Below are 72,089 nucleotides of genomic sequence, written 5' to 3' on the forward strand. Positions count from 1 at the left end.
CTGAGCAGAAAGCCTGATGCGGGGCTCGATCCCAGGACCCTGAGATCATGACCTGAGCTGAAGGCAGAGGCTTTAACCCACTGAACCACCCAGGCACCCCATTAGTGTTTTTTTTTAATTAGTTATTATCGTTAATGTCTACTGTGCCTACTTTTAGAAATTAACCCTTGTCATAGGTATACGTGTATAGGAAAAACATGTATTCTATACAGGGTTTAATACCATCCATGGTTTCAGGCATCCCCTGGAGGGCATGGAAGGTATCCCCATGAATAAGGGGGGGGGACTATATTACACAAAATAAAATCGCTATAGGATTCAAGCATGCTAGAAATCCTTTTTTTTTTTTTTTTAATTCTTCAAGAAGTTGCTTTGGGAAAATGTATATAACATTTTGGTAATAGGCCTCATCTTTCTAGAGTCCCATCGTTTGACATTTCATCACCTTGATGTCTCCCCATGTATGTCCCAAATTTTGATCCGATAATGACGGTGCCTCACCTGCTGTGCGACCCCATGAACTGAAATACAGGCGGCAGCGAGAGCAGGCAAAGCTCCCTGCCAAAACGTTTGACTAAAATGCTCAGTATCATTCGTACAGCCTCTCCCTCTTCCCCATCCATTCCCAGAACCTTGGTATCTTTTTAAATCTTCCTGTTAAAATGATCTCATCCTGGCCTAATGATGCTGAATCACAGACACGGTGAGGCAAGGCACTTAAGATAACGCATCATCTCGATGGCTCACAGGAGTGTAAATATTAAGCAGCATTTCAGTACAGCATTAACTTTTACTGTCACAAGAACCTGCAAAGGGACACTCAGTCCTCCCAGCACTGCCACGCTCATTAGACGGCGCGAGGAAAACCCAAGATAGGATGCTTTCTCCTCCTCCGCACTGTAGGACTCCAACGAATCTTACACTGCTCCATCCAGAAGAAAGGGGGAAAACAACGTTTTTAGGTCGCGAGTGAACCTTTTTTTTTTTATTAATGTAAAAAGCTATGGGTAGATCACACAACCCACCAGCAAACAGACTTTTTTTTTTTTTTCCTGCTCATGCATCATTCCTCTGAGCACAGTTTGAGCCTGTGAATACTTAGGCATCAGAAGCACTTTTGAAGCCTGTGATTACAGAATGGATTCCGCACTGATCCTGGTAACTGAAGCCGGAGGCTGAGAGGTTCAACTTCCCACTTACGTCCAGATCACGCTGTGTGTGTGTGTCTGGCAGATCGCTATTTCTACTCTGCTTTGGTACATGAGATCATGAGTCTCCATGTGCTTTCTCAAAATGCATGGACGTGAACAGGAACGGGAAGATGCAGAGTCTGGGAAAAGAGATGAGGTCATGAAACTCTAGACATCAGGGCTAGAACAGGTCTCGGGGTTCATCTTCTCTCTGAGCCCGTCTGATGGGTGGTGAAGCCAAGACGGGAAGAATGAGGGGAGAACCACTCCTGTGTTCGGTGCCCCCACTGACACTAACGATCGGGATACGGATGGCTGCGGGTGGCCCTGACCAGTGTGTTTGGGTCTTATCCTCAAGTAGCTTCCAGGGTAGTAGCCAACACAGACGTGTGAACAACCAGTCTGAACAAACATGTGTCATAAGTCAGGGGCCAAGAAACAGCAGAGCAAAGAGCAGTTCATTCCAAGTGGGGACAAACAGAACATGGAGGCCAGGCTGGGTGTGGATCTTGGATGGGTTGGAGACACAAGAAGGAAGCGTGGACTGAGGTGATGGCAAAGCCAGGTTCAGGGAAACGCTAGCGCTGGGCACACACAGGTGTTTGGATGGAGAGGCCACTGCGGACGGATCCAGTGGCCGAGTCCCACAAATGGGACGCCAACCAGACGGCAGTGGTCCTGCCCACCTGTTCGAGGAGGAGCGTTTTTAGCAACACCGCAACATCGTCATCCGTGCAGTCAAGCTTCACTGGTCAAGTGAGAATGAACCTCCCTTCACCATATCACGCCCTCCCGTGAGTTTCTGTGCATTTAATGGTTTTTCCAGTAAAACAACAGAACAACCTGCACAGAGACGTATTGATAAGGATGTAGCACCTGCTGGTTTGGAAAGCAGTTTCATACGTACCATTTCACATGGGGTCCCTACTTCCTCTGAAGGCACAACAAGCACGGCTACCTTAATTTAACCGGTGGTCGTGGAGCGGGGCTCACAGTCGGGTCGTCTAGACCCTCCCGGTGACCTTCACAACATTCTATTGTCAAAAATTGTCTTGGTTTTCTTTCTTTCCCTCTTTTTTCTTTCTTCTTTTTCTTTCTTTCTTTTTTTTTTTTTTTTTTTTTTTTTTAATAAAAGAGCGCATAACCGAGTGAATTCAAGCCTGGAGTCCTTTACTGGGGACAAGTCATGCCACTCTGTGACAGGCTTCCAAGCCCCAGGCTACAGAAACTCCTCCACTGCTCACGTCCAGGGCCTTTCCCTGTCCCTATCCTCTGTGATCTCTCTACTTTCAAAACTGTTCTCCACTCCTCTTTCTTGCACCTCACTCCCTCCCTTTGGTCCCTCTTGTTGGCAACATCAGCCACTAACAGGGTCTTGCCTGTGAGTCCCACGTTCCCAAGGATGTGAGCTCCGTTCTCTCCCATGTGAAAACTCTCTCTGACAAACTTCCCATTCCATTCATTCTTACTTCATTTTGTACCAACTCATTTCCATGCAAATAACTTATCTGTGAATTTCTGGACTGAGCAGGAATAAATGGGGAATGTAGCACCATTTTTTTTCAAGAATGAGCTTCCTTCTGCAACCACTAAAACCAGACAAGAAAACAACAACAACAAAAAAGAAACACCCATCCATGTGATATTTGAAAACATTTAAAAAATGTCAAAAATATTGGTAAAAGTTAATTTGTATACGTATGTTTTCAGACATCCTAGTCTACCCTGCAATCCTGCAATCCTGCAATCCACCCACACTCCCTGACCCCCTTCTCTGGTTTACCTTCCTCCAGAGAGCTGACTCTAGATGCTCAATGTTCTCCTCGTTGACGTTATTTGTCATCTGTCGCTCGGCCTCGGGATGTAAACTCCCTGAGGGCAGGGGTTCCGTCTGTATTGTGCACTGCTCTGTACCTGGTACCTTGAACATTGACTGGTATAGTTTGGACCCTGGAGAAGTATCTGTGGGATAAAAGAACAAAGAGACTTTCGGAGCGTCCATCCAGCAGAATTCCGCACTGTCATGTCAGGAAGTCACCTGTGCTGAGATAACCCGTCCTTCGGTGAGTCTGACGTAATGGAAGTTTGTGGAACTAGATCTCAGGGCGGGGGGTAGGGGACTGCGGTGGTTACGCTTGTCTGTAAGGTTGGGATAGAAATGGCCCGATGAAATCTGGGAATCTCTGACATGTTCAGTATCATTCCCTGAAATGACAAAAGCAAAGCCAACTAAATCGTGCTTGTTTTTCCCCTAATTCTAATTCACATCAGGGCACATTGCGATGATTTCTTGGAAAAGAGCTTCATCAGGTACCCACGGTGGATAAATGTCAAGGAGCCTTTTCTTCTCTCCTCCGATCCTGGTTCTGGGCAGGATCTTCGAATAACCACGCAAGGACTACAGTCACATGGACAGTTGTCTCTGTTGTGAAGGACCCCGTGAGCGTGTGTTTACGAGAGAAGCTAAGAACACACAAAACTGCCTGACAGAGAAGCTGAGTTCTAGAAAACAAACTTTTTCTGGGCTCCACAGGGAGCTGCCCTGCAGAGTGAAACAGGGTGCTGGCTCTGTAGGGACGTCATACCGGTGTGAGAGCATTCTGAATGATGCCCGTTTGGCACAGGGGCACCGAGAGATAGATGTCTGGCTCAGTCATCGAGTTACACACAAATGCAATTCTTGATAAACCATCGCTTAAAAAAAAAAAAAAGAAAAAAGTTTTAAAATCAGATACAATAGCACGTTTATCATAAAAACTCTTCGTGTAAAAGAGCTGGTCTTCTGTCGGTCCTGGTCCTGGTGAGCTGTCAGAGCAAGGAAGACTGGATGGTGACCAACGTTCTCTGCATCAGGAAGAAGAGGACACGCGAGGGGCACCACAGTCAGCCAGCTTCCGAATTCCCTCGTTCATCAGAGGAAAGATTCTGCTTAACTTACAAATGTGCTTCCAATGCAACTAGCCCGAGGACCTAGGGACACAGAAAATATTTCCTCCACATCAACTCCTAACATTAACTGCAGAAAACAACCCTCAGCAGGACGCTCATCCTTCCTGTGAGATTTCACACACGGGACGTCTGCTTCACCCACAACTTCCAGGGCATGCTTGGCCTCGCTGCAGATGAAAACGAACGAGCAGACCACAGCACCCCAGGCAGTGCGAGGAGATGTGACCACAGCTCTCTGCACATGCGGAAGAGAGGGATGGTGGCCATGTTTCTGAGAAAAAGCCAACGGGATGACTGTAGCATCGTTAAAAATTAAATTAAATTCGTGATTTTCAAATGGTTGGATACATACATTTTTCTTAAACTTTATTTCAGAGTAATTTTGTTAAATCACATACGTAGATAAGAGAAAAAATGTAAGATTACAAAGAACTGATTCTCGTTTTCCCTTCTCCATGCCCACATGTGGTATCACAGACCCTTGTGTTCTGGTGGGGAAGACCTGTCCTGGCAGACACAACATCCACTGGAAGAAAGAACAAACCTGAAGCCGAGCTAACCAGGACCAGGACCACAGTCTTCCTCCTTCCATTTGTTTATTTGCATAGAAAGAGGAAAGGATCTGACAGAGAAGTAGCGAGGGACGGTAAGAAGCGTGAGGAGGATGTCGACCTTGAAGGGAATACGGGGTGTGGCAGGGTCAAGTCTCACAGGGGTCCGATCCAGGCTTCCCTCTCACCAAGCCTCTAGAGTGACATGGGAGAACTTAGAACCTCTTTCCCTGGTACTGGACTGGTGTGGCTGGTTTCTACCCAGAGTCACACAAGACAACGTGGGCTTCTCTAACCAAGCATCAGAGAACACCAAGAAAGCAGAGACATCTTAGTCTATCCTAGGGACATGTTTGCAGAAAGGCCAGGAAGGGAGAACAACTTCTACCCAACTTTGCTCCAAGTACAGTATTCAGATCTTCCCCACGTGTACCCTGGAAGGGATCAGGAAGGTTGCCCCAAGGCTGGCTGAGTGGGCAAAAAAAGGGAGCGCTTGAAGAGGTCAGAAAGTGGGGGTAGGGCGTGACGAGAGCATGAGCGCGTGTCCTTTACTTGGACTCAGGGAAGCCATTGGAGGAAGCAGAGGGACATGCCCCACTTCTGTTTTCAAAGGGTCCCTTTAGCCACCATCAGTGCAACGTCTGGGAGGGCAGAAGGAGGTGTCCTTTTAGGAGGCTGCTCAGTGATCCAGGTGGACCAGTGGTGTCTTGAGTTCCATTTCCGGTTTTTTTTGTTTTCCAGCTCATCTGTGGTAATTGTGGTGGCTTCCTATGTTTGCCTTACACAGTGTTTGCCCCTCACTCCATCCTTTCTCCCCATATCCACTGTTTTCCTCGATTCCTTTGGTCACCCCCACCAGTCCAGATCTACTATAGAACTTTCCTCTTGCACTTCTTGTCTAGATATTTTCTTGGTTTCGTGGGGGTCCGTGTAGCTCATTTTCAATGCAGCCTTCATTGATTTCCATTAACCATTTATCAATATTTGATAAAGCGTGTGTCTGATCACTTTCTAAAGGAGGCTGCACCTATGAGGTGATAGAAAGTAAAAAATATACAAATTCTGCTTTTTTATATATAATTATATATATATTATAATATATATAAATATATACCCACATGTGGGGAGATCAGCCTTTAATAACATTGTTATTTTTTTAATCAGTGGAAGAGTTAAAAATCTTCCCAGGCTGCGGGGCACCTGAGTGGCTCAGTGGGTTAAAGCCTCTGCCTTCGGCTCAGGTCATGATCCCAGGGTCCTGGGATCGAGCCCCGCATCGGGCTCTCTGCCCCGCAGGGAGCCTGCTTCCTCCTCTCTCTCTGCCTGCCTCTCTGCCTAGTTGTGATTTCTCTCTGTCAAATAAATAAAATAAAATAAAAAAAAATCTTCCCAGGGTGAAAATTGCATTTCCTGTGTTTACATAAATTACTCTGAGCTCTACCTCCAAGCTACTCGGCTCATTCTGAATCTGTCTTTCTTCCTCCATTTTTTCATCCTCTTATCTAATGAGTGCATTTAGCATGGATTATGATGAAGACATTATGCTAAATTTGAAGGAACAAAGATGAATAGATTCATCCCATAGCCTCGAGCAGCTCACCCATAAATGGGGAAAAGAACACACTTAAAAATTACAAATCTTTGTCGAAGACAGGAACGCAGGAAGACACACGGTAAGTCTGGAGAGGTGGGGCCAGGCAGCTTCTCAGCTAAAACGTAAATGGCCAAGACACAGAGGGGATGTAATAGGTGTATTACCTAGAGAGCCCCAAACTAGGCTGCTTATAGAACGCATCTAAGCAACGGGAGATTTAAGTCCAAGTCAGCGAATCGCGTATATCACAGTATTAAGAAAATACGCTTGGAATCGCTCACTGAGGTCTTTAGATGACTTTCTCTCTCTCTCCATAGTGCTTCTGAACCTCTGGAAGCTGAACACAGCCTGACTTGCGCTACTGAATCTGCAACATCCGCGGAATTAACGTTTTTCGTCCGGTAATACAGTATTTACTTCCTCTGCCTCATCTTGATGACATTTCTAAGCCCACTCAGTTCCTGCCAAAACGGAAGAGGATGCAAACTCATCTGCATCCCAAACAAGCACATGGGTGACTCCCAAATCGTAAACCTGGCTCCTTTGAAGCCCTATCACTTCTCTCGACGAAACAAACAAAAATCCTTCATATTTTAACAGGTTGTAAAAGTAAAACGTGAGAAGGACATCAAGTTAGTCTAGGTTGCAATGATAGCTTCACGGGTGTGGTTACATGTTATAGTTCCCTAAAGCTTGGAATCCAGCCCTACCAGTGTTGCTCTGATGGAAAGACAGAGAGGGCAACCCTTGGCTCCAGGGTCAGATTCACAGTCGTAGAACCCCTGTTGTGGAAACGGTCTTCAGGACTTCCTTACCCCACTCTCTGGGAAGAAGACCTTTCCAGGGGACCGCTAACCCCACTTCCGGAAGCCGTCAGTTGGGGGCCCACACTTGGCTACTTGCCCACTTCTTGTTTATTACGTGCCCCAGCCTTCCACAAGACTCGCCGATCCTAAGCAAGGTCATTTAACGGTTTACACCTGCCTTCCCTGGAGAGAACATTCATCTGCCCGATGGCAGGATGCTAGTTGTCCCCCACCTGCCAGGGTCTGGCACCCGAGGCTGACGATGGCCCTGGGAATGCACCTGCAGTTTGAGTCAATGCCGACCCTTCGGCCCCGCCCCGTCCAGCTGCAGATGGAGGCTGTCCTCTTCTAAGGACAATGTTGCCCAATTCACCCCTGGCTGTCGAGGTTGACACTCTGCTTCCGAACACCATCTGAAGATGCAGGCTTTTGCCACCAACCACCAGCGTCCTTACCCCCGCCAGGCCACAGTCCCCTGCATTTAGGGTCGTCAGTAGGTTCTACACTGGGTCACATGTGACATAGCACTCGAGCTCCCTCCATCAGGGAGTCTCTGGAGCCCTACCAACCCTGAGTAGAAGCATCGTGACGGCGTCAGGGATGGACCCCGGCTGTCGAGTAGTTTCTGTCTCTGGGCTCATTCCCATACCAGCGACCTTCGCAGACGCTCTCTGGGGCAGAGTGAGACCGGAATTCCTTTGCAAACGGTGAACTGAGGATGCCTCTCAGGAACAGGGCATGTGGGAAGCATCAAAGGAAACTAAAGAAAGATGCCGTCTCTGATAAGGCAAAAGAGCCTGGATCCGTGCTCTTTTTGCAGTCAGTGATGGTCTGAGGGGTGGATGGTGTAGCTGTCTGGGTACACCGGGAAAGGCTGACCGGACTCTCACCGCTGAGGGATGTGTACAGCAGCCACTAGAAGAGAACTGGGCAGAGCGCCGGTGACTCGGTCATACCGCTCTCTGCCACCACAGGTACCCCGGGGCGCATCTGGAGCACAGCTCTCTCTACTACACAGAAATACCATCTGAGCTCCACTTTAATGTGGCTGTTAAGTGAGGGTCTCCCTCATTATGGATTCTTTCTTAGAAGATTCATTTTATATTTGTGCGACGACGTTCTTTATTCCTCTGCCAGTACGTTGGACTCGTCCTTTTTTGATTAACTATCACTTTCGGATTGATTTCAGTGTCCGTCCTGTGGGAGACCCACAGCCTTGTACAAGTTAGGTTTAGATTTAAAGAGAGGGGATCATGAAATGCGAAGAAGGAACTGAAAAATGTATTCAGATATCCCATTCTCTTTGCACACGTAGAGAGAGATCTGACTTTGAATACAATTTCTATTCCTACACAAAATGGCCAATTTTGTGCTGAGAACTGGATGCAGTTTCTGAAAACTGGAGATTTTACCTGGTTTTATGCAGGTTGAGATAGCAAAGGCTGACTTCTGGCCTGATTCGGGTCCCTACAATTGACTTACTAACAGGAACCAGCCAGAAGTGAACAACTGCTTCTAATTCAGGGTTGGTGCTTATGGCAAAAGCTGCCCACTCCTGGCCAAAATCGACTTCCTCTTGTTCCTGTGCACACGGCTAGACGACACTTCCCACCCCACTCGATACGGTTCTCTGAGATGACAGAAGCCGTATGCATGGGGTCGAAGCAAGGAGCATGCGCGTGCGGTGTGGCTTGTGGAGGGCACCCCTATGCCTTTCTCTATTTGAGTACACCTTCCCACCGAAGGCAACAGTCCAGGGCACACTCACACTGAAGAGAGAAGACCTCGTGTCCCAACTGCTAAAATCGCAGGTGCACCCGCCTTGAACTCTTCCGTGGGTGAAAATAAAAACTCTTCCGTGGGTGAAAAATAAAGTCTGACCGTGGTTGAGCCAATACCCACCCATCGGTCAGCGTACTGACAGAAATCAGGTAGCTCATTTGACTGGGAATAATTTGAGAAACGTTTATTTGCGAAGGGACCAATTACACAAGTATGAGCAGGTCATGGGGGGCTCACATGAGACATGCAGTGACCTAGGTCTACCAGCAGCCAAGAGGGACAAGGGGACAAGAGACGAATGGGAGCCAAAAAGGCCCCAAGCAGGCTCCCTTCGAGGAGAAGGGTTTGTTGAGAAAGGACACCGCCAGCCCAAGATGACCTCCCGAGAGGGAATCAGACAATAATACCTTGTCCTCATTGCACTCCCTTCCCCTGGTCTCTGCAGGGGCTCCCTGTTGGAGAAAACCAAAGGGAAGCCGAGGGTATGGGTCGATAGAACCCCCACAGGGCAACCTCCTGGGGCAAAAAGCAGGGCCGAGTCAGGGAACCCCGCGGGCAAAGGGAATATGTCAACGGAATGCACGTTGGGATCTATTTGTTATATCCCTCCGACCGCCCTCACCCCAAGGGTTTCTAAGGAATGGGGGCAGGAAACAGTACGACACATCCCAGGTGCTAACAGGGGTCGGTCGCATGAATATTCAATGAGAGGAAGCTAATGGTCTCATGAAGAAATTTTTTATTGTTAGAAATTCTATCTAATTCTCTGTCAGGTCTAATTTCCCACATCTTCCATCTACTGGGCATCTATCTTCCCTGTGAGGTAACGTGAAATAAATCTCAACCCTCTGGCACGTTACAGTCCTGCAAATATTCGAGGACAGTGATCAAATTCCTCCCTCACGCTGTTTCTTCTTCTTCTTTCTTTCTTTTTTTCTTTCTTTTTTTTTTTCCCCGCTCTTCAGGAGCTCCAGACCGCCCAGTACTTTACATTCAGAGGTTTTTTTCGATCCTTCCGGGAGTCCACGACTCCCTCCGTGTGATCACAAGCGTGAGCATCTCCCTCACCCATGGAATGGCCAAGAAAATGCATCCCAGAATGACCATTATTTCACAAGGAACCTGTTTCTAGGATTGTCCTTTAATGAAGGAAAGTAAAACTTACTTGAGTTTTTAAAGTCACGTCACAGAGCAAAGCATGTTGACTTGGGTAAGTACCTCCTCGAGGCCAGAGGTCAGCAATCTTTTTCAGTAAAGGCCAGACCATAAATACTTTAGGCTTTGAGACCTGGTGCTCCTCTGCGTTGTGTCCTAGCAGGACAGCAGACGCAGTAGGCTTTGAGACCTGGTGCTCCTCCACGTTGTGTCCTAGCAGGACAGCAGACACAGACAGCATGTAGATGAAAGGGGGAAGCGGGCCTCCCACACAAGTTATTTCCAAGAACCACAGATTTGCACAGATTTGACTCATGGACCACGGCGTGCTGACACCTGGCCCAAGCCAGTGGTTCTCAAACTCTGCCTCACACTGGAAGCTCTGGGGATCCCCAGGTCACACTTCATTGCAGTTGACCCACAGGGTCTGGGTGGGGGAGGGCAGGCTTCCAAGGGGTCTCCACTACCCCAGTAGGGGCCACAGCCTCAGCCCCCTGCTCTGCCTTCCCGCTGTCCGGGGTTCCCTCTGGTGGGCTCTGGGCCACACTCTGCCTGCTCTCTTGGGTGGGGGGGGGGGTTGCCATGTCGTAGCCCATTGGAGAGCAGATCCCCAGGTTCTGGTGTGTGGGGAGTTGCCAGCAAGCCTGGGCGCACAGGCGGACGGAGCACCCCTGGCCCCAGCACACGCTGCCCCCCAGGGGACCCCCTTTCCCAAGCCCACGCTGCCTTAACCTCTGCCACAATGCTGCTCCACGCCGGCATGGGTCCGCGGAACAAGCCGGGCATGGGTTCCCGACTACCCGCAGGTGTATGGCTACTTTGCCTCTTAACATACTGTCCCCCAGTCTGTCACTAGTGAGTGTTCCTTTCAGAACCTCCTGTGAGCCTCAGACCTCCACACTAAACTCACTCAACTCACATCCTCTGCCTGGTGTTTATGCTCTTTCTTCTCTAGATTCCCTTCCTCCCTTCTCTCTTCCCTCCCTTCCCTACTCCTCCCTTCCCTCTTTTCCTTCTTTCCTTCTCCCTCCTTCCCCCCTCCCTCCTCCCTTCCTCTCTTCCCTCCTTTCCCTCCTCCTTCCTTCTCCCCTCCCCCCCTCTCCTTCCCTCCCTCTCTCCTTACTCCCTCTCTCTCTCTCTTTTTCCCCATAAACTCAGGTTGACACTTGACAGTGAGCTAATTATTTGACATTGTGCCACCACCAAGCTAAGAGGTCACACCTTAATAATTACCCAGCATGGCTTTATTTAAAGAATGGATTATTTTCATGCTGTAAAGACATCAGGGCACTTCAAAAACACGCTGTTCCCTTCAAAGGAGGCCTCTCCCGGTCCTCCTCATTCTCCCTGCTTGCGGACAGTCGCTCACGGCACCAAGGTTTCTGCTCCAGGACGAAGAAGAGATAGAGGGAGCAAGAGAGGAAAACAGGAGCGTGCACGCACACACACACACACGCATACACACACACACACACTCGGTGCCAAGATTTCAGAGCGTACAGAGACAAGCAGAAGTCAGGCCGCCGTGAGAGGACAGCTGAGCACGGTGGCTGGTCAGAGCCCGCACTCCTGCTGCACGGAGCCGGCCCTGCAGACCACGCGTGGAGCCCTGTGGCCCGGAAGGCGTGTCATGCTGTAGACGGCAGAAGCCTATTGCTACTTCATCAAAGAAGTCATGGGAGACCCACGCTGTTTCCATGAGCTCTGGAAAGGAATATTAGAATTAGTTGAGGCAGTGACAAATGATCATTTAAGTTCAACGACTAGAGCGGTCATCTAAGAGCTACGGATACAGCTACGCACAGGTTTGCTCTGCCCTCTGTCTTGACTTAGGATAACAACTTAGAATGTGCACCACACGCAACCGCGTCTGCGAGTCAGTTGTAGGTATGATCCGGTTCGACGTCCTTTGACGGTGAAAGAGTGAATTCTTAGAGGTTACGGTGGGTCCACGGAAATAAGCCAGGGCTGTCTTGGGGGACAGGTAACGTCTGGGCACCCTTTTCGTAAAGAGTGTTATTGTCAAAGAAAGCGTAGTCGGCTGAATGGTGTTGTTCTGAATGCCCCAAGACTGACAGGGCCATGAGTGAGCCAAATCACAGAACTTTCCCTTACTTGGTAACTAATGTCTGTTCTTCCCATCCCACTGTCTCAAGGAGCCTAGGAGGGCGCTGACCCACACAGCTGTTGTGCGGTCCTGAAGAGCACGACAGGAGAACTGGAGTCAGCCTTCTGGACCGCTTGGTTTCTTCCGGCCGGCGCCCGTGGGAGACGGGGCTCCACAAAGTCAGCCTCGGGTCCTGCAGAACTCCTTCTCCGATGCTGAGCTGTGCACTCCGCAAACCTAAACCTACCAAGCGGAGAAAAATTCGAAAGCACAGATGAAAAAGTAGGCAAGCATTCGTCCTTGCCCCAAAGCCGGTTTGGAGAGTGAAGGAACGACTCTTCTCCAGCGGAGCCGCGATAACTTCATGTATATACGAAAGGAGATTGGTGGGATTCGAAGGAGATAATTGATGTGTTCTTGACCCAGAGCCCACGTTTAATAAATGCAAGGAACATACTATTGCAAGTAACAATACGCGTTTAGAGTTAAGATATTGTAGTCACTGAATCATAAACATTTATTTGCAAATAAAAGCAGAAGCTGTTCTGGGTCAGCATGTACGTCTCGTCCCCCATCCCGTGTACATCTCCGTCTTGCTTCCATGCGATCCCTGCTCTGGTGAAAATCGTGTCATCATAGTAAAAACTTTTTAGAAACCCAGCAATGTCCCTTATGCGGTTCTTTTTCTTCTAAGATTCTATTTATTGATTGATTTGGAGCATGTGGGAGCAGGGGGAGGGGCAGGGAGAGAAAACCCCCCAAGGTCCATGTGGGGCTTGATCTCACAACCCCAAGACCACCACCCAAGCTGGAATCAAGAATCGACACCCAACCAGCTGAACCACCCAGGCTCCCCACCTTACATCATTCAGATAATTGTGAACATCCGGTTGTCATTTTTCTATTACATACGTCTCAAAAATTAAAATATTCTATTAGAATGATCCAAATCTTATTAACTAGAATTAAAAATTCTAAGATGAAAATATATATATAGGTTCATGTGTTTCTAAGCACTGGCATGTCTCAATAGGTCTGAAGAATGGAAGAACCACAGTTAAATTCAGAAATGAGGGACCATGGGGCAAACCGTGTTGGGAGACCAGAACTTTGTAAGGATATTAGGGAGAATGAAAATAAACTGTGCCCTAAAAGATCAATTTCCTATTTCAATTCACTCTACAGGTTGTATTTTGTCTATGTGACAATAATTTTCAATCAAGCTGCTTGATATGGACCAAATGAGATTCACAAATAAGTGAATGAAGACATATTTTATGGCTTAATCTCTACTTTGACACAAAATAGTGACTTTAGAAAATTTTCAAGTTTATTTTTCATCTAGCTTTCAGATATTTCAATTGGTGCGTGAGCAGATTACCCGTGGAGATTATATCTCCTAAATATAGGTTGTATTTTATAAATAGCTCTTATTATTTATCTTATATTTCTAAAATTTCCCAGAGCCTATGTCTGATCTTCCAAAGTATTAACTCTGAAATTATTTTTCCTAAACAGGTTCCCAGAAATCAGGCAAGCCTGGGTAACTGTTTTCATCCTTTGGTTCACGCTTTATGGAAAGGGTATGGTTCCTTTTGCTCAGGAAGGATATGACAGCAAGGACATTATTTCCCCTGCTGCCGATAAAGGGGTGAACATGCAGAGACACCTGTCTGCGATGCCACAGGACTGGGTGGCATGCCTCTCATTCTGATACGCTCTCATGTCACACCCCAGAAGCTCTCTGCTAAACCAGTGGTTTTTCACACTGTGTTCCTTGCTGTACGGATTCTCCACATCATGACAGGAACTCGGGGAATGTGGGAGGCCAGTCTGGTGGAGGGGAAGTTGGGACCTAACCCTACCAAGCTTGCTTTTCTAAAATCTGATCTATAGATTGAATTTCTTAGAATTGCACTTGAAAAAAGCACTTTGTTGCTTAAGAAATATTTGAAAACTAGTGTCTCAATCCCTGCTGTCTCCACATCCTACCCGCAAACATACGGGCGTGCGCATACTCCCACGTACAGACTGTGTAGACAGGAGGGCTGGAGGATACAGCAGGAATAACACCAGATCTGTATTTTGCCATTTGGGGCATCTTCCTAAGGAACTTGGTCTCTTCTTGACATCCTGCTGCCTCCGCCTCCCCAAGCCTCCGGAATCACCTGCTGTCCAGCTCAGCCAGGCCAGTTCGCGGCCAAAGGAGGGCATTTCCATGGAACAGGAGAGGTCGGTCTCCCCTGCCAAACCTACGTAGCGTGGGTTGACACCGCACAACCTGTTGTACAGACAGGCTCTCAGGTGGGCACAAGTGTATCACGTGGAGCTGTTTGCCCAAAAGAGCTCAAGTTCCCCTTAGTGATTGCAAGGGACTAAGCTGTTGTGCTCAGGAGAGAGCCTAGGGTGAGAGGGGGCAGGACAGCCAGAAAGGAGGGAAGGAAGCGTGCAAGGCTAGGTTGGTCTGGATGGACCATGTGAAGCCGTGGACAACCTCAGCCCATTCCCTGTCTGGCTTCCTGACCTGTCTGTTCTGGAAGGGTGTTGGTGTCTCTTCTCAGAGGCCACACCCCATTAGAAGCAGCTTTGTCCTGTCTTCAGGCTGAGTGTAGCACTTTGGAAACTGCAAAGGAAGGAGCAGCCTGGTTTGAGTTGGGTGCCTGGCTTCCCTCGTTTTCAGTAAGACACCGGGGTCTTATCAGTTCACAGGCGGCATGACACAGGCCTGCGGTATTCACTCTAACTTTCACATATAACCCCAAGACTGACATGATTATGAAACTACACTGTCTCCTTTATGATGGAAAGAGGATACCACAACAACGAGACTGAAGCAACTGTTCCAAAACGGCAGGAATGGATAATGCGAGCCATACAGACAGCATGTGGCCAAGGGAAAGGTACTGCGGTAACACTCCTAACTCCGGAAATACACTGCGATGTGTCTTCAATACACAGCAGCCATACCTGTCCCTACATGGCGAGCAGCGGGGATCGTGGTAAGGTGTTGGTGCGGGACGCCTCTCCCAGTGTGGGTCATTTTGGGGAATCCTTTTGGGGAGTCGTGCAGGACTGGTGACAGACTGGTGTGTCTCTGTTCCCCAGCTTCACCGCAGGATAGCAAGACACCGCTGTCACGGTCCTCGGTGTCCATTCCAAATCCTGTGTCACCGGGGACAAGAGAACACCTGTTCTACGTTCTCTCCTAGGGAGTCCTTCCCTGTTCACAGAGACATTTCCAACTTGTGTATCTTTAATGCATGTTTGATAAATACAAACAAACAAAAGGTAAAGCTTCCTGTCACACACACTCAGTTTCTGCTAATCTGTTTAAGAGCGGAGAGGGTCAGAGAGGCCTAATCTGTACAGAGATGGCGACATCACAAAAAACAGGAATTAGGTAGTTAAATGTGTATGTGTGTGTTTGTGTGTGTGTGTGTGCGTTTTCAAGTCAGTTTATCCCAAATGTTTTCTAATAGTGACTCACTTGAAAATTATTCTAAATAAGCTAAAGAAAATTCAGTGAGGTCATTCTTATTAGACCTTTTAGGAGAAGAGGTTGAGAGATGGGACCCTCCCGGGCACTATTAGGACGTGGGAACTCACTGATTGTCAAACTTCCACAGTTCAGCCTTTGCAATCGACAGGATGCTTTCGATTTCAAGTGTCCAGGGGCTAGTAAGACCCAGTCAATGAATCAGGGCTCTACTAGGACTCATCCTTTCAAATTTCTTTTAGGTTCCTTTCATATTTAAATTATTACTCTCTAACTTTTATTATATATTTGGAAACTCACAGAAAGACCTTTGAAAATAAGATTTTTTTTTTCCACAAAATGTAAGCAAAAGTTCCATTTAGAGAAACTTTCTTATGGCTAAGATGACACATTCATAACCATTTGTAGAAAAAGTAAAGAATGTTACCTTTAATTACGACGTTTTTTTTTTTCCATTTTATTTATTTTTTCAGCGTAACAGTATTCATTCTTTTAATTACGACGTTTTAAGTATAATATATATCTGTCTAGGGAATATTTATACACGGATAGTTTTAAAGAATTAACGGAAAGAGTATACCTATTTTTCCTTCATTTTGTCAAAAAATTAAAATATATATTTAGAGCTTGCATATTATTTGCACAAATCAGTATGCTGATTTGTGACACTTTTATGGAAAAAATAAAACTACTCATTAAATGCATTTCTCAGAAAAAATGAGAACTCAAGTGAAATAGTTGTGATGATAATACGTTAAAGCGGCTGTTTATGTATGAGCACAGAGATACAGAAGTCAAATGGATATTGCTTTTTATCCATTTGAAAGAAACGACCCCCCCCACCCCCATACGAGACATCCATATAAAACGGGTGCTCAGAAATATATTTAGTTGGCTCCAGATTCCCGTGCCTGTAGTTTTTATTCAGCTATTTAATTTTTTATGACCATATAATGCTTTAGTTTTAATATAATGTCAGTGTTCTAGTGACAATTTCCATATTCTTAAATACAAATTCATATTTTAAGTATTTCATCTATTTCTGGATAGCCTATCATAGCACTTGGAGAATAACAAAAATGTACCTATCAATTGTGAAAATTTTTCTATGCATCTAATTCCCTGAGTGTCAATAATAGATCCCAGGGAGGTTTTAAATGTGTAATACTGACCAATTTCAAGACTTCTAAAAAGCAACCTTCTCGTTGGCCAGATATGGATAGTGCTGGCAGATGCCCCTGCCTCCCAGACCTTACTGAAATATTTCCTAGTCTGCTAAGCATTAACGTGAGAAAGGGTAATGGCTTTTTTGGAGCCGTTATAATCTATCGGGTCAAAGCATGTTTCATTGATAAGATAATTTTCCTTATCCTGCAGTCATGGCGGTCTGCAGATCAGGCGAGACACCCAGAGCCTTATGAAATATTTAAAAAGGCCCTTCCTCCGAGCACACATAAACAAGTCTTCCCAACCCAGTGGCTCAGGCAGTTTGAAGTGTTAAGCCTGGAAAGGGGAGGAAAATGAATAAAGGGGATAACGAAATGAGGCAGAGAGATTTCAGACGGAAGAAAGAAAGGGGTAGCATGTTGTCAACGGATAACGCTCCCGTCAGTTCATGTCGTTTCCAGAGTTATTCATAAGTCGGCCTGACTGACGATCGTGGGTCGGGGAGTGTGTAGTGCGACACCATCCCAGGTCTCCGTGTTTGGTTGAGAAACATCCACGGGGACCCTGAGACTTAGGGTGCTTGATAGTTTCTTCAAAAGCACGCCTTTCTGAGCCAGCACATTCGTGCAAGGATTTCCAACAGAGAGAGAGAAAAGATCATTTCACAAGCCCATTTTTGTGAAAATCACACCAAAGCAGGAACGACTAGGAGGCTTTCTTGCTAATTCATACTCGCCGTGCTTTGTGGAGAGGGAGAAGCTGGCCAAACCCGTGGTCTCTCTCTGGCCATTCCTGCCCTAACATTCACCCTGCCCCTCTGACCTGGTGTAGCGGGTGTTCTGTCTCAGGCAAAGAGATAACAAAGACACCCAGCACCTATGGGATAGAGGCAGCTTGAACTCTGTGCAAGGATGGCTCGGTTCTGTCTATGATTTCTGGGCTTTGAAAAAGCCGCCCACCAGATTTCTCCGAGGCAAAGATGACCACTGTCTTTCTGCTTGTAAAATGGAGGTGGGAGATACTCCAACTCCAGGATCTGGTTTTCCAAAGGGCCCTCGGGCCACCCTCCCCTCCCCTCCCCTCCCCCTCCCTGGCGCTCCCCCTAACCACCTCCTCTCCCCTCACTCAGCATTCATTCTAGGCCGGCCTTCTTATGATAAAAGAAAGATGCCATGCAGTGTAAATTCAGTCAGATTGTCAATGTATCCACACACATTCTCAGTCTCTGTTCAATGTTCCGTGACAACAAGGTGAGACGGCAGAGGTTATTGGAACAGCTGCTGCCTAAGCTGGAAATCCCAGGCATTGAGCACCATCTGTCTATACGTTCACAAATGTATACGAGGACCATCTATCAGAGGGAGCTCAGCAGCTGCCTCCCCATCAGGCCTGCTTCCTTCCTCCGCTCCGAACAATGCGAGCGGGCTCTTCACTCGGAGCCACACAGAATGGCTGATTTGATTAAGTCCCCAACTCTCATTATGCTAGGTAGGGGTGTAGAATTTCAATGATAATCCATAATGCATGACCAGTTTGTCACCATGGCAACATAAATTCAAGGTTACTAGCTCAGACGCATAATTGGGTGTGCATTGAGCGCTGAAGACGGGCTGTTAAAATTCTTGTCATAGAAAAGGAGCATCCATCATACCGTCTGAAATTGCAAAGTACTCGTAATCAGACAGAAAAATCCTTGGAGAAAAATGTTAATAAAATAACTATTATAGTCTAATAAAATTATGAAGTTTAACCACTTTGGTTTTTAGAGTATTCCGGTTAGGAAGGAGGAAGCAGACACCTCATTAAACACCAGAGATTTAGGTCGAACCTCCCCCACCAGTATTTGCTGTGAAATATGGACCTACAGAATTTGGGGTCTCAGTGTGATTGATTGATCAAAATAAGCCCCGCATAATAAAATAGACCACCGCACACACATTTGTTTCATTTTTACATTTCATATCAGATTTTTCTTTACTGTAAGACTATTTCCTTAATAAAATGCTCTGGGAAAACTAAATCTACTCCTTTGCTTTAAAATGCTGAAAATTAAATTATGCATGCTATCTGTTGTATCTCCCAAAGCAGAGACACAAAAGCGAAGGTGGCGACAAGAAAATGAAAAAGAGTCAGAAAGAGATAAGACTATGTTGAATTATCAGCCCACCCTTCCGTGAATTCACTGTGCTGTTTATAAACACTGAGGAGAAATTTTACTGGAATGTATATGGCTAAGAAAAATCCCATACAAAATAAAACGTGTGCTCCACAAGAGGATTTCATCCTGGACCAAAATAATTATGGTAATTACTTGTTTGGTGTCTGGCTTTGCCAGTGAAGTAGAACCAGGCACAGAGTTATAAATGAGCCCCACACAAATGGCCGAAAATTAAGCTCAGGGTCTTCTGAAGGGGGCGAATCACGGCTCATTGAAGATTCCCCCCGCCCGCCCCTAGTTCCTTTGATGGAGTCTAACCATGTTTCATGGCGTTGCTTCTTTGGATTTCACGTACGAGATGTTCTGCTCTAGATATTATTTATTACAGTTTTTCCTAAAATCAAAATGACAAAATCTAAATGTATATATATTTTTTAGCCGCACAACCCAGGGTTGCATTTGTTTTTTTTTTTTAAAGACTGCTCTGCCCTTTGTTACCGAGCTTCAGCTTTTATTTAATTCCGTTGAAAAAAACTTAGGATTCACTGACTTAAAGGATAAGAGAATTCCTGCCAAATGAAAGCAGACGCGGCCACATGACCATGGAAACAGCGCCTAGCTCTCGAGCAGACCTCGCAGGAAGTGAGGTTTAATTGCTTCTGCCTTTCTCTTTACACTGAGCCCTCTCACACTCGGACCGTTTTCTTCTCCGTCTACCCTCCGGGATATGCACAAAAGCAGTTATTTTTCTTGGTATCATATCTGCCATCATTATAAAATAACTAAAATAATAGGTAAGGGCACAGATAAAACTAATTTTCAGGCAGCTGACATCATTTTAAATGCATCGTTTATCTTACAGGATTTCAAGTACTGCCCTCAATTTTCTGCAAAGCCAAGGGGGATCAGATGATTTTTTTTAAGTGAATAACAGAGATTTATTTCTTTTTAACATCACATCCCCAGGACCTTTGCAAATTTTAAAGTAGAAAATAAGAAGGAAAAAAAAAAAGCAAAGCAAGAATCAAAATCAGATGACCTAATTCAGAATATAGATGCAATTTTATATTTTTTCTACGTTGTGTTTAATCATACTAATGGCTGTGTCCTTTGGAATTTTTTTTTTTTTTTTAATGAAGGTACTTTGTGTGGTGCAGTTTCATTTGAAATATGAAGGGGTTTCTTGTCTGAAAGGGCTTGCTTACAAAAGTCACATCTGGAAGTACATTCAGATCCAACGGCACACATGTAACTCCAATTAACATTACGAATGCTAAGGAAAATATACCGCCAGCCGGCGGAGGGGGAGGGGCGGAAAACTGAAGAAAGAGGTTTGTGTCTCTGATTTAAATACAAGTGACTTTATGGAGAGCACCAGCATGTGGTCAAATGGACTCCTATTGTGGAAATGCATTGGCTCTCAAGGCAGAAAAACATTTCTGGTTTGATGTTTGGTGAAGTGCATCCATAATCAGGAGCAAATACCGAGCTGATTTACCTACCCTGGGATGAAATCCCAGCAAACTGTGAAGGTGTGAGTCTGATTTAGTTTCCGGAGTCTTTAGGATCATTTAAAACTGGGCAATTTGAGGACTTAGGCTTTCGTATACTTAAATATACATATCTGTATGCACTAACATACACTGATTCACAACGTACTGCTGATTCATATTAAAACCCCTTATGCTGTGTACACTTGTAAGAATGACAACAACAACAACAAAAAACCCCATTTTTAATTAGAACAAAAGCTTAAGCATCAGTAACATGGATTTCATTATAACCAAAATCGCCATATTTTGAGAACTCTTTACGAAAAAGCCAATCATGTTTTCTAGTTATAGAATCAGAGACAATGAAGATATTACAATATGGATGTTTTATGCCCATCGTGCCTCAACATCTTTATAAAAAATCCAAAATTACAATTTGAAAATATGCTGCAGTTACTTTCCATCTTCAACAAGCTACAATTCGATATTAGTCACTCTTTCAAAGTCTGAAATGATTCTGAAATGAGTACATGATAAATATTTTGGAATAATAACATATCAAAACTCTCAATAAACTGCGAGACGGTGAGATAAATATTCTCCCCGTGCAGAAACGAGGAGAGACTTGTAGCCGTCTCAACGCTGCTTACGCAAAAGACACAGGCAGCGGAGAGAGTGGACCGGCCGACGGGCGGCTCCCCTGATCAATCACATCCACAAGCCAGTCACGTCTTCTTCCCATCATTTTTCTCAGCAAATTGATTTTTATTTGTAATGACTTCATCTTCCGATGCCTTGCCCTTCATTAGTTAGCTTTGCAAACTTCAGGAAAAAAATAACACTCGTTATAGTAGGACATATTCGGTTTTGAAAACCTGTATAATGTGCGTTTTACATTTTTTTATAGATGTGATAGACACTGGTACCTATCTGATTTCTGTGAAGTTGCATTCTGGTGAGATGATTTTTTAAAACCTCTTTAAAGTCCAATCACTGTATACAGTCATTCCAGAGGATGTGCTGTATTCAAATTAACATAAAATATGTATCTCAATGTATACGCATGTGTAACTTATATATCATATTTGTGTAATGTATGTGTGTCTGGTAAATCTAAGAGCCGAGCTGTGCTCCCTTTCTTGCTGTGATGCTCATTTACAATTGCATCTGCCTTTTATTAATTCTGTGGTGACTTGGCACAAGGTTGAGTGCGGCAGTCGGAGAATTAGGTTTGACTCACGTGTGTCCCCGTTCTTCCCAGTTACAGTCGAATGCAAGTGTGTGTAGTTCCTGATTTTCATTCTTCAAGTGACTTTCAGAGCCATCTCTCCGGCGTGGGAGTCGGCCGTACTGGGAATGCCCATCGCCATCCACAGGGCAGCTGCAGTGACAAACCCGGGTTAATGCCCCAAATAGCTAACGAAATGCACCTGCTCATCATCTGAGAAAGCCCTGATGGGCAGGCATGAAGATGACCAACTCCAGCTCTGATGTTTTAACTGAGTTTTTGAAAATCACCAAAAGACTACAAATATGTGATCATCTTGCCAGACCTATTATGGAAATGTATTAAAACTGATAATCAGTGTATATCCCACAAGAGCTAATTAGATTTGTGAGAGTCATAAACCTGTGATCCGAAGGAAATGGGCAACGAGGACAGCGATCGATTCCACACTTTCCCATCGTTACTGTACAATAAAATTAACACGGAAAACCATTCTGAATATAGTTGATTCACTAATGTGGAAAGACACTATTAGCATTTGGCTCATAGAATGTTGGTCTAGAATGCACTGTAAAAGGTCATCTGCATGATAGCCTGGGTGGCTCAGTCTGTTAAGTGTCTGACTCTTGATTTCTGCTCAGGTCATGATCTCAGGGTCCTGAGGTTAATTGAGCCCCATGTCAGGCTCCCTGGTGAGCATGGAGCCTGCTTGGGGTTCTGACTCTTTCGGTCTCCCTCCCTTCCACTCATGCAGCTCTCCCACTCAAATAAATAAATAAATAAATAAATAAATAAATAAATAAGGTCGTCTGCCTCTGTCACATGTCAGTTATTTGAACCTATTACTTAAAACCTTCCAGGGCCACCTGGGTGGCTCAGTCTTTAAGCATCTACCTTCAGCTCGGGTCATGATCCCAGAGTCCTAGGATCGAGCCCCACATTGGGCTTCCCACTCAGCGGGAAGCCTGCTTCTCCTTCCCACACTCCCCCTGCTTGTGTTCCCTCTCTCATTGTGTCTCTCTCTGTCAAATAAATAAATAAAATCTTATAAATAAATAAATAAAACCTTCCAAAACTGACCCTCTGATTTGTATATGAAGATGTCTAGTGTTTAAGAACTTACTGTTTCTTAAAGAAATCCACGATTGTCTTTATACTAAGCTGGAATCTGGAATCTGTCTCCCAAACCTTCCGTTATTCAAGCCAACTTCTCCCTCTTGGCACCACACAAAATAAAACTAATATATCTCATACTCCACCATCATTCTCGTACTTGAGGGAAACACCATCCTCTCTTATTGAAATGAAACAATTCAATGTCTTCAAACGTTCTTGATCTGATGTAGAAGTCATAGGAATACATTTTTAGGATCAACACATTGAAAACAGCCAATAGACACTGTCATATATAGAGATGCGTTATGTCAGATTTGATCTGTTTTGATTTTTTTCACAAACCAAAATTGGTTCTACTGCAAAATAAATACTTAATATTAGACTGCTTACTTCTTAATTACGTAGGAAGATGAGTTGTAGACCCAACAAACGAAGAGCATTTCTGATTACCGAAAAATCAACTTCATCATGTAAATGCATTTTTCTATTCTTCCATCCACTGCTCCCACTCTCCGGCTCCCTATCTGCTGCCCCACAGGCCCCCACCCCAGGGAGTCCAGGGCCTCGCATGCAAACACAACCACGCTCCCTGTTTCAACGGAAGAAAGGGCGTGTCCATGAATGGATTGCACTAGAAGTATTTTCGTGAATTTATGCGATCACCTCTCCTTCACAGAAATTATTTGCCAGTGGCTGAACCTTTGGGGGCAGTGGTTGAAACAGAGGTCATGGGCAACATCTGGAACAGTGTAGACTCTTAATAAGATGTGATCTCTGTGTTCACCAAAGTTGAGTGTTTGATTAGGTATATGACATTGTCCAGAAAGCCTTCCTACCGTTTCCTTCACTGAACCACACAATGTACTACACGCAGACATTGTACAACCTGAACCTAAATTTTGAATCTGTTACAGATAAAACTTCTGTCATTACCGCACAGTGAAGTCTTAGACTTAAATTCACAGGCACGTGAACTTTTATACGACCGTAGGCACCAAATCACCCCCATCTTCCTCCCACCCAGTTCCCATAACACTGTACTGGAATTCTGTTCCTCTCTCCTGCCTTGCTCACGCAGTGAGGATGAAGATGGTCTTTGGATCCCCATGGGCTTCTTAGCACCAATCATAATGCCTAGAATATACTAGCATCTGGGTGATGTTAGTAAGTGAAGGGAAGTGATTGAAATTATGTAGGTTCTGAGAGCACCACAATTCCATAGTTGAAAGTGTCTGCCCAGTGTGAGTCATCCACTGTTCCTTGTGTATGTGTGTGTATGTGTGTGTTTTCCTCTCGCTCCTGAGGGTCTTCCCACAGCACTGTTCTGAACGAGTCACAGAGAAGTTGTCGAGGGACACTCCTACAGTAATGCAGTCTGCATGACCTGCCTCCCACCAGCATTCTGATGCAAAGTGCAGTTAGAATCTGCAAAAAGCCTCAATGGAACCATAACGATCTTCAGCATTTCCAAGGTCAGGCAGAGAGCAGGAGAGAAGGTTTCCAGCAAGATAAGGGGAGGGGGCTTGCCTGCTAAGGTGTTCTGCAGTTGTCGGAACGTGAAAGAAGATTAACAATTCCTATTCAGACTAAGCCTTGTGGGATGGTCCAGGGCACCAGGGCTCATGGGCTCTCTCTGAAATAGCTGCTTTCTGTCGGGTTGTATCCAACAGCATGATGAGATAACTGAAGGAAAAGTTCTACCTTCCACGTCCTCCCCTGAATATCCCGTGTCAGCTGGGGCTCAGATCCCGTGCTGGGTTACGAGAGAATTCACAGCGAGTTGGAGATACAAGACACACACAAGTGATCAGACGTTAGCGTGTATAAGAGCTACCGTGGGAGTAAGTACCAGGCCGTGTGGCAGCAGATAAGGAAGCAAAGAGCCAAGAGTCACGCTAGATATGGGAGAAGGGTGCGGTGTGAGCACCCGAGCCCAAGGCAGAGGACGGGAGGTAGACCCCCAGACAGACGCGCAAGGACAGACACAGGGAGGCGCAGAGAACGGGCCACCCTCAGCAATGACTCTTCATGAGTTCGTTCCGACCGGAGAGCAGGGTTGGCAGGAGAGCGAGTGTCAGCGGGGAGGACCAGCCTGGGTGGGGACGGGAGAGGTCTCCGGACGGCAGGTCCAGCAGCGAGGAGCTGGCAGTGCTGTTAGGACTCTGTTCGTCATTCCAGCAGGATCCGGGGTCCCCCACTGCATTTCCAACAGGCCTGCTGAGCAACCGGCATGGTCTCTTAATAACAGGGGAAGAGCGACAAACGCGTTCACTGGTGTTGAGGCTGCTTGCCCCAAGGTCCTCTCATTTCAGATGTGTATGCAAATGTTTTCGCCAACTTAATCCTGAAGGGCTTGAAATCTTGAAAAAAGATGGTATTGACCAAACGACCTCTAAATTACCTCCAGTTTCATCAATTTCCGAGTCTTGGTGACCGGCCCATAAATAAAACAGCAGGGACGTCCCAGCACGTTGGCCGCGTTCTTGTCTACACGCTGTTCCCTCTGCTGCATGTTTGCATCTGAAAGCCTCATTCTCAGAACTACAAATGTCTTCACCCTTCAAAATGTTCAGATTGAGAAACTGAATCTAAATAAAATACTTCCCTCCTTTTCTTTTGCTTCTGAAAACATGTGCAGCTAACCATGCATACTCCTAGAATTTGACACTTGGGTCAGTCTCGTTTACCTGTGAATTAACGGGGTTTGGTCTACCAAATGTCTGGTAGGAATGGTTTTCTAATCAGTGAAATCCCTGGGAGCATGTGTGTCCTGCAAACAATTTTGCTACAGGGATTATGGAAATTATGTTCTTTTTATTCTGACACACAGTTGTTCTCAGTTCACAGTCCAGTGAGCTGGCATGGAGTTAAATTCAGGTTTTCTTTATGGGTTATTAATAGTAGCCTACAAAATTAATAACCATACCTTGTACTAATCTAGCACCTCTCAAAGCATATTATCTCAGCTTTATTATCTCATTTTCCCTCACAGCATCCCTGTGAGGAATGGCCGTAGCAGATCAGGGAGCTGGAGGAAGTGAGTCACATTACCCAGATGGTCAGCCCCCAAAGATGAGGCTTACCTTAAAGCCCAGGTCTTAGCAATTGATTCTCTTCCCCGAAGAGCATACTACACAAGAAAGGTATATTCTTTGTTTGCACATTTCTTGGCAGATTTTGACCTCCATGAGGAACTTTTCAGTCCCAAGGTGACTCATCCTACGAACATCTTAGCTGATGTTCCTTATGAACCTCACATGAACTGCTTACGGAAAACAAAATCACAGTGTTTATGTCGCTATGTCCCAATTAAACAATCTGTGCCTGCTGTCTTCTACAGGACAACTGTCATTTCCTATAGAAGACTCGAGGCTTAAATACTGTAATTAGAGATCAATTACTCAGTCAATAGTCACTGAATGCCTGTGAGCCTGGGGAAGGAGCTTTCCAGAAGCTTCCTGCAGACCTCAGTACAGAAGGAGGGCTCCTCCCTTAGTGTGTGCCCCCGGAGCAGCAGGAACCCTGCCACAGTGGTCAACTGGTTTTTTCTCTCTGTAACTATCCCTGAAGTGGTTCCATTTCATTACTAACTTTAGAATGCATATAAAAAGCCTTAGTAGAGAAGTGAAATTTTACAATGTCCTAAATAACTAAAGCATAAAAAACATAAATTGTGATTTAAAAGTATGTATCTAGGGGCACCTGGGTGGTACAGTCAGTTGAGCATCTGGCTTTTGGTGTCCGCTCAGGTCATGAACCCAGGGTCCTACCCACCCTTCGTCGGGCTCCACACTCAGTAGGGAGCCTGCTTGGAACTCTCTTTCCCTCTACCTCCGTTCTCATTCTCTAAAAAATAATAAATAAATAAATCTTAAAAAAATGAGCACCGAGAAGCTTGAGTGTGACTCTGGCATTGGTGTAACCTGAGGTGTTGGTATCACTGTTAACTACGGGGCCTAAAATGAATATTTCAGCCTGTTCCTGGTTGAATCTTACCGTTCTTCTATTAAGCAATTCTGAGCAGTTCTCCATTGTAACCTGGTCCCTATTCATTGGCAATTTCCTTATGTGAGGGCAAGTACAAATTGCACAAAAATTTCAATCTCTACATGCAATTGTTACAAGGATAGATTTTAGAATGCAAGGTCCTTATTTAATTTTCTTTGACAAGGTTGCCTGTATTTCATTTCATGGGTGTGGGTTACTCAGGAGGACTGAGAAGTGGGACTCTCCTCTCAGGTCAGTAGATTTACTAGTTATAGAAACCATGGAAGTTCCAGGAATTCTAGTCTCCTCTTACAAACCAAAGGGATATGTTTTATATGCTCTTTGAGGAAATAGGAGAAAAATTCCAGGTTGACTTTTCACTGAAAATCTAGAAAGTGAATCAAATAAAAGGTTGAAAATTATCCTGTGAAGTGGTGGGCTATAATTATTGAGGTGGGGAAACTTCTTAAGTAAGTACAAAATTCTTGACTAATAAAGAAATTGACCTAGTTGACTAAAATTTTTTAAAAAGTGATTGTTTGGGAGATAATATTTAAAACATATAGAACAGATGGTACTTAATACGCGATGAGTTTAAAGCCATCTATGCACAAAGACCAACAAAGATTAATTGTGCAGACAATAAGAACAGGAAGTTTACAGAGGGAAAAAGCACAGAAGAAAAAATCGAAGCATATAAAAGTATCCTCAATCTCTTCAGTAGTCAGGAAAACACCAATTAAGAAAATAACAAGACACAAGTTATTTGCCCAACAGTCTTATAAAAATTAGCATCTTGGGCAATGGCCTGCATTGGGATCGGTAGACAAATATTAATGCTGTTAGGGAAGCTAATATACTGCCACCTTTTTAGATACCATTTGGGGCTCATGGGTTAAAAACATAAATGTCCTCATTTTTGAACAATAATTTTCTTTTTAGCACCTACTCTACAGAAATATTTGCAATTACGTATATAAGAACACATTTGCAAGGATGTTTAGCATAACACTTTTTGTAAATGCAAAGAGCAGTAAACAATGAAAGTCATTGAAAGGGAAAGTGCTCAAAAATGGAATATAGTTAATCGTAGATGTTTAAAAGAAGTGTAGAGCCCTAAGAATTAAAGGATGACAAAACAATAAGGAGGAAATGGGTGTCATAAGGCAGAACAACACCAGGACAGACAATATGGCCAGAAATGGTACACCTCACACAAATTCATGTTGAAAGCAGTGAAAAGACAAACTGATACTAACTAAAATGTTGGTGATGTAGAAGCTAAATTTGCCTGGTTGTCTTAGAGTCCAGAAAGGATGCACATTCACAGATAAAAAGAAGAAGGACTTAATATCTAGATGATTGGAGTTCACAAAGAAAAAAAAATCTGAACAACTGAAATGGAAATATTAATTTAAAAAATAACAGAAGAAAACTTCTGCTGATGAAAGCATCATCAGCTCTGGGTGTACTAAAATTTCTAATTCAAAATAATTTAGCAGAAATTTATCCCAGTTTGCCACATCCTACAAAATACACTTAATATTTCCAGTAATAACTGTATCATCATCAGATTCTTCTCAAAATTAAATGTCATTAAAGATATAAGATCTTTCAGTTATCAGTTGAAAGTGAAGTTGCTAAAATACAGATTTTGATGGTCTAATAAATTTGTAAGAAAGTCAGCCAGAAAATATCTTGTAATCAAGTTCTCATAGTAATGAAGCATAAGTTACTCTATTACATGTGTATGCTGATGACAGTAGAAAATTCATTTCTGCAATTTATAAATTTTGTCACTCATGCATCACCACTACAACTATTACCTTTTTATAGCTAATAACGTATTTTAACCAATTTTAAAAGGAAAAAACTTTGGGATACCTCAGTGATGCAGTCAGTTAAGCAAATGACTCTTGATTTCAGCTCAGGTTGTGATCTCAGTATCATGAGATTGAATCCCACATCAAGCTCCAGGTGGGAGTCTGCTTAAGGTTCTCTCCTTCCCAGGCCTCTGACCCTCCCCCTTCTCTCTCTCTGTAAAATAAATAAATAAATCTTTTTAAAAATTAAAAACAAAACAAAACAAAAACAAAACCGGAAAAAACTTTATAACTCAGTACCTTTCATGGCTCTTCCTCCTGCTTTTTGAGCAACAGCCCTACGTTTTTATTTTGTACAGGGATCCACAAATTTTGTACCTACCCTTGAGGAAATATTTTTATAAGAATCAAAGGATATTAATATCATTAAAATTAGATACAAACACCAGAGCAAATGATAGGACTGTCACATACTCTCCAGTGCAAAGACACACACACACACACACACACACACACACACACACAGGAGCTTAAGTACACTTATTAATAGGTAAAATCGCCACCATTGAACCAATGTCTACTCCTGCAATCTACTCACACACTGAAGAGACACACTGAAAACTGAGTGGGAACAATTTCTATCAAAAGGTTAGTAACGAGGGCTGCCTAGGTGGTTCAGTTGATTGGACACCTGCCTTCAGCTCAGGTCATGATCCCAGGGTCCTGGGATCGAGCCCCATGTTGGGCTCCCTGCTCCATGGAGAGCCTGCTTCTCCCTCTCCCTCTGCTTGCTACTCTGTCTACTTGTTCTCCCTCTCTATCTCACTACCAAATAAATAAATAAAATCTTAAAAAAAAAATGTTACTGACCAAAGTATGAGAGTTATAGCCCTGGTTCCCCACGGGGGAAGTGGTGGCTGAGTGAGATCATCTTTCCACCTGTTGAAGTATGGATGCCTCTTGCCATGAGACATCCTGATGCATTTTTCCACTCAAAACTCACAATAATTCTTAATTAGAATTAATTAAAATTCTTCTTAATTTCTTAATTAATTCTTAATTCTCTTGAATTTAGGTAAGACAGATAGTTTCCTCAAGGACAAACGACTACTCAGTCACAGAGTGGGGGCTCAGACCAGGTTTTGGACATTAAATCTAGAACACATGTGGTCGTCCCAGACAGCAAAGCGAGGGCTGGCCTGTCTACCATCTCTCTTCATATTCCACCAGATTCGGTGTGTCATGCCTGGGGCAGAAAACCATTTCAGAAAATTCTTTCAAAATATTTTCAGGTGAGCTTGGACCAAGTTCTTACACATTTGCAAATTATCATACACATCTCTTTAGTTGGAGGGCTGGCTTTGGGGTAGACACTCATGTTCAACTTGGGGCAGGTTGGGAGTGAGGTGCTCTAGGACCAGTCCTGTCTGGCAAAACTGCTAAGCAGACAAATGGATAACAGAATCCATACTGGCCTTGTTGATATTTTCCATCGTGAAGGAAGCTGAGTTTGCAAGACGCACACCCTGGGGGTAAGTATTCTTTCCCAAATACAGGAAGGAGCTCAGACCCAAGTGGGGGACACAGTCCAGGTGCATCTTATTATTGGCAGAGAACCTTCCCTCCTCCATAACCAATTAAGATGTTTCTATGAAAATAGAGAGCTCTTTAGTCAAATCAGATGTTCGTTATTGAGTCAACTTATAATTACTTTCACTTACATTCTGAGTACAATTTTCTTAGTGGTAAAAGTGCAGTTTTAGCAGCTTTTCTGAATGTAAATGCTTCCCACTCTTATCACAAGATGAGATGCTGATCAGTATGGCCAGTCACTCTACATTAAAGGGCAAGCTTTACTTTTTTTTTCCCTTGTAAATAAGCTCTCCCACACCAATTAATGGTTGATAGTCTCAAAAAGAAAGTACAAACATCTCCCCCATTAATTTAATAGCATTTACTTCTGTGCAGTGGAAAACGTCAAAACCCAACAAGCTACCTCCATTTTGCCAGGGGCCAAGTCCTCAGAAGTCAAGGCAAAATGGCAGACGTCATTGTCAGTGGAGTGGATGACGCCCTAAATCCCACAGGCTTGTAAACCGAAAGCGGTTTGAATGCCCCCACGTTCTTCCTGCACGATCTGGTGGAACACATCCTCCCATTTCCACGGGAAACACACCTTCTGTTTCAGAATAAAACAGACGTCGGGTGTTTTGAAAATCCTCTTAGTCAGCAGTACAGCATTACAGACGAACGGTGCGTATTTAGGAGTAAACCTCGGAAGTTAGTCTGAGGCTGATGCACTTCCTACCTCATCCGTATCCATATTCCAAGAGCCTGAGCTGAGTTTAAAACAAGGTGTTTCTAATGTTTGAAACATGAGAATGATGTTAAATGTGTTGCCTCCACGTGAAGCTCAATGACAACTAATCTTTACACAGTCACTTGAGCCTGGTGAAAATTCATGTTTATTAATTTTATTGGATGTTAGAAAAACACGAAGTGAAACACCGGGTTCACAAGGAATAAGGATTTAGCAGCTCAGGGCTACAAATGCCCTCACACTTCTGTCTGTCTCCATCCCCTACGTCTGTAGCTACACTTAGGCTTAAACAAGTGTAGGGGTGTGTAACACACGGCCTGCAAGTCACAAGTAAAACTGGCATTTTCAGGTCTTGCAACATAGATCAGTTTTCATACTTCCTCTCCTTAGTACTAGCCAGTTAGAACACCTATGTGTAAAATAGAGATTTTTTTTAAAAAGTTTGTATTGTGAAATTTTTAAACTTTTTATTGTGAGATAATACACATCCAGGAAAATCCACAAAGCATAAATACATAACTTAAACAAATTACCATGAATACCCATGTAATCATTACCAAAGCAAACTATTATAGGACATTGCCACGATCCCAGGGGTCCTCCAATTCCTAAACTCACTTCAGGTTCTAAGTCTTCCCAACCATGCACCCGTCCCTAACTCACACAGTCATGCCTTCCTTCCTTTGTTTATGTTCTTATGACCCACATGCCTGTCCCAGAATACTCCAGTTTTGCCTATTTTTGAACTTAATGGAAGTGGAATTGTACAGCATGCATTATTTTGCTCTTTTATTCAACAGCATGTGTATTTTTTAATTAGTTGTAAGTCATGTAGTCTTTGCAATCCTGTGTAGTGTTCCACTGTCTGAGTATTTCACAAGCTGTTTGCCCGTTCGACTGAGGATACGTACTTGGGTTGTTTCCGATCTTTGTTCCTTGTGGACAGAGCTGCCATCCACACTCTCATACATGCATCCTGTTGCACAGACACCTGGTTTCCGCTGCCTGCATGTTTTGTCAGAAACATGGATTTGCACAGGAATTGCCGTGCACCTGTGTGTGTTCTGGCTCCGCAGAGACAACAGAGCTGTTCTGCCCCGGCAGAGCAGGGTCTCCTGTTGCTCTAAGTCCTCGACGTCCTGGGTTTTGTCATTCATTTTATGTTTTCAGGGCTGTGGGCATGTATTATCTCGCTGTGATTTCAATTTCCGTTTTCTCAATGTTTATGAACATTGAACACCTTCTCACATGTTCTTTGGGCATGTGCCTGCCCCTCTGTGAGGGGCCTTTTTGGATCTTCTGCTCGTTCTGCTCATTCTTCTTCTGCTCATCTTCTAACAGTCCTTATAATAATCACAAATTGTGGGAATTCACTAGCTACACGTCATCTGCACAGATGTAACCGCCCGTCGGTGGCGGGCTTAATGTCACTCTCTTTTTAATATTCCCAGTGAATAAATGAAGTTGTTTGCTTTTACCTTCGTTCAACATTTCAGTCTTTTATAAACTCCTGTGCTTTTAAAAGATATCTTACTCTATCTGAGGGAATGAAATTGTCCTGTACTAACATTTCACATTTTATATCATTTTACATCTTATTTTTTTATTTCATTTTACTTTAATTTTATGTGTTTTGTTCTTCCCTTTTCATTTAGGCTAAAAGCCCACCTACAGTCAAATTGTATTTGAGGTAGACATTCAAGCTCATGTTGCATTGTGCGTGGGTCCTCTATTGACTGAAACCCATGTATCGACACGACCCTCGCTTCCAACTGGTTATTAAATCGGCAGAAGTCCTGGTCAGACGTCCCAGGGTCTACCCTGAGTGCTCCCTTCTTGCTCACTGGTCTATCCCTGGGCCGATACCACACTGTACTTATTGCTATACCTTCCTAAAAAGCTTTAATAGAAGACACATCACGATCTCCCAGATTCTTCTTAAGAGTGTGAACATTACTTTGGTTATATGAATTTTCATAATTGCTTCAGAATAATTTCATCAAGTTATCTCATATATTGTTTTTACATTTTGGGGTTTTGTTTAGGATTGCATTGAATACATGCACTTTAATATGGGAGGAACATCTTCATGACATGACACTACAAAGTTTTCCCGTGTAAAAACATGACCTGTCTCTCCATTAGTCCTTTAATATTATCCATAAAAGTTGATATTTTTTGTCAAGAGATTTTGTACTTTGTTGTTGTTGTTACAATTATCTCTCATCTTAGAATTAGGGGATCTTCTTCTACATAGTACATTTCCCTCAAATTTATTTGTTACTGGTAGAGACATACAGTTTATTTTTTTAATTGGTTTTGTCAATTCTGGTAAACATTATGAATTCTCTGAGCTTTTTGGCAGATCCTTTCAGAGACTTTCCTTCAGAGCACACACATAATTACAATTTTCTTTCTTCCTTCAGAATTATTTCCTTTTTTTCCAGTTCTTGTACCTTTAATTTTTTTTCTTTACTTAAAATACTAGAGAAAATTAATTTATCATGCTTAATCCACTGGCTAAGAACTGTATAGTACACTGAAAAGAAATAGTGATAGAGGACATATTCCCCCTCTTTAGAACCTAAAGGAGACCATCCAGCTCTTCAAATTAAACAAATTATGTGTTGTTGTTCTGATAAACACCTTCTGTCAGTATAGGGATTTCCTTTCTATTCTTAAATGCTGAGAGATTTTATTATGAATGGACTTTGAATTTCATTGAATGTTGTTAAGAATCTCTTGAAATAACTGTATCATGGTTTTCTTTTAATAACTGTTTTTGAGTTGAAATACATTGATTTGTTTTCTAATAATAAACTGATATTGCATTTTGGTATAAACTCAGTGAGGTCATAATTCACATATTTTATAGTTAGCTAAATAATATTTTAAGATTTTTTTTTAATCTCTATTCACTACAAAGATGACCTGTGATTTTTTTCTCCTTTATTTCTTTGGCAGGTGAATTAGTTCATAAAATGAATTCTGGAAGAAGTCCTGTACAATTAGAATTATATCTTTATTAAATAATTAGGAAAAACTTGGAGGTGAAGCCATCTGGATCTAAGGTTTTCTTAGTGGAAAGAGTTTCATGTTTTAGAGATTTAACGTTTTTTAGCAAGGACTACTCACATCTTCAATGCTGTGGAGAGAGCAGTTTGGGTGAGTTATGTTTTTCTAAGATATTTTCTCCATTCCATAAATTGTCTGTTCTATTGGCTTAAAGTTGTCCATAATGTCATTTTATTATCTTTTTGATATCTGCCAATCCTCAGAGACAGATCTTTTTCATCCATGGAATTAGTCCTTCAGGCCTTCTCTCTTCTGCTCTTGACTAGTCTCAACAGAGGTTACCAGTTTGAGTTATTTTAAAGAACCACCATTTGGATTTGTTTGTCTTCCCTGTCTTGGTTTGCTACTTTAATGACTTCTGTTCTGGCTTTAATTTTTTCTTCTCCTCTACTTCTTACTTCCTTGAGTTTTTCTGGTCAGTCTCTTTTTCTCTTAAGTTTTTGAAATAGATGCTTGGTTCATTAATTTGTATACATTTATATATGTATATATTTAAGAATATTCTTTAAGTACTACCTGAGTGATATCCCACAAGTTCAGACCTATATATTTTTGTTGTAGTTCAGTGAAAAATACTTTATTCCCATTATAATTTCTGCTTTGATTGATGGGCTGCTTAAAACCATATTTCTTAATTTCCCATCATCCGTGTGTTTTGTTGTATCTTTTTATTTGTTTGTTCTTTATTTCCAACTTAATGGCACCGTTGTCAGAAAACATACTCTGTGTAACTTCAACCTTTGGAAATGTATTGAGAGTTGCTTTCTGGACCAGGATATGTTCAATTTTGGGAAAAAAAAATATGCCGAGTATGCTTACAAAAGCAAACGGAGTTGATTTCTTTTACTTCCTCTCTCGTTTCTCTTCCCTTCCTCTCTCCCTCCCTCCATTCTTCTTTTCCTCCCTTCCCTTCCCTCCCACCTTCCCTCTCCATCTCTTTCTTTCCCTTTCTCCTTCTGTTAGGTCAGATTTGCTCCCTTTGTTTAGATCTTCCTGTTATTAATATTTTCTTATCTGGTTGTTCTTTTTCTTATTAAAGATGACATTGCAAAATTCTCCACAAATGGTAGTGGGTTATTTTACGTTTCCTCCTATAATTGTAAAAGTTTCTTCTTTTCATGTTTAAAGGTCATAAAATTATACAAAATCCATAAATTGTTGTATCCTCCCAGTAAATTGAACATTTTATCTTTTGGACCTTCATTACTAACTCTTTATGTCTAGTAATGCCCTGCCATAAAGCCTATTTTGCCAAAGATGATATAGTTACCTAGGTTTCTTTTGACTGATATTTCCTTGCTATACCTTTTTATCTCTGCTTTTATTTTAACCTTGTGTTTGGGTTATGCCTTATGTTTTAGATGTGTTTCTCATAAATTACCTACATTTGGAATTTTGTGGTTAATCCCTTTGCTTTTAACTAGAGTTTCTACCTCTTGGTTCTTGCTTTTAACTGGAACATTTGGTTTGTAACTATATGTATAGACTTACCAGATGTGGTTCATTTCATGGAAGAACTCAAGTGGTGAGAAATTCTGAGTTCCACATTAAAAGATAATTCTGTATTGGATTTTCATAATATTCATTCATTATTGAGTTTCTACTTCAAGAACCTAGAAAAGCAAGTTGGGGTGGGTGAAGACAATAGTCTGCAGTGGAAACCACTGTTAGTATTCGTTGACTCAGGGTAAGCATCACGGCTTGCAGAAACCACCTCCACGCTCTAGATTCTATGAGAATTCCATCTCCTCAGCCTTTTACATATATGAGATAATAAAGAAATAAAGTTGAATATATGCTTTATGGAATTTGGAAAGTCAATTATGTTGGGTACTATAAATATTTTAATCAAAACATCAGCAATTATCCAAGGGGCAAAATTAGCACTTTTTAGTGACGTACAGCAGTAAAACACAAAAATAAATAAAACACGTATTTACAACTATTCCTAGGAAACATTTCATTGATGTATATCTAAGAAGGAAAGTTTTGAGAATGGAAAATAATGTAGCCCCGATTCCATCTTCCCATGCAAGTTCACAAATACACAACCAATTGTTGGCCTAAAAGTTTCCAAGTTGTTGCATGACTGGGCATTCCGAGCCCTTAGCATGCTTGCACTAACTGCCACTCCAGCTGCGAAAAATAAAAATAAAAATGGGGTCTCCTATGTTTTTAATGTAAATGATAGAAGCTGTAGAGATAGAGGAGTTTCACCCAAGGTGTGATTCATTTTAACACTGAAATATTTTAGGATGCAAGGATGATCTAAAATATGCAGTATTCCCTAGAATTTTTGCAAACGCTGTTCAAGCCTTGGGGGAGAAAAGCGAGCACGGCGTACACTGAGAATCGAAGCAGGTAAGAGGAAGGCAGATGGTTTGCTCCCTTCTTTCTCATGCTGGTTACGACATTCCTTTTCTTCACAGAAGCAGTTGCCCTGTGTTCACGTCATTACCTTCCTGCTGGCATGACCATGGGAATGGTAATAAACAGTTTCATTGTTTCACAAAGGATGCAAAATGGACATGATATTGGATACTCCCCAACTGATAATATGACTGGTAAACCAATACACAATCTTCCTTCATGACTTTTACACAACAGCGTCTTGGGATCTGTGTAAATGCATTCTTCACACTTAAAACCTAACCAAACCACAGAAGAAAAAAATTTTTTGGAAAGCCCAAGTTATCTCTCTTTGGAAATGTGAACAAAGCCTAACTCTTCAACACTCAATATTCCATTTTTTTAATGTTTTCTGAATATATATTTAGTTGTATTTCCTAATTATTAAAAAGACTAATATAGCACATTTGTCTATGCAGCAGACATTCAGTTGAATCTTTTAAGGCTGTAAACATATATAGATACTCGTCAAGACAGGAAATGATGATGTACCAAGTTTATAATAGAAACAATTCTAATATTATTGCAACATTTTCTTTATGTTTTTAGACAAATTACCAAAGTTCAACTTAGGAGAGGTAAAATCTAGTGAGCCCAAACTATGTCAAAAAGATGTTAAATTAATTTAATGCTGCCATCAGTTGCATTTTGCAGGTGTTACCAATAGGCAATTTGATTTTGGTCCGTCTCTGTATAGAATTTGTTTTGTATTTTTATTTTTCCAAGACTGACTTATTTATTTTAGAGAGAGCGAGCAAGTTGGGGGAGGACCAGAGGGAGAGAACCTTCAAGCAGACTTCCCGCTGAGCATGGAGCCCAATGTGGGGCTCAAGTCACCATGAGATCATGACCTGAGCCAAAACCAAGAGTCAGTCACTTAACCAACTGAGCCACCCAGGGGCCCCAGAAGGAGAATTTCTAAAGGCACATCTAAACCCTGAGAAAAATTCTTAAGATGTCACTTTCAAGTACAAAAAGTATACTTCTTGGCAAGCCTTCATGGGTGTGTGTGTTCACACACACTCGTGTATGTTTTAAATCTCTCACCACCCCCAACCCCGAGAGGATGGAAACATTCACAATAGTAAGAAATTCCAGATGCACATCTAAAGATATACTTTGAATTTAAAGATAATAAATAAAAGCTCCCAAAGGAATTCATGCCAGATTTGTTTAACCTTGTGTCCTACAAATATTGAAAATAAAATATTACTCCCCTCTTCCTATTCTTGTGTAATGTAGTCTGCCCTAGTTCTTTCAAATTCGTATTCTAGAAGCTTTAATCAGTTTCGGTACTATAAGTCAAGCATTATGAAAAGTACCAAAGTGTTTCATAATCTCTCCAGTAGTGACCATAGATCTCTCATTTTGCTGAGAATATTCCATTGGTTGGATGAGATGATTTCTGTGGCTTGTCAACAGGAAACCCAACTCAATGTGGTTCAAGAACAAACAAGAGAGAGTCCTGGGACTAGACCCAACCCCAGGCTCAAACGGTGGTAACTGAGCAAGGTTGCCCTCCCGTCTCATCTCTGCTGCCTCCGGGTCTCACCTGTTTGTGGTTCTCTCTCCTCATAAGGTAGCTACAGCCATGCTAGTATGTCCCAACTTCATGTGCTCGAGAGAGAGCAAGAGTTCATTTTCCATGAAACACAGATAACATCCTGGAATGGTGTCTCATGGGCCCTGATCGGCTTAATTTGGATCATTTGTTTCTGTCTGAAGTCTGCTTGGTTGGGAAAGTGAAGTGAGTTCGTCAGGTAATGTAGACCAAATCTTCCGTCGTTGGGAAAGTGAAGTGAGTTCGTCAGGTACTGTAGACCAAATCTTCCGTCGTTGGGAAAGTGAAGTGAGTTCTCAGGTAATGTAGACCAAATCTTCCGTCGCTGGGAAAGTGAGGTGAGTTCGTCAGGTACTGTAGAACAAATCTTCCGTCGCTGGGAAAGTGAAGTGACTTCTCAGGTACTGTAGACCAAATCTTCCGTCGTTGGGAAGGTGAAGTGAGTTTGTCAGGTACTGTAGACCAAATCTTCCGTCGTTGGGAAAGTGAAGTGAGTTCGTCAGGTACTGTAGACCAAATCTTCCGTCGTTGGGAAAGTGAAGTGAGTTCGTGAGGTACTGTAGACCAAATCTTCCGTCGCTGGGAAAGTGAAGTGAGTTCGTCGGGTACTGTAGACCAAATCTTCCGTCGCTGGGAAAGTGAAGTGACTTCTCAGGTACTGTAGACCAAATCTTCCATCGCTGGGAAAGTGAAGTGAGTTCGTCAGGTACTGTAGACCAAATCTTCCGTCGTTGGGAAAGTGAAGTGAGTTCGTCAGGTACTGTAGACCAAATCTTCCGTCGTTGGGAAAGTGAAGTGAGTTCTCAGGTAATGTAGACCAAATCTTCCGTCGCTGGGAAAGTGAAGTGAGTTCGTCAGGTACTGTAGAACAAATCTTCCGTCGCTGGGAAAGTGAAGTGACTTCTCAGGTACTGTAGACCAAATCTTCCGTCGTTGGGAAGGTGAAGTGAGTTTGTCAGGTACTGTAGACCAAATCTTCCGTCGTTGGGAAAGTGAAGTGAGTTCGTCAGGTACTGTAGACCAAATCTTCCGTCGTTGGGAAAGTGAAGTGAGTTCGTGAGGTACTGTAGACCAAATCTTCCGTCGCTGGGAAAGTGAAGTGAGTTCGTCGGGTACTGTAGACCAAATCTTCCGTCGCTGGGAAAGTGAAGTGACTTCTCAGGTACTGTAGACCAAATCTTCCGTCGTTGGGAAAGTGAAGTGAGTTCGTCAGGTACTGTAGACCAAATCTTCCATCGCTGGGAAAGTGAAGTGAGTTCGTCAGGTACTGTAGACCAAATCTTCCGTCGTTGGGAAAGTGAAGTGAGTTCGTCAGGTACTGTAGACCAAATCTTCCGTCGTTGGGAAAGTGAAGTGACTTCTCAGGTACTGTAGACCAAATCTTCCGTCGCTGGGAAAGTGAAGTGAGTTCGTCAGGTACTGTAGACCAAATCTTCCGTCGTTGTAACCTCACATTTCCAGGGGTTGGACGCAAGAGAGGGGATACTTCCTCCAGGCTTTGGAATATGGTTATACCGATGCCGGGAAGCAGAAGTAACAGCCACCAAGTACAGATTCTTGCTTTTCGTAGCTGCTTCTGCCCATGCATGTACATCCACAAAAATGTCCATTCCCTCAGGTCTAGTAAAGATTAAGGATCTCTGGCTGACATGCGATTCTCTGTCTTCCTCTACTCTCGTGTGGTGTGGTGGTCTATAGCTAAATGACACATTGGCAGCTAAACACCCCGTGTGCACAAAGAGAGAGAACGAGACTCGTTGGGGTGGGAGGGATGGGGACCACCTCTCTCTGGAGAAGGAGAAACAACGCTCCGCAGTCCGTGTTCCACAGCGCATGTCACTTCCTGGGGGGGGGGGGGGTGAGGGCCGCACGGCTCTTTGCACAGGCTCCTCGCCACGAGTCTGACTGCTCTGATTCTGTTCTCTGGGAAAACCTCCTTTGTCTGCCGTCCTCCAGGGCGACGCTGGAGATGGTTTTGGTAGGGTGTCCTCTCTGGGGCTGTTCGTCGTTCACATCGTATTTTAGTTTTACACAGGATCAGAGGTCGATGGATTGTCTTGGAATCAAACAATCCCAGACCTCTTTTAGCCACCCGAGGAATTATTTCAGTCATACAATACTTTAAAACACTCACAGATAATTAGTTCACTTATGTTCCCTAAACTCCACGGTTCATGCCAACGCAGGGTCGTGTTGAGATAGCAGATAAGTTGATGTTGAGTGTGCAAAGGAAGATAGAGACCATTCACAGCCACATTATGTTGTAATCTTTCTCCCTCAGAAAACAACGATTTCCATTTTAGATAACCATCCTCCGAGATGCAGCGTGCGGGCAAAGATCATGCTGGCAGCATCTCCTTACAGCCGGTCCCTGGGGTTACAGCCAGTCACAGGGGGGAGCACTCCGAGATCAAGGCCGAGGCGGACGCGGTCAGCCTGAGCACCAGCGATGAGGCCAGAGCACCCTGCCATAGCCAGGTTCTGAAAGCTGCAGCGTTCGGAGTCTGCCTCCAGACTAGAACACGTGCCGTGTGAACTTGCTACATCCCAAGGACTTGGATTCTCCTCACACGTAACCGACAATGGCTGGTTAAGTCTCCCTCACCACTTTCTTTCTTTTTTTTTTTTAAAGATTATTTATTTATTTATTTATTTGACAGAGAGAGAGACAGATCACAGGTAGGCAGGGAGGCAGACAGAGAGAGGAGGAAGCAGGCTCTCCGAGGAGCAGAGAGCCAGATGTGGGGCTCGATCCCAGGACCCTGGGATCATGACCTTAGCCGAAGGCAGAGGCTTTAACCCACTGAGCCACCCAGGCGCCCCTCCCTCACCACTTTCAATCCGTGTCTGGGAACCCCTTTGCCTTGAGTATTTGTGTCTTCCATTCTCGGATTTCTTTCAGGATTCTAGCTCGATCACCTAGGCATGCGGCATGAGGCGAGTAAGTCATCTATCCTCTCTTACGCTTCGCTTTCAAACCTATAAGATAGTATAATAATGCTCACTTTACAGCGTCCTCGTAGTAACAAACTGGGTATAGAGAGCATCCGTGCTTAGCCTGGAGCAGGTGCTCAGTATTATTTGTGATGGCATTAATCACAGGAGCAGGGGTAATAGGAATAGAAAATCCAAAGAATTAGAAATGTTTATGGAAATTTTCTTCAGGAGATAATCTCTGAATGAAAAACAATCCATATGCCTCTCAAAGCTTAAAAATGATGGGGGGAGGGGCTACAGAAGCTCAGAATAATGTCAATGACGTCATGCAGTAGAACAAAGCCAAAACCAGAACGTTGCTGTAGGGTTGTCAAACCGTGTAAAAAAATGTCAGGAGATGAGTGACCTGGCTGTGTAAAGAGTTTGGAAATAAAAGCAAACGGAAATCCAAAACAGCACTGTGCAGAGAATGACAAACCTATTACTTCTTCCTCTCCAAGCAGATGCTGGCACCGCCTTGCCCCCTCCCCTACTGAGTCCCGAGGTCCCCTCGTTCAGAGGCGGCTATGACATCACTGTCCCGTGAGGGATGCTCGTCGTTTGTTTGCTTACTGTGTGACAGCCTGTCACACCACAGCAGGATGTCACAACAGGTCAGAGAGACACATTCTGGCCCCTTTCTTTCAAAAGGCACAATGGTTGTGAAAAAAAAGCATCTTTCCTCTGTTTGCTGCTTAAAAAACTGCTCTGAAGCCTGCCATGTCTGCACGTCGGAGGGGCTGTCTTTCAGCCCCCCCATAGCAGCATCCCAGGCAAGAGGGCTTCGGGGAGCCTGACCCTTGCTCACAGGCACTGTGTTCTTACTTGTCAGGCTGCCAGTTCGTTTTCTAAATACTGGTCGCAAGTAATTTCCCAAGTTACCACTCTAAGCAGACGGATTCTTCCCCTCTTTCTTTCTTTCTTTCTTTCTTCCTTTTATCTCTCTCTCTCCCTCCCCCTCTTTCTTTCTTTCTTTCAGTAAAATGAGGAGAGGCTTGAGCTAAGCAGTTGGATTGAGGCTGAAAGCCCCTGACGAGGGGTTTTGGTCTCAGGGCCAGGTAGGGCCCGAGGGTGGCCCGTTTCACAGAGAGGCATGTCACCTCTTGTTACCTTTCCTGAAGTCAGGGACAGTCAGGGGTGTCCAGTCAGCAACGGAAAGTCTGGGTCATGAAATGCCTCCCTCCCTCTCACCCTTTCTCTCTCCCACTTGTCTTACTCATTCTCTCCGATTTTCTTTTCTTTTCTTCTTTAAGATGTATTTATTTATTTATTTATGAGAGACAGAATGGGGACGAGCAGAGGGAGACAGAGACAATCTCAGACTCCTCGCTGACTGTGAGGCTCCATCTCACGACCCTGAGATCATGGCCTGAGTCCAAATCAAGAGTTGGATGCTTAACTGACCGAGCCACAGACACCCCATCATCTTCTCTCATTTTGTTCTAGTATCTTCAGTAACTTCCTTCCCAGCATCCACCGCCTCAAGATCTGCAGGTCATAGATGTAAAGGCTGACACATTCTCATTAAAACTTCACAGCGTGGCTTGCCACTGGACTGTGGCATGAAGCTCAACATCCACCAGGCCAAGTGCCAAAGAACCCGCTAATCATGAAGTCTACCCGTTACCTTGCTAAGCACCTTACATGCGTCTTGTCATTGAACACTTCTAGTGTCCCCTCTGATGGGTACCTTCCATCTGATACTGCAGAAGAGAAAACAGAGTCTCCCAGATGAGAAGGCTTGCGCCACAGAGGGGAAATGAAAACAACAACCCTAGGATTTTTAACCCCAATCTGTCAAAAACTCAAGGTCTTAACCATTGAGGTACACCCCTTCCTAAAACGGGGCCTACCTCCTATTATGAAAGATACTCTGCCTCATCAATGTGGTCAGTTCACTTCTAAATTCCGTACCATGGCTGATCCTCAAGGACACTGTGGCCTGGGCCAGGATTTGAGCACAGAAGGCTCCTGTCTGCTGCCGTCGCTCTGGGGAGATGGCAGTGTGGCCCTGATCCCAGACTGCGAGTGGGGCCAGACAGGGGCACGGCAGAGGCACCCCTTTTCAAAGATAACACACCATGCCATGTATATTAAGAAACTGCAACCTAGATGTTCCTGTGGGCTCCAACCTAAAACAGTTACTTTTTCATTGTTTTCATTAATTCATTAGTCCTAATGGATTAAACGTCACTTAGAGTGCAAGTGAGTCCCACCAATAAACCAATAACCAAACAAATCATCACAAGAATGCCAGTAAGCTAAACTCCAGACTCTTTACTTTTCTTTCTTTTTTGTTTCCTTTTTTTTTTTTTTTTCAAGCGGAAAAGAAAATCTTTATCAGAAATGGAGACAGCTTCAGGAGTTTTCGTGCATTCCGTATTGCAGACTACCTTCATAGTTTTTCACCCGTAGGTCACTATTATTCTGCTTCATAGCCCCCGTTATGAACAGTAGGGGTAAATGCGTATTTGCAGATTTTTTTTAATCAATCTCGTTTTTTGTATATCGTACATTCGAGATTGGGGAGGTCTCATGGGTACTTCAAACCCACTGAGGTGGGACTGAAGTCAAGCCCACGGTCCGTAGGGGTGGGTGGCAGTCTGGTGTGTTTGCTACAGCCCTTTTTAACTCAAGGAAGAGGGGACCCTGATTTCTGATCATAACTCTGAGTAACAGAATGAGCTTCAGACACTTAGAACTGGATGAAGTGAAAGCGTGGAATTCACTGAGCTCTGATGGCAGATCACATTACTGACCGTTTACAGGCGTTAGCTCGACATTAATCCCCGCTTACAGTTAGCAGCAGAGAGACAGGCCTTCAGATTCACACGTCACACGGATGTTCTTGGACCTGAAGGACGGATACCCTAATTTACATCTGGAATCTTTCAAGCTCTTCATTTGAATGTGCAGTGGACAAACCTGAGCCAGGACATCCTGGGGCAGGCGTCAGGCTTTTCCAGATAGACCTGAGCTCCGTCCTCGTTACACTGACTTCATCAGGAATTAGATCCTGCCACTGGGTCTGAGGCCACAAAATACAAACACAAACCCAACAGGCCTGTTTAGGAATATCTCGTACCTGACAGAGTTTGTGTAATTCTGCTTCAATCATGTTGAAAGCCCCTCAGCGCGCTGATGCTTTTTCCAGGGGACATCCTTTCAATCACAGCCCCTGCAGCTCTGCTGAGTTCCTGCCTGATCTTCTTGCCTTTTGTCTTACTCTGAGTTCACGCGCAGAAAGATGGACTATCGGCTTGCAGGGACTCTGGTCTGGCTTTTCGCATTTGTGTCGGTGTTGGCTTAGCAGCTGCCCCACGTCGGAGATGGTGAGAGCTTACACGACTCCCAGGATTCTGAGCTTAGCAGCTGCCCCACGTCGGAGACGGTGGTAGCTTACACGACTCCCAGGATTCTGAGCTTAGCAGCTGCCCCACGTCAGGGACGGTGGGAGCTTACACGACTCCGAGGATTCTGAGCTTAGCAGCTGCCCCACGTCGGGGACGGTGGGAGCTTACACGACTCCCAGGATTCTGAGCTTAGCAGCTGCCCCACGTCGGGGACGGTGGGAGCTTACACGACTCCCAGGATTCTGAGCTAGGTCACACACGTATTCCATTCACTCCTTCACCATTGCTGCCTTTCCTTTCTGCCTTTTTTGCTTGACTCAGAATAAGATCATCATGACTTACACACGATTCGACACTCTTAAAAAGCTAGAACAAGAAGATAATGTTTGCAAATCATTCAAACCCTTCTGAAGAAAATCGCTGCCTAAATTGTACTTAATACCATCTTTAGGAGTACTTCCTTGCATGAAAAGTAATTTTTTCTGAAAACCATCCTTATAGATTTTATAACAACCCTTTAATGAAAGAGAGGGTTTTTTTTTCCTCTTATGTCCCATCAGTACCCATAAGTATTAACATATCCGAGTGTATTTTATACTGACATTTTCCGTTACTTTGGGATCATAGTTGTTGATTTATTCCAAAATTGAAAAAAAACCTGAAAAATCTCAGAGATCATGCCAGGCTTAATGGCTCAGAATCAGGATGACAGTTAAGTAGCCATGGGATTTGCGTGCTAGTGGTGTATACAGATAGCTAGATATAGAGGTGGAGAGAGAGGGAGAGAGATGGGGTAGCAAGAACACAGGAGTGCACAGGGATGCGTGTGCTGTGTGGGTAGCAGGATGCAGAAGAGGCATATGCTTGTCAGCGGGGACACACAGAGCTTACCAAAGCATTCACATCGAATTAATACTTGGAAAGCAATTGGTCTTAAATTCTTAAAATCATTACCAGATAATGAAAGTACATTGGCAAGCTAAATTATAGTGTTACACTGGAGAGAGAAAACTGCCAAGAAAAGGAAGGAAGTGACTTCCATGAAAGGGCAGGAGGGTGTCAGCCATACTCAGGGGCCCACGTTTCTGTTCCCTAAGCTGGACGGTCACGACAAGGCTGTTGGCCTCACTCAACTCCTTACGTCGTATATGTTATCTTTGATGTGCATTTCTGTGTCTGTGCTATATAGGACATAAACTAATGTTTTTCAAAAACCTCTTTGTTACAAGAAAACTCCCACAATACGCAGGGGCGAGGAATGCCGTGAGAATATACGAGGTACACGGTTAGCATGGTTTTCCTCCGTCGACTGGTTTCTTGTTTGCCCCAAGGTAGCAGAACAGGAGTGCACGTGCTCGGAACCCCTCAGCAGAGGCAGGGGGATTGCCTGCCGGCCTGCAGAAGCCAGCTGCATCTTGGCCAGAAGGAGAAGCTAATGCAGCGACATTTGCAGCCTGACCAGGACCAGGAGAGCTTTGGGAATGACCTCAGGCCATGAAGACCATCATAGTTAGGTAACCAGGCGAGGAAAAACACAACGAAATGTGGCTCTGGGAGAGACGGCTAATCAAGTCTTTACCGGGCACCACCGTGCGTCAACTACATCGCTAGATGGTCTAAAGTCGGCACAAGAATCATGGAAGCTCCTGAAAGAAGTTACAGTTTGTTTGGAGGAAAACATTTACCCAGAAGAGTAATTTCTGAAATCACAGGCTCCTCATGGCAAATGCAAAATATTTGTCAAAATGAAGAAAACATAAGAATCGAAAGGACATAGAAAAGGAAAGATTGGCATGGGATGCCGTTAGTGTGCGTGCTGTGTGTTTGTCTCTGTGTGTGTGCGTGTGCGTGCATGTGCGTGTCTGTGTGTGTATGTTGTGTATGTGTGTGCCCCTGTGCTTGTGTGTGTGAGTGTGTCTCTGCATGTGTGTGTGTGTGTGTGCTGAAGGAGGAGACAAGCACTAATTTGCAGGCTCCCGGTCAGCTGGGGGACAGTCTGCATCTTGGTGAGAGTGACGGAATTGGGATGGTTGAGCCCATGACTGCAGGACGGAGGGAGGGACAGAGGAGTCAGCCATGGCAGCCTGACGTTCAGTCCAAGAGAAAGTCCCCTCTTGTCGCAGAGACCCAACCACGCCTGTACAGGCCTGCTGCGGTCATGGTGAAAAATAACTGGAATTGGTGACAATTTAGAGAAACGATTCAAGTCACCCATCTACACCAACCGGTTCTAGTGAGCGGGGGCGAGGGGCTACCGTCAACTTTATCAAGAATATCTGGGAAAATACAAAAGGCACCTTTGAAATCACTTATTCTTCTCTCAGAGCAAAAATGCCCGAAGAGCACAGCGTTTAGGCAGCTGCTAATAACCGATTCTGTTAATTATTACTGGCTTAGTAACAGCCTTAATAATTCAATTTCTGTTTAATGACTGGATAAGAGTTTACCCAACCGTAGTGACGGTTCAATACTTCAAGCTCTGTTTTATCATCAAATTTGCATAGATATCTATTAAAAAAAATAAAAAGCAGGGAGGAGGAGATAGAACATTTCTATGCGCCTTAGTGGAATAAATGGCAATTTCTGTTTTTGCGACATCAAGGAATATGCTGGAATCACTCTGAAATTAGCAAAAGCTGTAATCGTGAAAATTCTCAACTGTAAGGGGAATTAAAAGCAACACGGCAGCCCTGTTGTTTATATATGCATGTTCCCAGCTGTGTCCATTGTGAAGGGAGAAAAGGAACATGAAAGGACATTGGGTTTCTGCCAGAGGAGTAAATGGGATCTCCATATTCCATTTATTGCCATGGCCAGCTTGACTTCTATTCATAATATATTTAGTTAATGCAAATAGAATGACTTAGTCCTGGTTGGAATGAATAATCATATTAATGATCAGACCCGGGATGTCAAAATTGTCAGCCTCTCTAGCTAGATGGCAGATGCTTAGCTTTTTCAGGATGACTTCTGTAAAATATTTGGTTGCACGTATTCCTGAATATGGGGAGACCAATTCCCACCTCTCTCCTGCTTCAGTATGTGGCTTGTTTCTCACTGATCCCCATAAAGGAAATACCCAGGGACACATTTTCCCCACTTCCTACTCCTGCTTTCCAGCTGGAATCCTGCATCCAATTATAAATCCATTAAAATGTATATAAATGACAGAAACCCATAGCATGCCTTTTCAGAGCTTCCCCTTGCTTCTAGAAGGGGACCCTCACAATGGGTAGTGTGGGCTGAAGGCTGAGACAAACCATCCTTTTAGAATCTGGTTTCTGTAGAATTGATGATACTTTTTAATGGCGACCTACCTCCCCTTTCAGTTTTATTTAAAAGAGAGGTTCTTAAGTTTCAAACTCATATATTTTCAGCCACATGGGAGACCCGTCAGGCCACTCTCATTTTTAAAACAGGCACGATGTAATGACACGTTTGTCAGAGCAGATCAGGGCCGTCCTATAATGGCACGTTGAAGAGATAGTTATTCAGGAAGACACGCCAATTTACAGAAACTTCTTCAAGGCTTTTAGGCCCAGGGAAATATAGCCGTTTACAAAACGCTCTGCCCGGGATGAATTGTTTCTCAAGTATCTCCTCTAAACACTTCATTAATGCCAGTTTTCTTTTATCTGTTCAAAATCATATCTTCTTTTCCAGTTTCAGACTATCCAGACAAATATTTTTCCAGTTCTTAATTAGGGAAGAAAATTACCACCTTCTTCAAATTTAAAGGCACATCTTTTTTTTTTTTTTTCTTTCTTTCTTTCTTTCATAAGTAGCACTGCTCAAAATGAGAGAACACTTGATAAGTTTCAGTTTGCAGATTCATGCCTAGGCGGAGAGAGACCACATTCGTTTGGGAAGCCAAGGGCAGCCCGCTGCCCTGGAATGAGGTAGGTCCTGAGTCTAGGTGATGTGATTAGAGGGGTCGACCAGAAACATGGAAAGAATGGCACAAGCTAGCAGGATTGAATTTGGCACGGCAGAAAATCACAGTTTCTGTACAAAGAATCTTTTTGTTCTTTTTTTTTTTCCCCTTTTTATTTATTTTTTTTTCAGCGTAACAGTATTCATTCTTTTTGCACAACACCCAGTGCTCCATGCAAAACGTGCCCTCCCCATCACCCACCACCTGTTCCCCCAACCTCCCACCCCTGACCCTTCAAAACCCTCAGGTTGTTTTTCAGAGTCCATAGTCTCTTATGGTTCGCCTCCCCTCCCCAATGTCCATAGCCCGCTCCCCCTCTCCCAATCCCACCTCCCCCCAGCAACCCCCAGTTTGTTTTGTGAGATTAAGAGTCATTTATGGTTTGTCTCCCTCCCAATCCCATCTTGTTTCATTTATTCTTCTCCTATCCCCCTACCCCCCTATGTTGCTTCTCCATGTCCTCATATCAGGGAGATCATATGATAGTTGTCTTTCTCCGATTGACTTATTTCACTAAGCATGATACGCTCTAGTTCCATCCACGTCGTCGCAAATGGCAAGATTTCATTTCTTTTGATGGCTGCATAGTATTCCATTGTGTATATATACCACATCTTCTTTATCCATTCATCTGTTGATGGACATCCAGGTTCTTTCCATAGTCTGGCTATTGTAGACATTGCTGCTATAAACATTCGGGTACACGTGCCCCTTCGGATCACTATGTTTGTATCTTTAGGGTAAATACCCAGTAGTGCAATTGCTGGGTCATAGGGTAGTTCTATTTTCAACATTTTGAGGAACCTCCATGCTGTTTTCCAGAGTGGTTGCACCAGCTTGCATTCCCACCAACAGTGGAGGAGGGTTCCCCTTTCTCCACATCCTCTCCAGCATCTGTCATTTCCTGACTTGTTAATTTTAGCCATTCTGACTGGTGTGAGGTGATATCTCATTGTGGTTTTGATTTGTATTTCCCTGATGCCGAGTGACGTGGAGCACTTATTCATGTGTCTGTTGGCCATCTGGATGTCTTCTTTGCAGAAATGTCTGTTCATGTCCTCTGCCCATTTCTTGATTGGATTGTTTGTTCTTTGGGTGTTGAGTTTGCTAAGTTCCTTATAGATTTTGGATACTAGCCCTTTATCTGATATGTCGTTTGCAAATATCTTCTCCCATTCTGGCAGCTGTCTTTTGGTTTTGTTAACTGTTTCCTTTGCTGTGCAAAAGCTTTTGATCTTGATGAAATCCCAATAGTTCATTTTCGCCCTTGCTTCCCTTGCCTTTGCCGTTGTTCCTAGGAAGGTGTTGCTATGGCTGAGGTCGAAGAGGTTGCAGCCTGCGTTCTCCTCAAGGATTTTGATGGATTCCTTTCTCACATTGAGGTCCTTCATCCATTTGGAGTCTATTTTCGTGTGTGGTGTAAGGAAGTGGTCCAATTTCATTTTTCTGCATGTGGCTGTCCAATTTTCCCAGCACCATTTATTGAAGAGGCTGTCTTTTTTCCATTGGACATTCTTTCCTGCTTTGTCGAAGATGAGTTGACCATAGAGTTGAGGGTCGATTTCTGGGCTCTCTATTCTGTTCCACTGGTCTATGTGTCTGTTTTTGTGCCAGTACCATGCTGTCTTGATGATGACAGCTTTGTAATAGAGCTTGAAGTCCGGAATTGTGATGCCACCAACTTTGACTTTGTTCTTCAATATTCCTTTGGCTATTCGAGGTCTTTTCTGGTTCCATATAAATTTGAGGATTATTTGTTCCATTTCTTTGAAAAAAATGGATGGTATTTTGATAGGGATTGCATTAAATGTGTAGATTGCTTTAGGTAGCATAGACATTTTCACAATATTTATTCTTCCAATCCAGGAGCATGGAACATTTTTCCATTTTTTTGTGTCTTCCTCAATTTCTTTCATGAGTACTTTATAATTTTCTGTGTATAGATTCTTAGTCTCTTTGGTTAGGTTTATTCCTAGGTATCTTATAGTTTTGGGTATAATTGTGAATGGGATTGACTCCTTAATTTCTCTTTCTTCAGTCTTGTTGTTGGTGTACAGAAATGCAACTGATTTCTGTGCATTGATTTTATATCCTGACACTTTACTGAATTCCTGTACAAGTTCTAGCAGTTTTGGAGTGGAGTCTTTTGGGTTTTCCACATATAGTATCATATCATCTGCGAAGAGTGATAGTTTGACTTCTTCTTTACCAATTTGGATGCCTTTAATTTCTTTTTGTTGTCTGATTGCTGAGGCTAGGACTTCTAATACTATGTTGAATAGCAGTGGTGATAATGGATATCCCTGCCGTGTTCCTGACCTTAATGGAAAAGCTTTCAGTTTTTCTCCATTGAGAATGATATTTGCGGTGGGTTTTTCATAGATGGCTTTGATAATATTGAGGTATGTGCCCTCTATCCCTACACTTTGAAGAGTTTTGATCAGGAAGGGATGCTGTACTTTGTCAAATGCTTTTTCAGCATCTATTGAGAGTATCATATGGTTCTTGTTCTTTCTTTTATTAATGTGTTCTATCACATTGATTGATTTGCGGATGTTGAACCAACCCTGCAGCCCTGGAATAAATCCCACTTGATCGTGGTGAATAATCCTTTTAATGTACTGTTGAATCCTATTGGCTAGTATTTTGGCGAGAATTTTTGCGTCTGTGTTCATCAAGGATATTGGTCTGTAGTTCTCTTTTTTGGTGGGATCCTTGTCTGGTTTTGGGATCAAGGTGATGCTGGCCTCATAGAATGAGTTTGGAAGTTTTCCTTCCATTTCTATTTTTTGGAACAGTTTCAGGAGAATAGGAATGAGTTCTTCTTTAAATGTTTGGTAGAATTCCCCTGGGAAGCCGTCTGGCCCTGGGCTTTTGTTTGTTTGGAGATTTTTGATGACTGTTTCAATCTCCTTACTGGTTATGGGCCTGTTCAGGTTTTCTGTTTCTTCCTGGTTCAGTTGTGGTAGTTTATATGTCTCTAGGAATGCATCCATTTCTTCCAGATTGGCCAATTTGTTGGCGTAGAGTTGCTCATAGTATGTTCTTATAATTGTCTGTATTTCTTTGGTGTTAGTTGTGATCTCTCCTCTTTCATTCATGATTTTATTGATTTGGGTCCTTTCTCTTTTCTTTTTGATGAGTCTGGCCAGGGGTTTATCAATCCTATTGATTCTTTCAAAGAACCAGCTCCTAGTTTCATTGATTTTTTCTATTGTTTTTTTGGTTTCTATTTCATTGATTTCTGCTCTGATCTTTATGATTTCTCTTCTCCTGCTGGGTTTAGGGTTTCTTTCTTGTTCTTTCTCCAGCTCCTTTATGCGTAGGGTTAGGTTGTGTACTTGAGACCTTTCTTGTTTCTTGAGAAAGGCTTGTACCGCTATATATTTTCCTCTCAGGACTGCCTTTGCTGTGTCCCACAGATTTTGAACTGTTGTGTTTTCATTATCATTTGTTTCCATGAATTTTTTCAATTCTTCTTTAATTTCCTGGTTGACCCATTCATTCTTTAGAAGGATGCTGTTTAGTCTCCATGTATTTGGGTTCTTTCCAGCTTTCCTCTTGTGATTGAGTTCTAGCTTCAGAGCATTGTGGTCTGAAAATATGCAGGGAATAATCCTAATCTTTTGATACTGGTTGAGACCTGATTTGTGACCCAGGATGTGATCTATTCTGGAGAAGGTTCCATGTGCACTAGAGAAGAATGTGTATTCTGTTGCTTTGGGATGAAATGTTCTGAATATATCTGTGATGTCCATCTGGTCCAGTGTGTCATTTAAGGCCTTTATTTCCTTGTTGATCTTTGGCTTGGATGATCTGTCCATTTCAGTGAGGGGAGTGTTCAAGTCCCCTACTATTATTGTATTATTATTGATGTGTTTCTTTGATTTTGTTATTAATTGGTTGATATAGTTGGCTGCTCCCACGTTAGGGGCATAGATATTTAAAATTGTTAGATCTTCTTGTTGGACAGACCCTTTGAGTAGGATATAGTGTCCTCCCTCATCTCTTATTATAGTCTTTGGCTTAAAATCTAATTGATCTGATATAAGGATTGCCACCCCAGCTTTCTTCTGATGCCCATTAGCATGGTAAATTGTTTTCCACCCCCTCACTTTAAATCTGGAGGTGTCTTCGCGTCTAAAATGAGTTTCTTGTAGGCAACATACTGATGGGTTTTGTTTTTTTATCCATTCTGATACTCTGTGTCTTTTGATTGGGGCATTTAGCCCATTAACATTCAGGGTAACTATTGAGAGATATGAATTTAGTGCCATTATTAGCCTGTAAGGTGACTGTTACTATATATTGTCTCTGTACCTTTCTGATCTACTACTTTTAGGCTCTCTCTTTGCTTAGAGGACCCCTTTCAATATTTCCTGGAGAGCTGGTTTGGTGTTTGCAAATTCTTTCAGTTTTTGTTTGTCCTGGAAGCTTTTGATCTCTCCTTCTATTTTCAATGATAGCCTAGCTGGATAGAGTATTCTTGGCTGCATGTTTTTCTCGTTGAGTGCTCTGAATATATCATGCCAGCTCTTTCTGGCCTGCCAGGTCTCTGTGGATAAGTCTGCCGCCAATCTAATATTTTTACCATTGTATGTTACTGATTTCTTTTCTCGGGCTGCTTTCAGGATTTTCTCTTTGTCACTAAGACTTGTAAATTTTACTATTAGGTGACGGGGTGTGGACCTATTCTTGTTGACTTTGAGGGGGGTTCTCTGCATCTCCTGGATTTTAATGCTTGTTCCCTTTGCCATATTAGGGAAATTCTCTCCAATGATTCTCTCCAATAGACCCTCTGCTCCCCTCTCTGTTTCTTCTTCTTCTGGAATCCCAATTATTCTAATGTTGTTTCGTCTTATGGTGTCACTTATCTCTCGAATTCTCCCCTCATGGTCCAGTAGCTGTTTGTCCCTCTTTTGCTCGGCTTCCTTATTCTCTGTCATTTGGTCTTCTATATCACTAATTCTTTCTTCTGCCTCATTGATCCTAGCAGTGAGAGCCTCCATTTTTGATTGCACCTCATTAATAGCTTTTTTGATTTCAACTTGGTTAGACTTTAGTTCTTTAATTTCTCCAGAAAGGGCTTTAATATCTCCAGAGAGGGTTTCTCTAATATCTTCCATGCCTTTTTCGAGCCCGGCTAGAATGTTCAGAATCGTCATTCTGAACTCTTGATCTCACATAGTACCAATGTCTGTGTTGATTAGGTCCCTAGCCTTCGGTACTGGCTCTTGTTCTTTTGTTTGTGGTGATTTTTTCCGCCTTGTCATTTTGTCCAGATAAGAGGATATGAAGGAGCAAATAAACTACTAATAGGGTGGCAAAGACCCCGGAAAAATGCGCTGTAACCAAATCAGAAGAGACCCCAAATTGTGGGGGGGGGGGGGGGAAGGGGATAAAAAACAGGTTCTGAAAAAAAAGAAAAAAAAAAAAAGAAAAAAATTTAAAAAATAAAACAAATAAAAAAATATAAAAAAGAAAGAAAAAATATATATATTTAGATGAACTAGTCAAAAAACGTTAAAAAAGAAAAGGGTAAAAGTTTTTAAAAAAATTTAGCAGAAGAAGAAAAAAGAAAAAAGAAAAAAAAATTGAAAAAAGAAAAAAAAAATAAAAAATTGAAAAAAGAAAAAAAAATTGAAGTAGCCGCAAGACTAAAGAATCATGGGGAGAAAGCCATGAGTTCCGTGCTTTGCTTTCTCCTCCTCTGGAATTGCTCTGCTGTCTTAGGAATTGAATCTGCTTTCTCCTTGATAGATGAACTTTGTCCTGGCTGGATATTTTGTTGATCTTCTGGGGGAGGGGCCTGTTGTAGTGACTCTCAAGTGTCTTTGCCCGAGGCGGGATTGCACCGCCCTTACCGGCGGCCGGACTAAGTAATCGGCTCGGGTTCGCTTTTGGGAGCTTCTGTTCCCTGAACGCTTTCCGTAGAGTTCCGGAGGACGGGAATGAAAATGGCGGCCTCCCAGTCTCCGGCCCGGAGGAGCCGAGAGCCTGGGGCCCCACTCCTCAGTGCGCCCCCAGAGGACAGCACCCAATCACTCCCGTATCCCCAGCCTCTAGCCATGCTCCGAGCTCACCCAGCCCGCGACCAGTTCAAGGTAACCCCGAGCTGAGAGTTCAGTCCTCGGCTCTGTCTCTGCAGCTGGCTTCTCCGTTCTAATACCTGCGAGCTCTCCGACACTCTGACACCCCCAATCCTTCTGTGACCTTGCGGGGCCTGGGGCCACGCTGGCCCCGCATGGGCTTCACCCCGGTTTAGCCCCTGGAGCAATGTCCCTCAGTGGAACAGACTTTTAAAAGTCCTGATTTTGTGCTCCGTTCCTCCGCCGCTTGCCGGGAGCCGGCCCCTCCCCCCGCGGTCTATCTTCCCGCCGTTTTAGATTCACTTCTCCGCCAGTCCTACCTTTCAGAAAGTGGTTGATTTTCTGTTTCTAGAGTTGCTGTTCTTCTTCTCTTCGCTCTCCCGTTGGATTTGTAGGTGTTTGCTATGTTTAGATAAGCTATCGAGCTGATCTCCTGCTACCTGATGTAGTCTCAGGCTGCTACTTCTCCGCCATCTTGACTCCTCCTCCCCCCGAATCTTTTTGTTCTAAGCCATCGGAGATTTGGAGGTGTCTGTAGGATATATTCCAAATTCCTCAGCCTGTTGTTTAAAACTCTCTGAAGCTGTGGGTAGCCAGCCTTCCCTGCATTCTTCTCCCAAAGCTCTTGATAGACCCCACACCATTCAGATTGTCCTCCTCCTGGGCTGTAAGCATCTCCGCCAACACAGCAGACCTATGCTTGCACACACCCCTTCTGATTCCTGCCTCTTACTCATTTTTCCAGATGCATTTCAGCTCCGGTCCACCAGGAAGTCCTCCGTGACCAACCTACTTGGGGAAAACGTGTCCCTTTTCTAGAAGCAGGTAATAGGCCATTTATAATGTTGTTAATCCCTGAAACCTACAATATAGATATTAATATGGATGTCTTGTTTCACCAATTAATGACCAATATTAAAATCATAGACTGTAATTTGGTCTTTGTTACACACTCGATACATAACCTCTGTCACAGTAGACGGTCGGTAAATATTTTTTCCATATAAATGCTTCATCTTAAAGTGTCCTTTCCCATCCTAATTGTCTCTCTGAAACTGGAAATCCAACTCACCCTTCAATACCATCTCCTCCAGGGCCCCCTCTCTTGATTCTCCAAAATGGGAAGTAAATAAAAACTATGAGAATTGCCTGGGTGGCTCAGTCATTAAGCATCTGTTTTCAGCTCAGGTCCTGATCCCCGAATTCCAGGATCAAGCCCCGAGTCTGGCTTTCTGTTCAGCAGAAGCCTTCTCCTCCCTCTCCTACTCCCCCTGCTTGTGCTCCTTTTCTTACTGTGTGTCTCTCTGTCAAATAAATAAATAAGGTCTCACAAAAAAAAAAAAAGAAAAGAAATATTATGTTTCTGATTAGAAATCCCTAGGTCAACAGAGTAGTGAAAATGGAAGCAAGATTTTGAGGAAAGTGATGTAGGAGATGAAAACATGAAGTACAGGCTAATCCATAAAACAGAAAGAAGAAAGACAAGACAGGATGTTGACGTGGATTGATGAGGTCGAGAAACGTTGCCTTACAGCATGTTTACAGAAGGCAGGATAAGGCGAACCATAGGCAGACCAGAAGAGCACCCCATCAGTCCAAAATACCCTCTGACATCCAAAGAAGGCTGCATTTCCAATCCTTTGTGAAGGCTGGCAATAGGCAAGATCGAGTAACTGATCCAGAAGGGGTGGTCACAGAGGAAGAACTGTGACCAGGGTTGTGTAACATGTTGCATAAAATATCCAGCATAACATTCACAATTAAGAAAGCAGAATTCAGGATTCTTTCAGGCAGAAGGTACAGCGCCGTGGAAGGTCATGGCAAGCTGATTTGAAGCCGGGGACTTGAGTACTACGTTTTAGACTCTATTTTGCTAGAACCGCTAGAGACCTCTGACAAAGCCAAGAAGAAGCACATGTTCTCAATCTTGCAACTCCTGGGCACACTGATGGTGGAACCCATTCGCGGTACCACGATACTCGTCTTTGAAGAAATCTATGGGCTGGACAGTGCTCTTACCACAGCCTGGCTTCCAAGCTGATGCTGAAGTATTTAAAAGACCAAGTCTGGACATAAACCTTGGATAGAAGCTTTCCAGACCGTGCTGTCCTCAACTGCATTTTTTGGGAAAATGCTCAGGCATGAGTCATTGGGTGAATGAATGATGCTGTCGTCCGTCAGCTACTTCCCAGGCTCCTTCCACCAGACTGGAAGAGCCATGCTCTCTGCTCTCAGAAGAACAAAAACGAGCAATTCTATCTTTCTCCTACTGACGATGCAGTTTCTCCGTGCAACTCAGATGACGGGCCTTCAACGGGTGGTTGTTTCTGCTTTCCCGTTCATCTCATCACTTTCTCTCTTGGACACTACACGAGAGCGACAAGCGGGACTCTCTGGGCCCTGACAGAGGAGACGGTGGACTTCAATACCTCGTGAATAAAATAAATTTACATGGATAAATTTATAAAAATTCTATGAAATTTAAATCTTGGGACTCATCGGACATACACAGTCAGGGACTTCTTCTAAGTCTCACTCAGGATTTCAGATGGTATTCACATCTCTGAGGGAAAACGTGGAGCCCTCACCATGTGGAGCCAGTTGAGGTAAAAGCCGGGTATTACCATCCTACGTAAGCCGCACTCCAGGCGTGAACAACCGCAGTGACTTCATTCCAGGGAAGATTTGCTCAGTGAGGCTGGAGAGTGGAGACAATAGTGGCCCTTCCTGCCCTGCCCTGCCCCCAACTCCTTCCTGCGATGCTCTCCCCTCTATTAGAGGGGGCACGGTCAAACCTATTTTTAGAAAATTCCATTTGATGTGGAACAGCAGGCATCCTGTTACTTAACCTTCAACAGCCCCTCCCCTCTGGTTTTTAAATATATACATTTGTTAGTGCAGGCAAATATTTACACTGATCTCTAAACACTCACTCCTCCCCTTTCTGTGGCTCAGTAAAAGCATCTATGTAAACCTTTTTGTACCTACAAACGTAACTGATTGATTTGGTAGAGCAGCTTGGTAGGTTGGTAGACTGGTATCTAAATGTCTCGTTTACATTCTTTTTGGGGGGCTGATTTGTAGCAGGGGATTATGATGATCGACACAGGAATGCACCCACGCACTGGGGCTCAGTTGTGTTTGGGGCCTTCGGGGTTTGGAGTAGGGAGGGCCTGCCTTTCGCTCCTCCCATGCCTGTCCCCAAGATGATGGGAGGTGTCTTTATGTGGCTGTGAAGGCCAGGCTGGCAAATCCAGGGCCTTTGGCTTTGCCGATCTCTCCCTGATGCCCTCTGCCTCAGGCTTCCCCAGCTGAGCTGTAAATATTAGCCTCACCCGGGATGGCAACTCCTACTGGTCTAAGTCAAGCTGCTTTTTGTCTCCAGTTTTATCTCTCTTGGTGGGGGGATCTGCTATTCATAGTCATGTTTATTGGTCGCTAGGATTTTCTTTTCCTGCCTTTCCTCCAACCTGGCAATTATGAGTTACCTCCTGTCCTTGGGGAGCAGGCTGCTGGCTGCTGGCCGTGAGTTAGAAAGGCATCCTTCAGCCTCTGGGGGTCACTCAATTTTACAAAACCAGACTCTTCAGGAAGGGTTCTGCAGGGCAAGAAAGCAGAACTGCCTCTCCTCTGCCCCAGAGGTTCCCCTCCCTGGCATTAGTCCAACCTCTGGCAGCATCTTGCCAGCAGGCTCTGGGGCATTTCCAACAGCAAACACGGTCTAGCATTGACCTGAAGGAGCTTCTGAAGTTCCATTTCCCATCTCTGTATTTCTGGCTTCTCCAAGAGTGTGGGCCATAAGAGAGGGGCTGGTGTGAACGGGGAAGCCTTGAGTCATAGGCAATGTCGCAAGCCGCTCATGGAGCCTTCTTCCAATGGGAAAGAAAGGAGAGGGACGGGTTTAATCTGCACCAGCCGTGAAGGTCCTAGGGCTGCCAGGCTGTGAGCAGGATTCTGTGCCATCTCAGGGAGAGGTGGATTTAACCCGAGCGCCCGGGGCTGGGCCGGCCACCATTCCCGCGAGCGCAGTGCGAGGGCGGCGTGTCGTGCGGAGCTGACGGGAGCTCCTCATTCAGCCGCAGCCACGCTGGACCCGACCAGCTCCCACCGCAGTGCTGGTCGTTCGAGTCACCTCCAGGAAGCAGCTCTGCTCGGTGCTGCGGAACCCCACCCGAAGCACTAGAGGTACTTAAGGGCTCCTCCCGGAGAGAGAAAGGTCTCGGTATTCCGTTATAAGACCACCGGGCTCAGACAGAGGCGTGTTTATTTTCCTACGGCCAAGCACATTCAGGAAGGTTATTTGGAACTTTGAAGGCTTCTTGAGTAACCCTTACCGGGCACATCCTTCTTGTCGATGTCATTTGAATAACAGTTGTGGGTGCTAACATTCTATTTTTAAAAGTATCCGTTCATGATCAGATCAGAGCTCACAATGAAGTCAAGATGCTATTTCAACCTCTCCAATTAGCCGACATTCGCAAAAGTGTCCACGGAGTGGGAATATGCTGCAACAGGAACTCGCACCGCTCCTGGTGGAGATGTAAGTTGTCACGAATTTCTTTCTGAGATCACATTGAAAAGGAATTTTGGGGACTCCCAGGTGGCTCAGTCATCTAAGTGTCTGCCTTTAGCTCGGGTCATGATCTTGGGGTCCTGAGATCGAGACCAGCCTTTCCCTGCCCCGCAGGGAGTCGGTTTCTCCTTCTGCACCTCATCCCACTCATGCTTTCCCGCTCTCTGTCTCTCTTTCTCTTTCTCTCAAATAAATAAATAAAATCCTTTTTTTTTTTTTTTTTTTTAGAGAAAGGTTTTAAAGTATCAATATGGGGTTAATTCAAAGAACTGATCTTAAAGAAATAACATGCAAGGTACCAAGGAGGTAATAAGCCAAGGGCATTACTGTGCAGCCCCATGATGAAATCCCATGCAATCACGTAAAACAGGGCTCACAATCCTGCGTTCAGTGTGCGAGTGGGTGCATGAAATCATCAGAGGCTGATTCAAATATCTATGGAAATTTAGTGTGTGACAAATGTAGCATTTTATGTCTGGAATCAAAAGCAACAATGTTGCTAACAGTGGTCACGTGCATGGGAATTATAAATTCTCTTACATCATACTTTCCCCAGATGGATTATACACACACTCACACACATATATATTTGTGTACTTGCTTATTTTTTTTAAAGATTTTATTTATTTATTTGACAGGCAAAGATCACAAGTAGGCAGAGAGGCAGGCAGAGAGAGAGAGAGAGGAGAAAGCAGGCTCCCTGCTGAGCAGAGAGCCTGATGTGGGGCTCGATCCCAGGACCCTGAGATCATGACCTGAGCCGAAGGCAGCAGCTTAAACCACTGAGCCACCCAGGCGCCCCTGTACTTGCTTATTTTTAATTGTCTATATACATACATCAACTTCTATATATAAATACACCATAAGTATATTTATCCAAAGTAAATATATTTATATACATAAATTTATATATGTGCACATGTATTTGTATCTTTGCATTAACTACAAGAAAATATAAACTTTTTTGTAATATTGCCAGCGGGAATGGTGGCCTACGAAGCAAACAGTAATACCTACTTGTCATAAAATAACAGATCAACAATATGTCCAATTGAAATTAAAATACTTGTACATATACATGTAGTTGCCTCATATGACAAAATATGTTATGAATCAGATTAAACTGAAAGACAGTACACTTTAATAGACAATATTTTCAAGAAAAATAAGAGAGAAAAGCACAACATCCCTAATATGTAAACAGTTTCTACACATCAATAAAATCTAAATAATCCACAAAAACAAATCTTGCAGAAAACACATGAAAAAGTAATACACGTAAGAAAATACAAAGGACTTTTCAGAAGATGTGAAAGGAAAAGAAACCCAGTGTCATTGTAGTAAATAAGTAAAATAATAATAATAAGTTAGAGTTTGTTTGGAAAAAATATCAAAAAGGTGTTATCCTATATTATCAGGGAAGTCCAAATTGCACAAATTTCCTGAGGGTAATTTGTTATCTCCTCCCAAATAAAGCTGACATTTAATATCCTCAGCACACTTTTACTTCAAGTTTCCACTTATGAGATACATATATACTCTCACAACTATTTCGTCAAGTATGCAAAGGTATTTCTTCAAGAATATATATTATGGTATTATTTGTAATAAGTAAATGTCAGTGAACCAAAATGTCTAAAAATAAGGGGAGGGCTGGGGTGCCTGGGTGGCTCCGTGGGTTAAAGCCTCTGCCTTCGGCTCAGGTCATGATCTCAGGGTCCTGGGATCAAGCCCTGCGTCGGGCTCTCTGCTCAGAAGGGAGCCTGCTTCCCTTCCTCCCTCTCTCTGCCTGCCTCTCTGCCTACCTGTGATCTCTGTCAAATAAATTTAAAAAATCTTAAAAAAAAAATAAGGGGAGGGTTAAGTGACGATTATGTCTGTCTTATATACATTTTATAATTATATTTTATATTATATACAGAAAATTGAGAGATGTATTTCCTAAGGTCATGTCAGCTATGCAACCAATAAATCCTGTAACTGCAGTGGTTCTCTCTCTCTCTGTCTCATGACCCTCCAGGGTGGTCTGTGTTTCTGGTGGACAGGGAATGTTCCTCCCCCGTTGACTGAGAGGGAGGCCCTTCCTGCTTGGCGGGTCTGTCCTCCTGTTAGGGTCTCAGAGCCCCGGCACGCAGAAAGCGGAAGGGAGCCCAGGCCCCGCCGGGAGGAGTCCTCCTCACCTCTGCCCCCTTCTTGGGCTCCTTCATGTGCCCACACCTGCTAGGGCAGTTGGGAGCTCGTGCCTCACGACGTGTCCCTGTTGGATGAGCAGTGAGCAATTTCCAGCACAAGATGCCAATCCCTGCCGAGTTCTGGCTACTCTGTGAGGGGAGGAAGAAGGAAGGGACGGGGTCCCCCTCCCACTGTCTCCTGTAAATATTGCCCTACCTCTGGGCTCTGGGCTTCCTCACACCAGGGAATCAACTGTTTCTGTGGGTTTCGGGAGGTTTCCGGAAGCACACTGCCAGAGGTATTAGGTTGCATAAGCCGAGGATTTTCGTGGGAGCTCAAGGGAGCAGGTGGAAAACCCCGGAGTGAGATTCGACGTTCAACCACGCCAGGGAGGTGGCAGCAAGTCAAATTTAACTTCAAAACAATTCAAAATATAAAGAAACGATTGTTTCTCAATTTTATGAAATGTTACCAGAATGCAACATCTCAATAAGGAATGACGACATAAGCATATGTCAGTTTTGGATGGAAATCTAAAAGAATTAGCCAGGGGACACCGGGCAGCCACCAAGGTGTGTACGCTCCACTGGTGGGCTAACAAAACAGGGGGAAGGGAGAAGGGAGGAACAGGATTCCCCCTAAAACTGGTGTTTTGTGCATGTTTAAAATACGTATTATATGTAATATGTGAATATATTATGTATAATTATATTAGTACATTATATATAAATATTATACATATATAATTATTGTTTTGAATACTCTGCAGGCTTTAAATAACGTTTATTACATTTTCTTTGCTCTATTGAAATTATATCAGTACATTATATAAAAATATAATTATACATAATTATATTTTATATAATATAATATAATTATATTTATATATAACATACTGATATAATATAATATGATATATTACATATAACATTTATATATATTTGGTAAAAATAATTGCTGGGCTTTCTTTCCTTATTTTATTTTATTTTTTTTAATTTTTTTTAAAGATTTTATTTCTTTATTTGGCAGAGAGAGAGATCACAGTAGGCAGAGAGGCAGGCACAGAGAGAGAGGAGGAAGCTGACTCCCTGCTGAGCAGAGAGCCCGATGCGGGACTCGATCCCAGGACCCTGAGATCATGACCTGAGCCGAAGGCAGCAGCTTTAACCCACTGAGCCACCCAGGCGCCCTCTTTCCTTATTTTAGAATTCTGTTTCCGTCCAGGCATCGGACAGGGTAGGCGGCACCGGGCACACTTTCCGTACTGTTTTGTGTTTGGTTTCTGTAAGGCTTAAAGCGCAACAGATTATCTCCAAAAGACATATTGGTGGTGGATCTGCGGCAGCAAGTGCCCCTCCGTGTCCACGAGGGGACAGGGAGACGTTGCCTGTATGTGGAGATTCCCAGAGAGACCCAGGAAGTGGGAAAAATGCAGAAAACAGGCAGACACGTAGGACGGATTCCATTTATTGCCCTGCTGGTGCCTAACAGAGTCGTGGCCTCCAGACTGGATCCATTTAGGTCATAGGGGATCTTCGTTTACTTGCCTTTGATTCTGATATCCACCCCTTATTACTTAAAATGCAACGCATCTAAAAATAATGGGCCGCATCTTATAAACCATGTAAACACTGGGTAAGGGGGTGCCTATGTCTTTTCCAACTCTTTTCGTTTTCCAAAGGGCCCTCTTGTAATAACATTGCATCTTATAATCTATGGAATCTTAGAGCAGAGGAAACACGATGTAAAATATATTAAAAGAAAAACCGGAAAATAATGGAAGAAAATATTAATCTTGGTTATCTGTGGGTGTTGGGATTGTGAGTGGTTTTGAGTTTCTTTACACTGTCTCAATCTTTTACAATTTCAAAAGAGCAAAGAAAATGTGATAAATGTTATTTAAAGTCTGCCGAGTATTCAAAGCAAGGGATCTGGCCAGAAATTAAACAAGATTGCAGATTACAAACAGCTGACAGTCAGTAAATTCAATTCACGTCATGGCTACGCTCTGGCTAGACATTCCCCTGGGGAAGGGACAGAAAGAGCCGCGCTAATTGTGCCGCTGAGGAGCGTGCCTCACATGCCCTGCCTGAATTGCGCTCCAGCTCACCCTAGCTGTGCTCTAGTCTCTGAGTGAGGCGAGGTGCCCAGAGCTGGGAAAAGTAGCAGCGACCCAAGTCGCCTGGAGAAAAGACGCATCGCGCAGGAAAAAGAAAACCCATCAGCCCCTTGGGCTTGGGCTGCTAGGATGTTGGGTCAGGCAGACCACATGCTTCCTTAATTTCAAAGAACACAAGGGATTCCATGCAGTTTCCAGAAGTTTTTAAAAGAAAAAAAAAAAAAAATGGAGAAGGGGGCACTTGGGTGGCTCAGTCATTTTAGCATTGGCTCTTGATTTCAGCTTCAATCATAATCTCAGGGTCGTGAGATCGAGCCCTGTATCAGACTCTTCACTGGGCATAGACCCTACTTAAGATTCTTTCTCTCTCCCTCTTCCTCTGTCCCTCTCCCCCTGCTACCCTCCCCCTCTCTAAAAAAAAAAAAATAAAAGTAAAGTAAAAGAAAAAAAAATTAAATTAAAAAGTGGAGAAGGAGCAAAGTAACAAGGAGCACCATATAATCTCCTAGGCATGCCGCATGCTTATTCTACTTCATCCTACCAATAGCCCTGTGCATTTAGCATTGTTTGTTTGTTTGTTAGATTTATTCATTTATTTGAGAGAGAGGGAGTGGATGGGGCAGAGACAGAGGAGACTCTTAAGCAGAAGCCGCTGAGCACAGAGCTGGTGTGGGGCTTGATCCCAGGACCCCAAGATCATGAACGAGCCAAAATCAAGAGTCAGGTGCTTAGCTGACTGAGCTAGCCAGGTGCCCCTTAGCATTATTATTCTCATTACAAATGAGTACATTTCCACAAAGATGTTCCTAAAGTTTATGTAGTTGGTGAGCAGAAGACCTAACATTTCTCAAAATGTCTGACCTTAACTCCCAGGTGCTTCCTACTGCCCTTTGCTGTGTCCTAGAACACGGCTGGTTCTCCTGATCCCTGCCCCGCCTCCATCGTAGGGCAGCAGTAGCTACCCGCTCTGGGCTCACGTCCGTAGAGTGAGCTGACTCTGACTTCAGAAAAGTCCGTCCGAGTTAAGTTCTTTTCCTTCCCACCAACACTGCCACAGGCCCCATGTGAAATTCCCATCAAAGTCCTTAAAAGCTCTGTCTGGAGACCAAGCAGCACAATGCACAGTGCCCACCCACACATCACAGGAAAGAACTCCAGAGGGAGAGGGTCCAGGAAGCCCAGAGAAGCAAGGGTGGGCCTGGTTCAAAACCAGAGAGAAAAAACCGACAGAAAGAAAGAAGCCAGAGTATGGACTCAGAGAACACAGGGAAGCAAAAGTCACTAGACTCTCTGGTAGACCACATGACTGGGGAATGATTTACACCTTCTAAGCCCTGGGAATTTACTTAGATGGACTTTTGGGGTGGAGAAAAGGGGTTTTCTTTTTTAAAATAAACAAATGAAATTAAAATCCTGCTAATAGGTTTGTATTTTAAGACAGCCAGACTTTTTGAAATAGACTAAGAATGACTTAATTTTCATAATGATCATTTATCTTTAGACCATTACTTCTACAATCACAAAGTGCTTTCCAACAATATTCTCTGTAACGTAGAATAGCAAAACATTACAGGAGCCCCTGGCAAGGTCTTCTTATTGGTTAGAAACTTATTTCACGTGTGAAATAAAACATCGTATACTTATATAAATAAGTTCAAGCAGCAAGATGATTGGACCGGAGAAATGAAATGGTACAGGGAGGTGGATAAACAATTCAAGGAGAGTAGAGCAAACATGTTTCTATTCAGAAAAAGTTTGGGAGAGGGAAGGGCACATGCAAGATCCTGGGAGACGACCATAAACTGGCTCTTCCGAGGGAGAACAACAGGATCCTTTCCTGGGAACAGTTTAAGGAAAGGCAGCAAATACACTGTATCTAACACCCCAGCTCCTAGTGATTATTAGCAGCTGCGTGAACACTGGGTCCAGGGGGCTCTGAGGCCGCTGCTGGCTCAGGAGGAGGGATGGCACAGGGATGACATCATGGTGGGGGAGGGGGAGGGGAGGCCACCGTATGGACCAACTGGACTGGACTCCCAGAGTCATCAGGGAAAGGCATACACAATGTCAGACTCCAAGGAAGTCCAACCATGGTGTGTGTGGTGTGGAGGAGAAAGAGAGAATGGTCAATTCCAGAAACATCTGAGGCTCATCTGGAGGAACACCTGTTCGGCTGCCTCCTGTCCAGGAGAGCGAGCAGAGAGGCGTTGCTGGGACAGCAGAGAGCATCATACCCGAGACACGGTGGAAGGGGCCTGGTGACTTTTCTACTGAGAGACTGTTACCACGTGACCCCGATGAGGTTCCCCCAAAGCCTGAACTGGGATATAGTGGCAGATGCCCTGTGAGCCTGGCTCTGGACAGGCGGTGGGGGAGGGCTCTGAGGGAGATGGGCTTGCAGGGAAAGGTTGATGGTGGAGAGGCGTATCCATGAACAAGGGGAAGCAAGCGCCCCAGAGCGAACAGACGGGAGCGAGAGAGGGAGTTTGCGGGGTTGTGAAGGGTGCTGGGTGCAGTCCAGAGCTGTGAACATCCTGGAGGGGCGGACAGGGGTCTTCTTCTTCCTGGGAGGCTCCCAGCACAGCCTGCAGGCCCAGCCCCCGGCAGTGAGCAGAGGCTGGCCAGTCGCAGGAGCGGTTTAGTGCTGATAAAGTGACAGAGCAGAGGATAGTTTGCGTTTGCGTGTTCTTCTAGTCATTCATTCTTTTAACGGATAGTGCTGGACACCGAGAATGCAGTCAGTAATATAGAATGTGTTCTCCGCCAAAGGCTTTGCTACAAGAGGTATGTCTGAGGGGTCCTCTGGGGACGCACTTTCCTTCTGCCCCGGGCTCTCCAAAGCTTCCTCCACGCTGGGTGTTCCCTTCACCACCACTGGACCCAGAATCGTCTTCTCTCACGCTATTGACCTCACGCACCCCCTTCCTGGGCTATGAAACCGATTCATCTCATCAAACTCTACCTTCATTTACTGGTCTAGCTCCCAGCTACAACCCCAGAACCAGTCTGTACTCAGGAGGCATCTACTGACTACCTTTTCCTTGTACTACACCTGTAATTTAACAGGAAAAAGAGGCCACCAAGACAGAAACTCCGGCTCTAGGAGAGTTCACTGGAGAAGATGCAGAAGGGGTATTTTGGGCTCTCTGGTTCTGTCTGTGCTTCCCCAAACTCCCTGCACGGTCAGCTGCTCACAGTGACATCCGATGCACAGGGCAAGCCTGCGGGCTGGTGATTTTAGCATTGAAAGCCTAACTTGCTCACACAATACAATTTTTAAGTGCGACCCTTAAGAAGCTTTTAAATATTTTTTTCCTCTTTATATACAAGCGTTATTTTCTGAAATAATTTTCTAGATAATTATGTATTATTATTTTATTAACTTTTGCATCCCGTATATCCTTCTAAGGGGGACTATGATGGTGAGAACACATGTGAAGAATCAAAGTGTTCAAAACTCAGACAAGAAATAGGGTGTTTTCCAGGCCACTGTTAAATGTTTGTTTTTCTGCAGATCTTTGTTTTTCTTGTAGCCTAGCTCAACACTAGATGCTTAGTCAATATTTTTGGATTTTGAACAAATTGAATGGAAGCCAGGGTTCCTGTCTTGAGGAGATGACAATTTAATTGGGGAGATGGGAAGTGTGCATGAAAAGCAAACTAGCCATCAAAGTCCCACATGATCAACGCCAAAGACACCAGATGCCAACAAGGAGGCAAGGGCTCTGAAGGTGGTGGTGGGAACCGGGTGGGCTGTCTGAGGAAGGTCCAGGGAGCAGAGGAATCAGAGAGGTATGGAAGTTTGGAAAGGTTGTAGAAAGAAAGGAAAGAAAAGTATCACTGTTTCTGTTGAAATAAGCAGAAAACAAGGAAACAAGGACGTCAACAGGGAAGAGAAGTACCAAGTGTATTTAGGGAGCATAGACCAGAGGGTTCTTTTTGGATGATACTTACAAATTATACTAGAAACCGGCATATCTGGAGACTTCATCATCGAGACATTATGGACTTTTTAGGTTTTAAGAGTTAAGTAGAGATAAATCAATGTGTGTCCAGATAATTTTAGTTATAGGTGAGTCCAGAAGGGAAAGAACCAGGAAAATATGTGGTAATCTTGGTCTGAAGGGATGAAGGCCTGGTGACCATGGGGAAGGAAGAAAGGGCTGTTATTGGCACATTCAGGAAACAAAACAAAACAAAACAAAAAAATTTAAAAAACAACAACGTCAAGATTTCCAGGTACCAGGGAAAGTAGAAAGCAAGTACACGTCCCCTTTCACTCTCACCCTTTATGTGGCTGAAGGGTTTTAAAAAATCTCTTCAGTGTCTTTGTACCTCACACCTGATTCTCCAGAACTTTGGTGAGTCTGGCAGAAGCTAAACATTTAGGACGTTCAGGGTCTCAACTGGGCAAGAAAGACCAGACGGAGTGGGCATCCACAGATGGGTATCTGCAATTTTATATGGTTATATAATACAGCGTCTTCTTGGTAGACATATCTTCAAAGGCAAGGGAAACAGAAGCAAACATGAACTATTACGACATCAGTGAGGTAAGAAACTTCTGCACAGCAAAGGAAACAGTCAACAAAACCAAAAGACAATCTACAGAATGGGAGAAGATACTTGGCAAATGTCTTATTAGATAGAAGGCTAGTATCCAAAACCTATAAAGAACTTCTCAAACTCAACACCTCAAAAACAATAAGAACAACAACACAAAAATCCAGTCAAGAAATGGGTAGAAGACATGAACAGACATTTCTCCAAAGAAGACATAAAAATGGTCAACGGACACATGAAAAAATGCTCCACATCACTCGGCATCAGGGAAATACAAATCAAAACCATGATAAGATACCAACTCACACCAGTCAGAATGGATAGAATCAACAGCTCAGGAAACAATTGAAGTTGGTGAGGACTCGGAGAAAGGGGAACCTTCTTACACTGTTGGTGGGAAGGCAGACTGGTGCAACTAGTCTGGAAGACAGTGTGGAGGTTCCTCAAAAAGTTAAAAATAGAAATAAGAAGAAAAGAGAGAGGGAGGCAAACCATAAGAGACTCTTAGCTCTGGGAAACAAACTGAGGGTTGCTGGGGGGGGGGGGGGCGGTGGGGTAACTGGGGGGGGGTGGGCGGTGGGGTAACTGGGGGACCGGCATTAAGGAAGCACTTGATGTAACAAGCGCCTGGTGTTACATGAAACTGATGAATCACTGAATTACCTCTGAAACTAGTAATACACTGTATGCTAATTAAATTGAGTTTGAATTACATTTTTAAAAAGTTAATAGGGAATCAAGATCTTTCCTCAATTTTTTGCTCCATACTAACTCATCAAGTTAGTATGGCCTTTGAGTGAGTGTAGCACCAAATAAGCAAGGATTTTAAACCTCACCAGCCTGTTGTGCTAACCCCATGCTCGTTCCCACTACCACGGCTCAAGGACTGATCACGTTTTTCAAGAGGACCAAGCAATCATCTGGAAGAATTTTCTTGGTTCCCTCTTAGTTGGGTAGAAGGACTTCAGTGTTCCCACAACCTCATCTTTTCATTATATTGCATTTGGTACAGGGAAGGAGGTTTGCATTTTTTTTTATTTCTTGCATATTTGTAGGCTGCTATATATGAAATGATTACCTTGAAATGTTCTCGATTTGTGCATCTTTATATTTGCAAGTCTTATTATTTCCCAATACATATGTCCCTTGTTTTCCTAAAGTACATAAATGCTGAGAGATTGTGCTTCTGTGACAGAGAAGTCAGTAATGATGTTGTGCTCAATCTTACTGTTGAAATGTGAGCTTCCCATTGAAAGCCAAAACTTTACTTCAAAAGGTGGAACATGATAGGACTTTTAAAAGAATGTCCATTAGTGATATTTTAGGAACTGGGAAATGCCTGATAAAGAAAATTATCTGGGCTAGTGGTCATTTGTTTGAACCCTCACTATTCAAAATTTTACCCTGTCCGGGGAGTGTGGGTAGGGACAGATGGCCTCTTAGGGAAGACCAGGGCCATCCCCGCCTGTTGGCTGCCGGGACCTCCCATGGGATCTTGTCGAAATCCAGGCACTCTGTTCCCCCTGCACTGAGGTGAGGGGTTCTCATAGCCTTGAAACTCTGTCTTCTCAAAAGTGAGGAAGATTCCCTTCCGTATTATCCCATTATGTGTCTTCATTTTCCTTATAACGCCTCCATCCCCAGGGTTTCCCAGCTTCTGTAGAACCAGAGAGTTCCTCTAACATCCTCCTGTGATATTGACTTGGAGGTGATGCTCTTATATTGGGAAGAAAAGAATCATTATTTTAAGAAATGGCTGCAGCCTGACCCCTCACTCTAAGGTCAGAGCAATGTACTTGGGGGACAAATTGCTTCTTTACCTTTTTGAAACTTCGAGCCAAGAAAGCAACCACACGGTTCTGCCCGCTAACATAGGCGACTTGGGGGAGCCTCCTTCAGGCAGTTCAAGAGGGCGATGCTGGGGGTCCCTGAGACCCCTGTGGGGAGTAGACGGGGGGAAGGTCTGGAAAGAGAGAGTGCCACACTGATGGAAGGTCATACCTATGAGATCAGCCCCATGTCAGGGGACCAACAACGTAGCATCAAGGCTACCTGGAGCCAGTATAATTCACAGTCTGGATTCACTGTGGGATGAAAGAAAATTGCTTTATTTTTCTCCAAACCCTGGCTTCACATCTCTCCATAATATCTACTATTTCCTACCATTTGACAACCTATTGGAAGGTCCCAGAGCTTTCCGATCACTTTGGATTATAAGAACGGTCTCATTTGGGGACCCAAGATTTACTTTCGGTTCTCAGAAAAGTACACTTGAAGGTGACTTAATCTCAGAGTCCCGTGCAAGCCCTTGGCTGGCTCTAGCCCTTCCCTGAGATGGTGGTGGGCCTTGTACTCCTTCCCTCGTTCTGTCTCCATCCCTCCCCGTTCCTGGCTCTCCCAGAGAAGGGCTGGGTAAAGGGACTCATTTTGAAAAGTGCAAAATCCTTTTTCCTTAACTGCCGTGCTATCAGTTTTCCTCTGGGTAGCTAGCCAGACCAGGCGGGGTCCGGACCAGGCAGGGGACAGTAGGATGAAGGATGCAGTCACCCCGAACACTCATGAGTGCACCCAGTTCCTGCCTCTGACTGCAAGTCTTAGGTTCCTTCTAGAATCTTCTCACACCAGCACCCCTTGCTTATAGGCAATTCAAACTCCCTGCTGGGTCTCCCAGGGGATTACAACCCACAGAACCCTTCTCCCTGCCCAGGTCCTGGAAAAATGGAAAAGTCAATCAAGGAATAGGAGGCAGACACAGACTCGCCTTGTTACAAAAAGAGACCAAGATGAAGAACAAGGCCAGGTGAGAGCCCAGCCGTCAGGGCAGCGTGAGCTGTGATGGGCCCCCGCAGAGCAGACGGCTGTGAGCTGGCTGGAGGGGAGTGGACCCTGCACCCCTGCGCCCCTGCTTCCCCATGAAGGTGGGCAGCAGGCACACCAAGCCTTTTATTCTCCTGCATTCCCTCACCCGTAAACTCACTCGATCGGCTGTGGGAAGACAAGGATAAGGGAGCCAGGGGCGTAGCGCCCATGAAAGACTGGATGCAGAAGGTTTCCACTCCCCTCCACTGAGCCAAACACAAACCCCCTCCTCGCCGTGACCAGCGGTTCGAGCGTCCACAGTGCAGCACACGCCCAGACCAGTGTCTGCGCTCCAGGGAGCCGGCCAACTCCAGGGACATGTGTCCCTACCTTCCGATGGCTCACGTTCGGTTCTCAGCTCTACAAGCCTGCTGTTAACAAGCCATCCCCATCTCAGCGACTTAAAAGAGAAATAAGCATTTATTAAGGGCATTCGTTTAAGAGTCCTGACCTGCTGGGGCCGGGTTGGGAAGGGTATCAGCTATCAGCTGGGCTCAACAGTCTGCTCTAAGGTGACGGGGACAGCTGTGCCTCCTGTCCCACACGTCCCTCCCCCTCTCATGGGTGTGCCTCACGGCCGTGGCCAAGACACAAGCACTTCGGGCTGCCTTTTACCTCTACCATCCCACTGGCCAAAGCAAGTCACAGGGCCCAGCCCAGAGTGCAAAGGGAGACAGATAGGTTCAAGGAGATGGCATTTAACATAGCCTTTAATAAAGGAATAGAATTTTCCTGCATGAAGGAGGAGAAGAAGCATCAGATGAACAAGGGAAGAATGGTAGGGTAGAAGCCTGACACGTTTAAGAAACGGTGCGTAACTCCGTGAGTGCGTATGGTGCGGCGGGAAGCAGGGTTTGCGGGACAGTCGGGAGCACTTGAAACTAGGACGGTAGATGGGAGCCAAGGTCGGAATCCTTCCTAAGGCCACACTGTAGAGTCTGCATGCTGCCTTCCCAAGTGGGAAGGGATGGAAGTCTAAACTTACCATTGCTTGCTCAGCTTTTATGGATTAGTGCTTTCAGTCATTATCATTGTTTTTCTTTATAATTTTTGGATTTGCATCATGATTAGAAAATTCTTCCCTATACCACGATTTCACAAATATTTGCTTTTTTTATTCTACTACTTTGTTATTTCTATTACTTAAAGCTAACTTCTAACCTTTGATATCGTAATGCATGATCCCATTGAGAACACTACTTTCTTGTCGCACATGGTTATTCATTCAACACCCTTTATTGTTTGAAACAGCGGTTTGGAAGTACCTTCTTTCCCTGAGCCGGTTTATGGACCCACAACCCTCCGTGCAGGGTGCCCTTGAGGAAGGACTCGGCTACCTTGCCCCAGATTGATACTGTTAATTTTTCAGCCTCCCCCAAAGGGATCTTCGGCCTTTGCTGGTGTGTCTCAACATAGGAGAAAAGAAAATACTCATATTTGGGGGGGACTGCTGGACCATGGTGCTGAACTAACACTACTTTCAG

Source organism: Meles meles, chromosome 15 (genome assembly GCF_922984935.1).
Source record: "Meles meles chromosome 15, mMelMel3.1 paternal haplotype, whole genome shotgun sequence".
Classification (NCBI taxonomy): Eukaryota; Metazoa; Chordata; class Mammalia; order Carnivora; family Mustelidae; genus Meles; species Meles meles.